Source organism: Cicer arietinum, chromosome 2 (genome assembly GCF_000331145.2).
Source record: "Cicer arietinum cultivar CDC Frontier isolate Library 1 chromosome 2, Cicar.CDCFrontier_v2.0, whole genome shotgun sequence".
NCBI classification, from domain to species: domain Eukaryota; kingdom Viridiplantae; phylum Streptophyta; class Magnoliopsida; order Fabales; family Fabaceae; genus Cicer; species Cicer arietinum.
The window spans coordinates 50341656-50411350 of NC_021161.2; the positions used below are offsets into that span (position 1 = coordinate 50341656).

A 69695-nucleotide genomic window follows, 5' to 3' on the forward strand; every position below is an offset into this window, starting at 1 on the left:
TCCATCATGCTTAATAAGAATGCCTCATTTGTATCACAAATGTATACAACCAATTCATTAAGCATAAAACCAATAAATCCAAAACCCACCAAAATGAAACCACATGTAAACATCTTTGTAAACATGGTATCAGGAACAATATCTCCATACCCTATAGTGCATAGAGTTACCATTGTAAAGTACACAGCATCAACAGGCCTGAATGTAGTAGTTCCTTTGAAACTCCCACTTATCATGTACACTGTAACCCCAATAGCCACATACAAGAAAACAATAGTGAAAGATAGTCTAACTATTAAACTTGACGACTTATGTGCATGACTATGTTCAAAAGGCTCATGAAAATCCACTCTCATGTCGGTGAAAAATAAGGATGGAGCAGAGCGGGATCGATGAGTAATCTTCCCTTTCACGATGCTTAAGTTCGCTATGAGGTTAATACAAGAAGTGTTTTTGGATTCATTGATGACATGAGAAGAACTTGATTGAGATAGTGTTGGGGAGGGAACAAGGTCATGGAAAGGTTGTTGTTGATTGAGTAATGGTTTACTTGGTGACTGTGTTTCTCCTTTAGTGGAGAAAAGGGTGAGGAGAGGCTCATGCATTGTGCATTGATCAGATTTGAATTGGAGATACTAATGGTGGTAGCAAGCTAGTATCATAGGTTCTTTCAACTACAAGTCAAACAAGAGGAAAGGAGGTTAGTTGTTTGTGGAAATGGATTCCTAGTGACTACAAGAGAATCTCAACCATTCTATTTTTATCATTAATTTATAATAATAGTTACTTATTTATCGAGGTTTAACTCTAAATTGTCTGATTTCTAACAAAGAGTCTGTATTGTACTACTAACTATGTGAATGCACAATTCTGCGATTGCAAGGAATCCAAGTCTACTAAAACAATTACTTAATGCATATAATATAGATACTAATATAAGATATATTAACAAAATTTCATTTTTAATGTTGGATGTCTTTTACCTACATAGTTTATTCTGAGAAGTGTGTAAAAAACAGTTTATTCTGATAAGGAGAAAATTACAGTCCGTTAAAAATTAATAATTTCAATTTAATGGACACTAATATTTATATATTCTTTTTGGCCCCAACTACGTGGAACAAGAGCCCCTTTATACCACAATTCAAAAGGAAAAAGGGCAATATATAGATTCATTCATGATCATGTTCATGTTCATCTAACCAATGTAAAAATTTATTTCTTAAACAAACATTACATGAGATAAACCATATCTCAAAATCGACCTTAATAATCAATTTTTACATTTCAGCAGTTATTGGCCTTACCTAATAACTGCTAAAGATATAGCCATATATTATACTTATAAGTCCTAATAACATCTAGAGTTAGAGCCATACAACTGCACTGCAAACATCTACGGACTGAACAACTTTGAAATCATGAAGCGACGACTTGCACCATTTGGTGGCCTAACTGCTGCAGCAGTTTGAGGAACATCTTTGTGAGGCACCGTTTTCCGTACTTGCGCATGAGATTCTGCTTCGTGTTGGAACATTCTAACCAGCTCTTGAAGCTCTAGTTTTCTCACAGTAACATTTTCTTCAACAATGGGTTTTTTCAGCCCAAGATAAAGCAATCCAATTCCAATTAGCACTGCTCCCACCACAACTAGGATTACAGAGAAAATAGTGAACGCATAAGGAGTTGCAGATCCAGGTATTCCATCCACATTTATGCCAAAAAACCCAGTGATGATGGAAAGGACAAGACCACAACCCCCAAACACTCCCAAGTTATGTGTAACTGTGAGGCTTCTGTCCTACAATATGTAGCAAGATTGTGAGTGCATTAACATCGTTTCCTAGTTGGAACCAAAAACGAAGATACCAGGGTGTGTGCCAAATAAATCTCTTGCACACTTACATTTGTAATTGAATGAAACTTATGTATATTAAATAAATGAATTGAATAAAACAATTGTTTGTCGCCATCGCTATTATAGAGATTAAATTTCAGTGGTCAATAGAGATTACAAAACCTGCAACCATGCACGGACAGCGCTTTGCATTACATCTTGGATTGTGAACAAGCGACCTCGAACTGCTTCTTGCTCCTCAATCATTTGCCTTATACTTTTCATTACTCCTGCCAGCAATGATCTTGTTACATTTCCTCTCAACTGTTGCAGAAGTTCAAACATAATTTCTTCTCGTGCATGGAGTGACCATTTCACGCGTATAACCTACTAGGTCAAAATAGTGATAAAGGAACATGTGAAAAATTCCAATGTACCAAAATTAACATAATTACTATGCACAAGAAAACTATGAAATCAGATTTATAATAAACAATTTAAAGTTACTACAGCAGAGCAATCAGTTAATATGTGTGATATATAAAATTCTACTCTATACAGCATTGTTATTTTTTAGCAAGATACATACAGTGACAAGAAAAATACCAATTAAATTATAAGAAATAAGATATTGAAAAAACAGAACCAACCACATTTGAAACAGCTGAGAAATTCATGATATACCTCAAAGGTTTCCAATTAGTTATGAATTTCATGTTGGTTACATGATTCATAACAATCCTTTTCTTTTCCTTCATACTTTTTCTGGTACTTCTGGCTTTATGCTACTAACAATTTTATGATGCAAGAAAGAAAATTTTGTCTTGTCGGAAAAGGGAGCAAACAAATCTAAATACAATAAAATGAACAAAGCACTCACCAGCATGTTATTAAATAATACAAAAATAAAGAAACATATTGCAACTGCCAAATAAAGTTTTTGCCCAGCATCATCAACACCAATACAATTTGTGAAACCAAATTATAATTTCACGAAGATTCTCAACCAGTACAGTATTAATCAGTCTGTGATCTGCAGAATTACCTGGGTTGATAATCTTCTAATTTCCTGGTTCAATATTATAGTGAACAGATGCAAATCCTCCTGGTTCCTCCTAACAAGAGGGAAAAAAGAACATTGTAAATCCAAGTTATAAACAAAATAGATGAAAGATTGATATCAAGGCTTTTGATACTATTTATTGGAACTTTCTGATAAATGTTGTGCGCCTTAGGTTTTAATGAAACTTTTTGTGGGTCGATCAGTACAATTCTTCACTCGTCTAAGCTATCTATTTCTATTAGTGGTAAAGCGGTGGATTTTTTTTAACTGTAAAAGGGGAGTCAGGCAAGGGGATTTGCTATCTCCTCTTCTCTTTTGTCTGGAGAAAGATGTTTTAAGTAGAGGCATATCTAAACTGGTTGTTGATGGCAAATTGTAGATGATGTCAGGGCCTCGAGGCTTTGTTATGCCCAGTCACGTGCTCTATACTGATGATGTGATGATCTTCTGCAGTGCTAGTCAGAAAAGTTTAAACTTTCTTTTGGATTTGTTTCATGATTACTAATTAGTAAAGAGAAATGTAAATTTTTTCTGGGTGCCACCTCTCGCACTAGATTCTCTAGTATTGCGTCCACTTTGGATTTCTCTAGAGATAGAATTCCTTTTCTTTATTTAGGGGTTCCAATTTTTAGAGGGAAACCAAAAGCTAACCATTTAATACCCATTGTTGACCGCATCAAAAACAAGTTTTCCTCTTAGAAAGGGTCCATGCTTTCGATCATGGACTAACATTCTTAATTCTTTAGATACTTGTATTCGGAATTTTATGTTGTCTGATAATATCTTTACTCGAAAAGTGGTAATGGTTGCCTGAAAACATATTTGCAAACCTGTTATAGATGGCGGCCTTGGATTAAGGTCCATAAAGGCAATCAACAAAGCTAGTCTGATAAAGCTTACTTGGGACTTTGTTAATTTAAGGGCACAATGGAATTTGTTACTTAAGCATAGAACCTTCAGGAACTCCTGCAAGATTAAGTATCATATGACTTCTTCCATTTGGCCTGGGATTTGCACCAGCTTGCTCACTATCAAGGAGAATGCTTCCTGGCAGCTTGGGGATGGCTCCAAGATTAACTTCTGGACAGATACGTGGCTTTCTAAACCTGTTACTGATCTGCTTGAGATTCCTTCTGCTCATCACTTGCTCCAAGCCGAAGTCAAGAACTTTTGGGTAAATAGGACGTGGGCAATTCCTAACGTTCAAGGACGCCTATCTTTTTGCCAATCCTCATGGAGTTTCCATGCCATGGTCTAAGCTTATTTGGAATAGTTTTATTTCTTCATCTAAATCTTTCTTGTTTTGGGGGATTTTCCACAATAAGATGCCTATAGACGATAATCTTTGGAAGCGCGGATGTATGGTTGTCTAGGTCAGTTCTCCTTGTGGTCGAGCTACAGAGGACACTTACTATCTTTTCGTCCAATGCCCATTTGCGAAAAGGCTTTGTCTTTGCTTCAGGATATTCTTAAAACTAACATCTGTTACTCCAATATTCTGTCTGTTTTACAGGTTTGTAATCGTAGTTGGTGCGCTCAGGTGCGCGATACCATTACATCTGCTATCATTAATGTTTTATGGGTTATATGGTTTAGCAGAAACCAAGCCAGGTTCAACAACAAAATATTTTCTTTTCAGCAGGCTACTTCCTTGATTAGTTAACTTTAGCTATGGGAAAATGTCATACACCGATTCTCACGTGCTTCAACCCTTCTCTATCAAATGTCACCTTCCTTCTACCCCAAAAATTAGACAGATTATTTGGCAATCTCCTGCTTATAATGTTATCAAATGTAACACTGATATTGCTGCTAGAGGTTGCCTGGGTCTTGCTGCTTGTGGTGGTATTTTTCGGGACCATAATGCTTCTATTTTAGGTTGCTTCGCGGCTTAGTTGGGTAATCACAACGCTTTTTATGCTGAGCTTATGGCAGCCATTTATGTGATTGAAATTGCTTCAGATAGAAGTTGGAATAATATTTGGCTGGACTGTGACTCTAGCTTGGTTGTGACATATTTCAAGAATAAAAATATTATTCCCTAGAAACTTAAAAATAGATGGCACAATTGTCTTAACTTGACTTCTCGTAAGAGCTTTTATTGCTCTCATATTTATAAAGAAGGAAATGTGTGTGCTGAGAGACTAGTAGACTTTGGTATTTCTATCCAAACTTTCATTTGGTGGAATTCATCCCCTTCTTTCATTCAAGAGGAGTGTTTTAGAAATAAAAATCAATTTCCTAATTTTAGATTTTGCTAATGTACCCTTTTTTTCTAGGTTTGTTTGTTTTTCATTTTGCTAAGTTCCTAATAGATCTAGCTTTTCCTTCATCGCATTGCACTCTTTTTTCCTTCATCAAAATTTTATCTCTTTGGGATTTTCTGTTAAGGTTTTTAACGAGACAATTGATGTTTTCGCACACTATTGTTACCTTGGGTATTGGTCTAGTCTCCCAAGCTTTATTTACCCTCTTTTCATTTTAATATACTTTTTAAGGTGTTGTAAATGATAGGTGGTTGATTTGGGGTGCCAACATAGTTGGGATGCCAAATTTACCATATGATGCTTTTGTACTCTTTCTCTTTTTGGCTTAAAAAAAATGGTCATGCAATCACCTATTCATAAACATCAATTCCACTTCATCAGCAGCGCCAAAGACGTGTTTACGAAACAACCTGTGACATCATATGCATTAGTAACTAAAAGTGACATCATATGCATTAGTAACTAATAAAATATGACGGACATCATATGCATTAGTAACTAATAAAAGTGACATCATATGCATTAGTAACTAATAAAATATGACGGTGCTTATTAAAAAGTGATCCAAACTAAGTATGGTCTAAGATCACAATAGAATGTTAAAAGAATAAATTTTTCACATATTGAAAACTTCGATCTCATCAAAAAACCTGATTAATATAGCCCTTAATATCAGCACCAGATTTTGAACGAATAGGAAATCAATAAGTTTGAAAAAATATGGTTAAAGTATAAATAAAAAAATAAAAAAGGAAAAGATAGAATGAAATTACGACCAAATCCAGTCTAGATACTGCTAAGTGAAATAAGCTCAACAAGTCCACACATTATTACTGGAGCTAAAGCTACTAGGCCCATTACCCAGTCTGATACCCAAAATTGCAGCATAGATGAGGACAATTCTAACTTTTTGGAGTTCCAAGAACTAAAATACAGCCGTGTAGCCGAACACTTTTGACAGTAGTAAGGAAAAATAAAAAGAGGGGAAGGATTCTAAATACCTATGCTTAAAAGAGGGGGAGGGATTCTAAACCATATTTTGAGTTTCACTTCTTCATTTATCATAATGTTATCTACTGAAACAGATTCCTATATCTTCTTCCCTAAAATATTCTGAACAAGTAGACACAGCAGTTCCATATATTCTTTCAAATTTGACTATATTCTTATCTTCAAATATTCATTAAGAAAAATAAAGTTTTCTTATCTTTATTGTGTGTACTATAATCATATCTAGTTACTATTTCAGGCTAGATATAGTATATCTACATATATATCCCACATGGAAGATTTAATCAATATCATGAATAGCAATTGACCTTAATAAAAAAGACACCGTCCAAAAGAAACAATTTTTTGCGCAAAAACCAACAAAGACGTTTTAAGTTGGTAAGCAGATGTAAATAATATTAACCTATCATCCCATCGTGCAAGACGACAAGCCAGGTGTGCTACAACCTCATGAATGCTGCGTGGAATGTTAGCTCCTCCGCCAGCCAGCATTTCCTGCAAAATACAGTTTAAGGTAACTAAGGATAAATAATTTAAAAAGAATCATGCTTTCGGAAAAATAACTGTCTAATTAACTGGGGTGGAGCCAACTAACTTACTAACCTGAACTTCTAAAATACCTAACACATTGATGTTTGAAGCAGAGCCCTTAACATGCAAAACTGTCACCAAAAAGTTTTGTGCCTGCCATGCTCGTAATACAATGGGAATGTCATTTTCCTCAGCAAATGGATCGCCTGCAGACTGCCCTAGAAGTTCGAATAGTAATCCACCAGCGACTCGAACAGGAACCTGTCAAAATAAACATCAAAAACTTATTTCAAAAATTTGAACGCCTTGACATACATTGAATCATTGATTTTAACTGAAAGAAGCACAACAACCAGGGAGGACGCAAACCACAAGATGTCTCAGAGGTCACCTATTTGCAAAATGGTAATAGCAAATTGGAATTCGAGTAAAAGAAAAAAATTGGCAAATTTCACTAACGTATAAATAGTTTATTTACCTCATACAGAAGGTGCTTCATTCGGTCGCTTATTAATCTGCTTTCATCATGCAAAGCAATGCTAATGGCAGGATGTAACCATTGAGAACTAGCAAGCCATGTAGCAACATATGGATCAGCAGCATTCAAATGACACCACCAGGTTGGACCCACTGGCCTTTCCCAGTAAGGAGTTGCTACATCTGCAACAGGAACATCACTTTCATCATCTGTGAAATCATGTAGCTGTGATGCCCAGCTAGCATCACTATGCACAGCCTGAACAAGTTCAGAAACTCTAGCCCAACCAATTGGTTTCCAATAACTTCTTGGATAACCCTCTTTGCCAAAACAGTTACTGTTATTGAAATCTTCTAGATCCAATCCGCCAGATTCGTCAACCGGCAAAGATGATTCTTGAAAGCCGCCATTTCCACCGGGATTTCTTTTTAATGAATTAATTTGACTACCTTGAAAATCCTTCTTCTTGGCGACTTCTCTAACTGCTACTGAGGAATGTACCTTCCGAGAGCTGCGGATGAACTCAAAAGCACAAATAAGTCCATCAGTCCAAAGTTCCTTGGTGTGCAAGTTATCCTTGGAGGAGCAACGGACTTTATGATTCTCCTGCTCCTTCACTTCATTGTCAAGTGAAGCTGAATAATCTTCATTCACACCTTGCATATCGTACTCAAGTAGAGGAACCAGAGCCTCAACTACCATTGATGCGACACTAAGATACTAATTAAATAAAAACACCATAAAATCAATGAACCATCACTAGAAAGTAGAAACAAACAAACAATATATAACTATGAGTGTAATAAGTACTATTTCATTACACACAACATTGCCAATCTCTTAGCACTGAACTGACACTCACAATCAACATAAAACAAAACCTAATCAAGACGGAAAAAAAGAGTCCAATCCAAATCCAACACATTGTTTTTACCTCACTCACTCTTAATTCAATTTGAGTAAATAAATAACAAAGCAGGTATTGAAAAGAGTGTAATAAAACTCCCTCCCTCTCATAATCAGTGTCACTTCAACAGAAAAAAATTATCTTAAAATAAATCTCATTTTAGGTAACTTTAATCACTATTTTTTCAATTGTACACCCTTCAAGCATTACTATATACACTACGTCCAAAACATTAATTCAATTTTACATTTATAATTAAGAAAATACACCAATAATTAAAAAAGATAATTTAATAAAATAATTATTCTCTTCCTTTTATTTATATATAATATACCTAAAATAAACATTGTGAGAGAGACGGAGTAGCATTCCTCTAAAAAAACAAAAAATTAGCGAGAATATGAATGGATGAATGAATGACAAGGTAATATATTACCTCTCAATATGGATTTGGATGCGAAGATGAAACGGAGAAAGATGTAATAGAGATGGAAAACAAATGAGAAAGGAAGGTGAATATTGAGCAGCACATTATTATTCGGAGCAATTGAAAATGGAGAATGAAGTTTCAATCTGCTACATGCGGAGCGGAGAGAAGAGAAGATAAAAAGACGAACACAACCGCAACTCAATTACGGTGGCGCGCACGTGGCCACCTTCCTCTTTCATCTACGCTATACAATTTGTGCCACATAAACTTACACAAATATTTACATCAAAAATATAAATTAATTAAAAATAACAAATGCCGAACCAAAAATATCAATATATGTACTATTATAATATTAATATAATAACTAGTATATAATTTATATAAATAACTTTTATACATACATATATGTCAAATTATATTTTTTATTTTTATTATAACGTTGTAGTATTATTTCTTGAAAATATATGCACAAAATTGGAAAACTATTTAAAACTTTTTGCACCAATGATGTGTAACAACTAATTTTGGATATATTGGAATAGTTAATTTTTCTAACAACATTAACGATAATTATAAGACCTATTAGAATTAATGATAATTTTTTTCTTTAAATTTAATAGTTTTTACCGTTTATATTATATAACGGTTGTAGACGATCTAAAACATTAACAACATAATATTCTATCTAAATCATGAATAGTGATTGACATATTTTTATCCTCTTTCTTGTCCACATTTCTTGTTACAACATAATAGATGATCATATAACATTTCAATTGCACATAGTTTATTACAGCTTCCGTAATTAATTTAGATGGAAAAAAAAGTTCTTCCCTCCCCTCCCTATCTTAGTCCCTCCAAACTTCCAAATCTGACACTTAGTTCTTTCTTTCTGATATGATAGTGAAGATATCTGATGTAATACTAACAAACATACTCATTGATTGTTTCAACATTTTATATAATTATTCCGTTATATTAATTAACATATAAATGGAATTGAATTTCAGCTTAACATGGTTTCAAAGTTAATTGTTAAGGCCAATAGGACGGGTTATGATACACTTGGAAGTTGGAACAAACGAATATCTTTATAATATAAGGAAGATAGTGTAGGTAAATATGTAGCTAAGAATGGAATGAAAATAGTAATAATTATATACCATGAGATATCTGCTTGTGAAGGCAATTGATATGAAGCAAAGTTAGTAAGAGTTAGGAAGAGTAATGCAAAAAACAGCAATTTATGGTGTGGTTGGTATAACTTAACTCCATCCTAATATCTGATCATTCTTTTGTGCTCTTATAAAATTTATTCTCATAATGCAACTACTTAAACCTTCAACGTAACAACAGGAAAGAGCGATTTACTCTTTGTTACTGCTGCTCCTTTAATCCAAAAACTATCTTATGTTTGGTGAAATGGAACACAAGCAAGAACAAGACAATGATAACCAGAATCATATGTCTGGTATTGATGTTACATTAATATCTCCTAAAGTTCCAAAATCTGTTTCACCAGTTTCTTCTGCAGCCGAGGGGGAAACCTTAAAGCGGCCACGCGGACGCCCAGCAGGTTCCAAAAACAAGCCTAAGCCGCCAATTATTGTCACTAGAGATAGTGCTAATGCACTTAAAGCTCATGCTATGGAAGTGAGTTCTGGCTGTGATGTGAATGAGAGTTTGTTAAACTTCGCAAGGAGAAAGCAACGTGGTCTTTGCATACTTAATGGCACTGGTTGTGTGACAAATGTAACGCTGCGCCAACCGGCTTCATCTGGTGCCATTGTGACTCTTCATGGTCGATTCGAGATTCTCTCGTTGTTGGGGTCGATTCTCCCCCCACCAGCACCACCAGGAATCACTGGTTTGACAATTTATTTAGCAGGTGCTCAAGGACAAGTTGTTGGAGGTGCTGTGGTTGGTGCTTTGATTGCTTCAGGACCTGTTGTGATCATGGCTGCGTCATTCATGCACGCCACTTTCGATCGTCTGCCGCTGGAAGACGATGAACTTGCTGCTGCAATGCAGAATCAGCATTACCAAAATGGACGCACGCATCATCTCGATATCTCTGACTTATATGCAATGCCGCAGAACCTCCTCATGAATGGTGCAATGCCTCCTGAGATTTACTCCTGGGCACCAGGGCGAAACTTGTCAAAAACCTGAAACTTAGCATACTATTTGTTAGTAGTTGTTGTCTCATTCAAAAATTACACTATATGATAGCTATAATGTCACCAGATTCTTATACAAGCAAGGGTATAAGAAAGTTGACATTGCTAAACAAGATCATATGCTTATTCTGTTGTACTACTATTATCAATTGATTAAACAAATTAATAAGTGCTATGATTTTAAAAACCTTTAAGTCTACTTTTCTTAGTTGGATATCATATTTGGAGCATTTGACGTTCAAACGCCAAAAAGCAAAACATGCATGTATTAACAAGCAAATTGGATATTTAGATTGTGTGATTCTAATGTATATTGTAATTCTTCTCTATGTTAAATCTACTATTTCTATATACAGGTTGATGTTAAAACTTCACAAGTTCATCATTTCACAGATAATCAATCTTGAAGTGAAAAACTGGAGTCATTCAATAAATGGTAGATCTCTTGAGTCTTAGGATGCAGCCTTCCCCCAGCTAGAAACTCATGAACTTCTCCATATAATTCAATTGAACTGCAACCCGGTTCTTTCTCTGTCAAGTTTTCCTTCATCAAAACCCTTTGTTCCACTGCCTCTTCAAATTTGTTGGATGCAGCATAAACATTAGACATAAGTACATAACCACTAGCATCACTAGGATTTAACTCATAAACTCTTTGTGCAGCCCGTTTCGCTCTCTGTACATTTCCATGCTTCCTACAAGATGAAAGCAAAGATCCCCATATAATGGCATCTGGCTTAATAGGCATACCCTGTATGAGTTCTTCAGCTTCTTCTAGAAATGCAGCTTGACCTAGCACTTCAACCATGCAAGTGTAGTGTTTTATTGATGGTTCAATCTTATACTCATTCATCATCAATGCAAAATAGTCCTTTGCTTTATCAACTGCTCCTAAATGTTTACAAGCAGTTAAAACACCAATGAAACTTACAGAATCCGGCTTAAATTTCGAAAGTTCAAGCTCAGAGAAGAACTCAAAAGCTTCTCTTTCATGACCATTCATGGCTAGTCCAATTATAATGGAGTTCCAACATGATAATCCTCTTCCGGGGTATGTATCAAACACTTGAATAGCATTTTCAACAGACCCACACTTGCAATACATATCAATTATTGCTGTGAGAACAATGACATTCAACTCAAAATCATTCCTTTTTATATAATCATGAACCCATTTCCCATGTTGAAGTGCTCCTAAATGAGCACAAGCATTTAACAAACTCACCATTGTAAACTCACTCGGCTCAACCCTTTCCTCTAGTTGCATCTTGTGAAAAAGTTCTAATGCCTCCATTAACTTTCCATTCCTAACATATCCACTAATCATAGAATTCCAAGTAACTGAAGTTCTAGTGAACATTTCATCAAACAGCTTCCTAGCTTCATCAATCTCCCCACACTTAGCAAAACCCATAATCATTGAATTGAAAGCTACCACATCACCAAGTTCCAATTTTTCATCAAAAACTCTTTTAGCTTCACTCAACAGTCCACTATTAGCATACATATATATAATAGTATTATGAATAAATTGATCCCTTTGAAGACCCAATTTCACAACCATGCCATGAAGCTGAGACCCATAATCTCCAGCACTCAATTGAGCATAGGCTTTGAAAACAGAAGGGTAAGTCAAATGTTGAGGTTGAATTTGAGAATACAACATGTCAACAAAAAGTGATATAGCAAATTGTGGGGTTGAGCTTCTAGAGAAAGCTCTGATAATTGTGTTCCAAGAATAGAGATTTGGGTTTGGCATTCTGGCGAACAGTTTGTAAGCATAGTTGATGTTGCCAGATGGAGAGGCACAGAAGGTGAGGACACGGGTGGAAGCTATGGGGTTATGAGTAAGGCCAGTTTTGATGATGTGAGGGTAAATCATATGGAAGTGTTTGAGGGTGGTGCAGTGGTTTTGGAGCATGGTGAGACATGGTTGGTCAGAGATGAATTTGGATATTGAAGGTGGTGGTGGTGGTGATTGAGAAAATAAAGAACAAGGAGTTAACATTGTTTGTGGTACTTGTTATTGGAAAACAATAATGAAGCAGATAATAAGGAATCTATGTTATGTTTGCTTTTTTTTTTTTTTTTCAACCATCAATATTAATAATTAGTATTTAAGGATAGAACTAAAAATCTTCAAGCCACAAATCTAGTACACAAAAAAAATAATAATAATAATCTTCAGCAACAATTAAGGGATACCTTTCAACGTCTACTTAAGGTAAAAGACTCTAATTGGGTTAACATGAAAAATAAAAGCAGTGTGAAATACAAATAATCTTGGCATGTTCTTTTTGAATTACATGATCCAAGTAATTTAGTTGTGGTGGGAATTCAATGACTTTACAACAATTAGTTGAATTAGTTCAAGAAAGTTTGACTTATATACTGATGAAACAAACAGTGACATAACATAAGACATGAGCTGGGATGCAACATCATGTGAACCGTTCTTTACAACAGAGTACATGAAATCAGTTAAAGTAGAAATTTTGAATACAAAAAAAAAAAAACACAACATATGATAGTACAATCAAATATCAGTAATTAGTAATGTCACTTTTGCCTCTGTGCACATAAGTTTACTATGAGAGAAAATTAGTGACCTTAGCTTAATTAAATGTTTGTGTATAGATTATATAAAAACTAAAAAAGAGAGAAAGGAAAAAAATGTATAAATCACTGCACCCTCACTTACTAGCCCACAAAACCAACCTACATTCCCAAATACTTCTTCATTTACTTTGTTGTTAACCTTCTTCCTCCACTTTTTCCCTCCTTTTTGCTCCTTCACCCCTCCAACTCTCTTCTGCACCCCCACCTGATTTTTGCTTTTTTCTCTATCAGGACCACACACACACTCTACCACTATACCAATATATATATACTTTTAGTTGAACTTGAATCATTAGCCCAAAAACACCTTCCCTTTTCTCTTTCATTCATTCAAAGGAACTAACAACTCCACATTCAACAAAAACTAAGATTCAACCGTCGCTTTGCTTTGATCATATGGTAGTGAAAAAGAGGCATTGCTGCCACGATCTATTGAGATTTTACCATTGAAAAAGGAGTGTCACATAAGAAGAAGTAGAACAATAGGATTAAAGATGGAAAGGAGTGTATGTTACTATGTAATATTTCTCATGCTGAGTCAAATCCTATATTCAGGTGATTTTCTTTCTTCACTTCTTCTTAATTTGTATCTCACATTTTATTTTATTTTCCAATTGATTCTCTTTGTATTTCTTTATCTTTTGCATGCATTTTTTTCTTTTCTTTTTAACTAACAATACATTCTTTTGGACCCTTTTGAATATGGTTTGAATTCTTAAAACACAAGATGCTTTTCCTTCTAGCAAATTAATTTGGCTTAGGCATTTCAATTGCTTTATACATGTTGGACTAATTGGGGTGCAATCCACTTTTCAATTTGATATTCTCCATTTTTATTTTTTTCTGTTGGAATATACTTCATTAATTAATTGAGCATCTTTCCTTTCTATTTTGTGGAAAATAAACAAATAAAATTTTCTTGCACAAAATGTTGTCTCTTGTATTGTTCAGTCACATATTTTACAAGCTAGATCCTCCAAGCAATTATAGAACCATAGTATATAGAAATATGAACAGTTGCATCCAACATTTCTCCAGTTCCACATGCAGTTTCTTGAAATGATACAAGGGCCCAACTACTTTGACTATTATTTGGGGTCTCAGTACTTAGGATACCCTACATGTCTCTATTTTCCAATATTCTAGATGCTCTATAGCAACAACTTGTTGGCTTTTGAAACAATAGATATTAGATAGGTCTAATGGACTAATATAATAATTATTTCTATTTTCATTGAAATTTTCTCCAACTTAATAATAGAAAAGCACTTTTGAGTTGAGAATCACGGACTGACACATAATTAGTATTAATAATGTAACATATCAAACACGACATTAATACGTTGTCTCTATAGTATATTGGTGTCGTGTTAGAATTGGACACTTCTTCTATTTGAAATGTCGATGCTATATAATCTGAGTTTTATGCAAAGTTTAATGATATAGGTCCAATTTGAATTCAGATGTCCATTTTTATGCAACTTCAAAAAAAAAAGTTTAAATTTTATGACAAATAAATATAGTTGGTATCTCTCTTCACATGTTTTAGAAACAGAACAGACAAATTAATTCAATTATGATTTCAAATTCAGGCTCAAGTAGGACAGAAAAGGAAGCACAAAGACATGTTATTAATGTACTAAGACATGAAGAGAAACAACAATTTACTGACACAATTTCTAGTGTCCAAAAAGACATTACTACTCCAATTACTACAATTCCAAACTTAGTACCAACAATTCCAACACCTCCATTTTTCAATCCTAATTCCAATCCAGATACAGTTTCTCCAACTTCCACACTTCCAATTACAAATCCAAACACAATGAATTCTCCTCCAATCTCTTCAGGCTTCAGTTGGTGTGTTGCAAGTCCAAGTGCATCACAAATTTCATTACAAGTTGCATTGGACTATGCTTGTGGATATGGTGGCACTGATTGTTCACCAATTCAACCTGGTGGAAACTGTTACAATCCAAATTCTATACATGATCATGCTTCTTATGCATTCAATAAGTATTATCAAAAGAATCCTCTTCCAAATAGTTGTAATTTTGGTGGAACTGCTGTTATCTCTAGCACTAATCCAAGTAAGACTTTTCCTATAATAATTGTTTTTGCAACTTTTTTCAGTAATATTTTTTTACAAACAAAGGTTAGTAAATTAATGGTTGGTACCAGGACATGTGATTGTTGGTCTCCATATTGAATACACAAAATAGAAAAGAAACTTTTATTTCATTTTCTTAATAGACATTGTGGTTTGAAGATATAGGAAGCTATTAAAGTGCTACCTGATACAATAGTCAAACTTTTTTCTTCTTCTTTTTCTACACTTTGTTGGAAGCAGTATCTCAAAAGCTTCCTTTTTTTGTCACAAATGTCTGGAATTATTGTTGTTCATTACATTTCATTTTCCATAAATCATGCATATAAAATAATAGGAATATATATGAATGGCCTAGAGGAAATCAAGCCATTTTTTTTACAAAGAGCTTAGTCTAATTTAATCCTTGGATAATATATTTGTTTTAAAATAGCATATTTAAGTCAAGTGTAAATTCCTTCAAAAAAAAGTTAGGTGAGAATAGTAGTTGCCTAGAAAAAGTTAGGTGTAGATAGTATATAGTTGCTTTTTAACCCCTGTTTTATTTTATTTTATTTTACTAATAAGATTTTATACAATAAATATATTCCTTTATTTTATTTTACCATACCATTTAAGTTATTCCTTTGGGGACACATGAAATTATTAAGTTCAATCTACTTTGGTTGTTGAGAAAGAGAACTTAATTTGATGATCATATATTTACCTGTTTTAATTTGTAGGCAGTGGAACATGTCAATATCCATCTACAAGGTGATCTTCCATAACCATATGATATTTTATGATATCTTGATTAATGAAAATGTTGATATTATATTAATTTGGTGTTAAATGTATAAAAATTGCAGTATAAGTTCATCAATGTTGAACACGACAAACTCAAGTGGTGCCAACGTCTTTGGTTCAGTGCCAGTGCCTACCAATCCCTCTCCCTCTGCTTCCCCTGACACATTAAATATTAATACTTTTGCATATTTTTATTTCATTCTTTCACTAATATCATTTTTGGAAATTCATTTTTCCAAAATTACTATCAATTTTGAAAAATACTATGGATGAGACCTTGTTTTTGCTTCTTTTATGGATTATTATATTTTTTTGGAGACTGAAAAACATATATAGCTACACACGAGTACCAAAAGGAGATACATGGGTAGAAATTAATATAATTTATGCTCTTATTACAAGAAATTGAGAGAGATAAATTTTGTCATATATATTTGGCTAAATTACATCTGTGGTCCTTTAACTTAATTTCAGGTAACCTTTTAGTCCTTTATCTTTTTTTTTTTTTTCGATTTAGTCATTTATTCCTAACAATATCAAATAAAGTATGAAAATATGAGTTTATTTGAAGATTTGCGTTACGAATTTGATGAAATTTATATTATATTGAAGAATATAATTAATTTTATGAGTTTTGATTGAAATTTTTTTTGAATTTTGGTATAAAAAAGGATAACATTGTTAAAATTTTAAAAGATAAAATATCAAATTGTTACGTAAAATTAAAATAAAGGACTAAGTCGGGAAAAAAAAAAGATAAAGGACTAAAATGTTACCTGAAATTAAGTTAAGGGATCACAGATGTAATTTAGCCTATATATTTAAAAAAAATTTGTATAGTTTCCTTATATGTTGTTGTGATTGTGAAAAGAGTAGATAATAATCACCTTATTTGCATACATGTCAAAATTACATTTTCTCTATCTCTATCAATTTGAGAAAGTATAATTAAGAGAACTTTGATAAATCGTTGGTGTAAACTCTTAAGTCATTATATATATTAATTTGATTTTTTATTTGCATCATGATATTTTATTATATTAATGTAGCATGATGTATTTCATTTGAATATTATTTAGGTTAGTTATATATATCATATAAAATCCTTTTTGGGTTTTGTAAATAGAAAAAAAAGTCCTTTTTGGTTAAAGCATAAGAAATCCTCCTTGAGACACGTAATACTATTTTCGGTATTTTAAATTCATAATCATATAGATAAATAAGAATAGAAATTTCTGTGTAACACACATAAAAGGAAATATTATTGTGTAGCATATTTATAAATAACACATAAAGGAAATAGTATGTATATAAATTTAAATATAAAAATTAGTATTACGTATAACATATTTATAAATAAATTTTTATCGATATGGTTATACTTTTGCTTCTGCAAAAAATTGTTTTTTAATCTATTACTATGCATAAAGAAAATACATGATTTTGGTGTAGATTTTTTATCCTTATATTAAATATTTTATTTACAAATTTATTATTATTTATTTAAATAATTAATCAATTTAAAAATATATATATATATATGTGTAAAAGGATACCGAATTTTGTTATATTTTTTTTCATTCTTTCTTTAAATTATTATCTTTACAATTTTATTATTATATACTAATCATATAAATAATTTTTTTTAATAATCATAGGAAATTTACGGTGGAATAATAATTTATGTTAAAGAAAATGAATGGACACCTTTACTTTACTTTTGTACATGTCAATTAGCTTTCGTTTGGTGGGTTTTAGGCCGTACAGTTGTCTTTTCAAACAAGACTGGGCCTCGGTTGGGACCGTCCAAGTGGGCCTTATTGTTTTAACTATCAACAAACTCAATAGCAAGAGATTTGTATCGTGGACCCCTCCAATTTTACCTTCCACTCCCCCCCTCCCCCTCATCATTAAAAAAAATATCATTCTAGTTTTTCACTCCTACATTCGAAAATTTTAGTTTCAAAATAATACTCAAGTAAGTATTTTGTTTTATTCGAAATTTTGTTAAACTGAAAACTTTCGAAATGTAAATATCCTGAAAAAATTATCAATTTCGAAACTTTGGAAAAACATCAAACTTTCAAAATGAAATTTTCCATAAAACTCGAAACTTTGGATGAATATGAAATTTTCGAAGTGTATTTTTTCAGAAAGCTTCGAATGTTTAGATGAATTTGAAACTTTCGAAACACATATCCTTGAAAATTTCAAACCTTCGAAGTAATTTCATTTCGTAAGTTTCAAAAAATTCAAGACTTTCAAAAATTTTAATTTTTTTTAGAAAATTACTGATGTATGTTATAATTAAAAATATATTTTGAAAAAAATAATTTACAATATTGTTATTAATTAAATTTATTACTATTTTTGAAATTAGGTATGAGTAGAGTTGAGATTTCTGCTTCAAGAACGATTATAGATTCTACAGAAAAATTCATCACCGATCAGATATTACTATTACTGATAATCCATCACCGATCAAATTTTTATTATAGCGATATATTTGATGTTTTATTTGAAACATATTTTGTAGGGATTTCCCTCTTGAGAAGCTGTATTCGAATGGGCAAAAACCATTGGAAAAAAAAATAGAATTTTAATTGTCACCATTCGATCAGATAAAGCAACCGGAAAGAGGGGAAGAAAAGATAAATTGATTTTGGGATGCGAAAGAGGTGGAAGATATAAATAAAAATCAAAATCAACATTAACTTGTTCTCATAAGAAAAAATGTCTGTTTATTCTCATATGTATACCATTAAGTATCGGTGAAGGATGGAAAATTAGTGTTCGTTGTGGGATACACAATCATGATTTACTTGATATTGTAACTGATCGTTCTTATTTGGGGCGTTTGAACGAGGAAGAGAGGAAATTTTTCAATGACATGACAAAGTATAAGCTTGCACTCAGATTCATTTTAAATGATTTGAAAGAGAGAAATAAAGCTAATCTCACAATTCCCAGTCAAATATATAAAGCAAGGAGTACTTATCGATCATCATTGAGAGATTCATACACAGAAATGCAGCATATGTTGAAGTTAATACAACAAGAAAATTATGTGCATTGGACAAGAAGACGAGAGAATTCAGATGTTTTGAGAGATATATTTTGGACGCATACTAATTGTATAAAGTTGTTAAACACGTTTCATTTTGTTTTGATATGTGATAGCACATACGAAATAAATAGATATTGGTTCCCATTACTTGAAATTGTCGGTGTCACATCTACTAGTTTGACATTTTTTGGTTGGGTTTGCATATTTGGAACAAGAGCCACAAGACAACTTCATCTGGGCATTTGAAAAGGTACGAAAGTTGTTCAAATCTGAGACTTTGGTTTCTAAAGTTATTGTGACTGTAGAGATCTTGCCATGATGAACACGATTAGTGTTGTGTTTCCTACTTCAAAACATTTGCTATGTCGTTTTCATATTGAAAAAAATGTTGGGGCAAGATGTAAACAATATGTGAAAAATGATAGTCAAGAAGAAGTAATTGATTTATGGAAAAAAAATTATATATTCGACTAGTGTGGAGGAGTATGATCATCACTTGCAACACTTTGAGCTAGTGTGTGCCGATATTACTCTTTTTGTTGATTATGTGAAAGATTTATGGTTAACACTTTACAAAGAAAGATTTGTCAAGGTTTAGACCAATAAAGTGATGCATTTGGGGAACACAACATGTAACAGATATTTTTAAATTATGATTTGTCTTGTATCATTTATCATGGATTATTATAATATCATTTGTGATTGATCCATCATTTATCAATTCATCTTGTTTTATCATTTTCAATATCTTTTATTATGGATTAACTCAAAATAACACAAAATATTAAAATACAAATTCATGTTTAATATCTCAATAATACATAACACAATCACTAACCGTCGTACAAGAGGCTTAACTCACTTAATATCTCATGAACTTCACTAAATGGAGCTACCAAATTAATGGTCCTATGTACAAGCTTAGCTGCTCTACGAACTCGTGCTGATGATGGACCGACATGTGCAGAAGATGATGGACCAGCATGTGCAGAATATGATGGACCAGCATGTGCAGCAACAGTAAGTGGACTCGAATGTGCAACTGTAGATGGATGGATGACCAGAGGATGTGAAACACTCATGTACCATGCATAGTATTCTGCAGTGACCTCTCCATGAAAAGACGCAACAAGGTATAGCCTATGAAAGGCCGATACAGATAATTTCATAGTAGTCTGCCACACCCAATCTATATTGTTCGGCATCGGAGGAACGTCACACGGAATGCACTGAATACGATCAAACTGTCGAAGACATCGCTCCGACAAATATGGGACTGAGACTCCACCACATTGAAGATATCTAGAGAACATCGAAATCGATACAAACGGATGATTAGCTCGATCATCATCATATGGTGTAAACACTACATCCTCGAGCAACAAAGCATCAAGTCTCTGACGATATGTCATCAATCCACCTTCAATAACATATTTTGCAGTCCACCTACATGCTCTTGGAAGATGTGCAGGAACCGCTCATCTATCGTCTTGCTTACAGATCCTAGTGAAGTGCTCGTAAATCCAACACTGCAACATAAGTAACATCATAAAATAATACAACTTAATAAATAAATAAATAATTAATTAATTAAATAACACAACTTAATATAAATGATATACATGTAATAGAGTCATGTAACCTTCCAGTTGTCGAGTGTCGTGGACAGCCCCATCTCCCAGATTGTCATAAAGGAAAAAAAATGTCGCGGTACCCCACGAATAGTCTCGACAACGATCTAAATCAATAAATAAAGTAATGTATTTCGTCTCCATGCGCGCATGTGTTTTATCGACGAAAATAGTGTTGTAAACTAAATGCAACAGATACGTTATAGCCGCGCACTCAAACTGAATAGTTTGAATAAGACGACTATATAAATCATGCAACCATTGCGATCTATATTAGGCACATTTATTATAATTAATCTCAGCTAGTGCTTCTTCCCTTGTTGCACCTAAGTACTCATGTGTAGCTCTTGCAACATTATTAGTGTTCATATTTACAGGTGCATCAAAAAATTTACCATGGGGTGAGATGTGAAGGAGAGTTGCGACGTCGTCTAAAGTGATAATCATCTCTCCAACTGGCAAATGAAATGAGCTGGTCTCCCTGTGCCATCTTTCAACAAATGCGGATATCAGATCAACATCAGCCATAGTGAGGTAGGCTGAAGACAAATGTAGCAGCTCAGAGTAATTACACAGTAATTAATTAACTAAATAAACTTAAATAAACAATTAATTAAATAAATTTAAATAAACAATTAATTAAATAAATTTAAATAAACAAACATAATTAAATAAACTTAAATTAAATAAACATAATTAAATATCATTAATTAAATATCATCAACATCAAATATTAATTAAAATATACATCTTCTTCCCATAGTCTCTGAGCCATGTGGTGCTCATACTGTGTCAACACATGTAAACTATATATAATCAACTACATCTAAACTATTTGATCTTGATAAATACTTTAGATGTGATTGATTGTGTGCAATGTGACTTTATTGAATCTAAATAATTTTCTTTTAAATAGTGCAAACGATTCAAAAGTGTATTTTTTAATTACATAAAATATATGTTTTTTATAGATGAGTACACCTATCCTCATGTGAGTGAGAAAGATAAGTTTTTTACTACATTAGATTTATTTTAATTTTAACATGTGTTTAGAAAAATATGTTGAAAAATATACCACATTTATGTTATTTATGTCATTTTTTTACCATTGAATCATTAATATATTTAAAAACTGATACATAAAAAAAATGATATGTGGAAATCTGAGTGTTTTCAAAGTTAATATTAATGGAGTGTTCCAACCCCCTTATTCGAAATTTCTTCGGTCTTATTCACAATAACATAGGAAACATTTTCACGGGTTTATTTGGGGATATTGATCTAGTAAATATCCTCCTTCATGGTGTTACGGTCGACCAAAATATGAATCTGAAGAAGATGTTTTTTGAATGTAACTTTAAGTCTCTGAATAATATTATTAGAGGCGTATGTCCTATCACTCTTGATCTTTAATCTCTCGTTAAAGATGTCTACTATTTTCTACATCTTCTAGATTGAATTACCTTGCTAAAGAATGCATGTGTCAACCTTAATTTATCGTTTATTCATGATATTTCACTTTTTTAGTATTTTGTTGCAAACTAATTGTATAAAATTAAATCTCTCAACTATTTTTAATTAATACATTCAACTTTGATATAAAAAATTCATTATTATTTTTTAAATATAATATTAATTTCATTGATATTTTAACTATTAGAAGAGAATTCACTCACTTTAATGAGAATACAGATAAATAAAAAACAGTCTAGAATGAATAACGCTGTGTTACTATTATTACTGTATCATTGCTGCTGACTGTATAGTTGCAGGATATTACCTTGTTAATATTTATTTACGCTAGATGACTTATTAATATTTATTTATCACTATCATGATAATCTGACTTTAATCATTTCCTGTTTCATTCCCAGTCCATGTCATTTCATTTTCATCGGTCACTGTCGCACGCTGTTTCTGTTCGCATACTTACGGTAGTTTTACAATTTGACTTTCAGTTTATTTATAACATACAGATATATTTAATTTTCTAAATATATGATAATTGTTAAAATTTTGTATTGGAACTAGAGAGAAATTTTTAAATACTTTTTCACGTATAAAATTAATGTTGAAGTTCTATTTACAATAACTGATGTACAGCAATATCTTGTAAATAACTTGTGTGACAATATATTAAATAACAAACTTAATGAAAATAATTTTGTCTAATGAAGTCTTAACAAGAATCTGTTTTGAACATTTTCAAATATAAATACAATCTAATTAATTTATAACATTTGAAATTATTACAAAAATATAAATAAGATGCTTAGTGTTTTTTAGAGAATACCACGCCAATAAACAAGTTTATAACTCACGTATTCAACAAAACGTTTCACAATGGTACAAAACAAAAAAGACATCAAAACTATAATTATTGGTTACAACTATATATATAAACATTTTAAGTTTATTTTTTCAAGATTAAATATAATAAAAATAGATTAAGAAATAGTTGTATTGCTTTTTTATTAACAAAAAATGGAAGTAGTTTTTATTGGATTATATATCTTAAATATACAAAAATTATATTAATTTTAAATGAATTATAGGAACAACATCTCAAAGTTACTAACTAAATTGTATTTTCTCAAATTGAAACAGTCAAGTTTACTTACATAAATACAACTCATGAACTCATGATGTCCTTGAATCAATAAGATTAATGTGTCTATCCACTTATCAACGTCAATCACATAAATTTATCATTATATAGAGCAGAAAGAACATACAAAAAGATATGATTATGATATGTACGTTTATACAAAATTTATTAACTTTTAAAATATGTACACGTAGACAATCAACTTAGAAAGTACGTACATGTTAAAAACGTATATAATATAAACCACATTCTTTTTAAAGAGTGAATTATTTATTATTATTATTATTACTATTTAATAATTAAAATAATATTAATAACTATTATACAAATATGATTTGAATTTCGTCACTTAAAACTACAAAGTCAATTTTTTAAAATCAATAATATAAATATAGATGAATATGCAAAACCCTCTTGTTCCCTTCATATCACAATTCATACATGTCATATCCTCCATATAACAAATTAATTCAAATAACAAAATAGAATATAAAAAAAAAAAAAAAAAAAAAAAAAACTAATTTCAAACTATTAGCATCTAACTTAAACTTAACATTTTTTCTTCCAATTAACTTTGTTGAACAATTCCTTCATTCCCTGCTAGCATCATATACTTATCCTTTCTAGTAAAGTTAGTACACTCAAATCCCAAAGCATCACCCAATTTTTGTTGTATATAATTTGCAACTTCACAACTTGACTTCCCTTCACTGCATGTAAGTTCTTTAGGTACCTTCCCAAGTATTTGTATATGATAACTAGGCTTAGGATTCATCAAGAAAAAGAAAGGGTCTAAACATTTCAAACCACTTGCTGTTGTCCCATAAAACATGCTAACCTTTGTATTCATTGCCACAGGCACTATCTCATCTGCCAACTCAGCAAATAATGAACTAAACCTTAACAAATAAGGTTCCCTACAAGTTGTTCCTTCAGGACACACCACTAAGTCACCTTCCCTTAATAGCTTTTGCATTGTTTCACCATCTTTATTTCTGTCCCTTGTTAATCTCACTGTTTTAATTGGTGCTATTAACTCAGAAACTTTGCTTAAACTATAAGTTACTGCTATTAATGGCTTGAATAATGATGTGCTTAGGAAAACAGGATCTAATAGTGTCCTATGTGTGCAAACAAACAGAACACCTTTTTCTTGTTCTGTTTTTTTAGGGACATTGCCTTTCATTTTTATGTCTAGACCACTCCATATTCCTAATGCCAAAGCCCATTTGTAAGGAAGCAAAATACCAATAAGGATTCTATAAATTGCTAAAATGATTCCAATTGGTAACCATATGAACATAAAGAGTGTTGATGAAGGTGTTGGCAAAAATGCTAATCTTCCATCATGAAATATTAATGGTTTTGGATATTTTTCCCTTGGCATCTCTGACTTTGGATTATTCTTGAATTCTTCATTGTTTACTACATAAGCTTCCTATCATTATCATGCAATAGAATTTATTAGACATAATAATTTACTCATCAACATAATTATTAAAATGTGTACTAAATTATAGATTTGTACTATGTTTGTTTGTTTATGTTGTTGTACTAAATAATATTTAATATACCAAATGAGGAAATAATAATGTACTACATCCTAAAAAAAACACAAACATGTTTTATAGTCAATTTTTTCCAACTCTTAATTTATTACTTTTTATGTTTAAATAGTATTTAATAAGAGATTTCAAGTAAAAAAGTCAACAACGCTGACACATGTTAAGAGTACATCACAAATAGTTTTATAGAATTAGAGTCTATCGGTAGTTTTTAAAAAAATAAACTATGAAGTTTAAATAAAATGACTGTGATTTCGTCAAACTCTATGTGATTTCAAACATACACTAAGATATACTAGTAGTAGTTAAGATTCAAAACATTGGAGCTAACATCAAAACAAAAACATACCTTGCAAGGGGAAATGAAAAGATGGTCATGCAAAGTTGAGCTTCCAATGCCAATATCAGGTTTTCTATCACCAAAATAATCTTTGAGTGCTCTATGTTTCACAACTAAGCCAGAACCATTAACAAAACCACTGAAGTATCTTCCAACAGTGTGCAACTCTGTGCCTATAACATCACCAACACTCAAATACTCTTTCAAAAAACCTTCAACCATAACTCTAGGCACACTTGTGATAACAACTCTAGACCCTGCTGAAGCAAAAGCCTCATAAGCTTGTAGATTAAGATTCTCCAAATAAAACTTAGGTAAAACAGCCCTTGAAACACTTTCCATGTCCTTAATTCTTAAACCACAGAAGGTGATAAAAGTCATCACCTTTATCTTCAACTCATGATCCAAAATCAAGAGTAAAGGACAAGACATAAGCAAGAAAAAAGCTCTAAAAATGCTGCCACCTTCAAAAGCAACAAGCATGAAAAAAGGGAAAAATGAATGTGACCTTAAGAGGACTCTATGAATGTCACAAACAAGTGTTTGTGACCCTCTACCCTCTAAATCACATTTTGTTATACTAGGAAAAAAAGAAGCTTGATGGGGTGGTTTAGATGAATGATATCCTAAATAAAAACCATAACTTTTCATTTTTCTTGCAGCTCTATAATATGAATTAGCAAGCAATTGGTATAAAACCAAATCTACAAGCCTTAGAAGAACCATTGGAAACATCATGCTATTTCAAAAAATTCAATCTTTTTTTTTTAATTTTTTTTTATGATGTTTGAGAAAGAAAAACAATAACAAAAAACAAGATTGAAAGAAAATTATAGTAGGAGTTGGAAATGTGTAACTTTGTGGTGAAAAGCAAAGTGTGAAGATGAATATTTATAGAGTGATTGATGAAGCATTTGGTTAACCACACAGTTGGCATTAACTTCACCTTTCACATTTTGAATTCCTATTAGATTTTGCTTTTTTTTTTTTTTTTTTTTTTTTTTAGCATTTGAAAAAAAATTTATATCATGCTAGTGCTTCCAACATGTTGCCAGATAGTAATTAATAATATTTTTGCTTGGTTACTGACATTATATTCATTAGTTAGGTTAAAATGTTGGTGACCGCCTTAGAGAGCATTAGTAATATTTTTGAAAAAATAAAGTTGGACCAACACACACTTTATTACCCATTTTAAGACAACATTCGAATACAAATTTTGATATAAAAAAAATACAGTATAAAATATAAAAATCGACGTATATAATACATGTATTAAGATAAGAGAAAATATATTATATTTTTATATATATTATCTATATACGGTTACCAATTTTTAATTTTTTTTTTATTTTTAAATATTGATGTACATAGGCGTTTATGTGTATAGTATTTTTTTTCTTTGAATACCTAATTTCATCAAACATAGTCTCATACCAAATTTATTCATTTTTCTCTTGAAGTTTTTTTTTACATATGGGCCAAATAGAAAGTTAGATCACCCACATCATTGCATCAATTGACTTTTTTTTAATAAATTATTTTTATTATCATATTTGGTCAAAATGTTCCTTCCAGGTAAACTACTTTTTGTCTTTGACTCATAGCTACTTCCATTGTAGACTGTCACAGTTTGACTTTGGTTTGGTTATTTGTTTACACATTCCCAAGTTTGTTATTATTGATTATACTAGTACTCCTTTTAATGGATCGGTTAATAGTTATGGTTTTAATTGCTTAACTAAATATGTTAAAGGTAATTAATTACACTTATCATGTGGATTTTTTTTTATTTGAATTGAGTATTTTCATTAATTTAGAAGTGAATTGATACATAATTAAGAGCTTAAGCAAAATCATATAGTTTTAGAGTAATTTTAAGATTATTAAAAATTAAAAATAAATATATATCTCAATTTAATAAGTGTGTGATTGTCATTTTTTTCACCTGCATCATATACTTCTAATTTCAAGTACACACAATACACATGATGAGAAATTCTATTTGATTTAAGAAATTAAACAAGTTAGTTATATGTCACTTCTATTTTAATGAAACCACATAGTATTTGTGACATTAATATTGTGATAATTATGCTTGAGAATTGAGAAGCATCTGTGTCATTTCCTACAAGTACTAGTTATCCTTAATTTATGTCATTTCCTACAAGCCCTGAACAAGGTAGGTTAAGGCAGAGAAAACCGTGATAAAAATTTAATGACATGACTTTGGTAGAAGAATTCATGTCATCTTCATTTAGTGGTTTGGTAAGCACATAATCATTTGATATTGCTGTTCAAATGCACAATGTTTGCATGGACACGTTAAGAAGATTCACGAATCTATGGTTCTTTTTTCCCTCTCTTACGTTTCTCTTGCGTGACCAAATAAAAATACATAATATTTTTAGTAAGGTGTGGGGTGATTTGATTTTTAAGGAATGTCTTTAAATTAAAATAATATTATATGATGGGCTGATCCGGACTCATGCATGTTTTTATAGTCCATCCTATATTATATTTATCGTTGTTGTGTTTTTTATTGGTAAACCAACCAATTGTTAGCAAATAAAAAAATATATATAAATTGACTAAGACACATATATACGACCAGAGTAATAGAGCATCCAACCTTTGCAACCAACCACATATCGTTAATTAGTTTAGTTAGTAAAAAAATATATTTAGTTGATTATGGTTTAATTATTTATTTCCCCTACATCTAGCTATTCCATGAAGCTTTTCTAGACGGTTGAGAAACCAAAGGAGAAAATCTTCACATAAGCGGATGAGCAAACACACAAAAAATAACAACAACAACAAAAAAACTCACAAATTTATTGAAGGTCGACACTTCATACCTAATCCAAAATAACACAATAAAATATTTTATTACTTAATTTGTAAATTTTATATTGTCAAAATGGTAAAGTTTAAGATTTAAGGTTTAGAAAAAATTATAAACTCTCGTAAAGACACACCTGTTCAAGTCCTCAAATATATATCTATATAACTAAAATAACTATAGGAGTAAAAAGATATTTCGGGTTCTTACAAAAAAAAATATGTGGGACATATTAGGCCATGATAAAAAAAAAAGATTATGTTTAGTTATTGACAAAAATAAATTGGATTAATGTAATTCCTGAACCACCAACATGTCATTAAACCATATGAAAAATTGATGATATATATCGTTAAGCCGTTAATGACGTACATGAACTTTTTATTTATGTGATCTTTAACAAAAACAACATAACAGGATATTTAATCTCTCATTAGAAAATTAAATAAAAAAGAAATCCATACAAACTTATGGTTACAGGTGAAAACGAAAGTGGTGGAAACAAAAATCCTTTAAATGCAAATTTACAGTTCCTTTTTGTATTTATGTTTTCAAATTGCAGTTTCTTTCTTTTCGATGATAATTTCAATGACTAAAAATGTCAATTTTATGTCAATAAGTAATTAGTGTTATGTTTTTTTTTTTACAGAGGGACCAAAAATATCCCTTAACTATAATTAAAATTATTGTAGTAAATAAAACACAAAGCATCTCTTCATATTTATAATAATTCTCCACATTTTTGTCTTTACACCATCTAATATAGGACTTGAATTGAGTGTGTCATTTGGTACAACTATTTTCTATTCTTCTAGCACATACCATATGAGAGTTTCTTTCTTTATTATTATTTTTTTGTGTGCAAAATTGGGTCGAAACTCAAAAAAGAAACTACACGTAAAAAGAGACATTTCTAAACCTACAAACCCAATAGATATCATAAAAAATGTACCTATGAAACTTATTTGGACAGTGCAATATTACAATTGAAAGAACTTAAAGAGAGACTACAGTCAACAAGTCAATTAACCCTTTTATTTCTCTCTCTCCAAATAGGTTGGATCTTGAACATTTTAGTTGAAACTTGAAAGTCGTATCTATTAAGCCGAATAAAACAAAATCATTCCATTGAACTTGCAATTGCCTATGATCATATCAATGAAAACTTTGAACTTGCAATTGCAATACACCTACATATTTACACGCAGGATGTCACATCCATGGATCCTCCTTAAATACCTTTTGATCCACCTCCCAAATCAGTTGGTCATTGTACCATGAATGTTTCTTTATCTAGCCTTAATTTTTTTTCTTTTGTATATGTTTTATCTCTTTTGTAAAAAAAAAATATATATACATAAAAACTATAAGAACATAATTAAAAATTCAATAAAACTACTTAATGGGCAAATTAAATCAACATTTTTTTTACAAAAAATACAATCAACTATGGAAAAAAATTGCTTTTTATTATTACGAGAACTTCATTTTTGGGATTATCATTTGTCCTTCAGAAAAATGATTTTGACAAAAAACACCCTACCCTTTCACAAAATAAAATAACACATATGTGTATATATTATTATTTTTTTCACAAATATTATATATTATATATTATTAAGAATCTTGAGTAAAAAAAATTAATATTAAGAATTCTGCATCGGTAAGTATATCTAAAAAAAAGCTTCTAATTCAGAAAAAAAAAATCTCTCAAATTTTTTCAGGTTTTGGTTGTTACTCATTTGCCTCATAATCTGCAACATTAACAAACGTGCTTTTTGGTAGAAGCTAGGTTGGTACACTCTTCACGAGTATGAGTGAGCTTTTGTCACCAAGTTGTAGTCTTGTCCCTTCAAAATCGTGGGTTGTTGTTGTTGACTCTGCAACTTGGTGCGGTTGGTATTATTGGAATTGTAACAAGGGTGCATGTGGGGTTTCCTTTGGATCCTATGTTTCTTAAAGGGTTTTGTTGTAACCTTTTGATTGTTTGAGTTTTTTGTGAAATTGTTCTTCATCATCATCTTGACTCAATAGAACAGTTCTTTTGTGTGGAGATTTTGTAATTGTAGGTGTTGCCATAGAAATGGAGAAAGGAAAGGTAGTTTTTTTTTGTTACCTTCATGTTTATAATTTTAATTTCCAAATCCCTATTCAAAATACTTTAATTGCTTGATAAAAATCATTGCTTTTTGTTTTCTTTGTTAATAAAAAAATCATGGCTTTTTCAAGTTTTTATTTTCTTATGTGAGTGAATGATGAAGATAGTTACTTAGTAAGGTACCCTTTTGAGAAAAAAGATAAATTTAACTTGATGGTAATAAAAAAATGTTGTTTTTGTTTTCTGTTGTTGTTGGTTGCTTCCATGAATTTTTCAATCCTATGAAATGAATTTGTTTTGTCACGTGATATAATTTTTTTGTCCTATGTTTTTGTCATTATGAAAGATGATAACAGCATCATTGACAAGATCTTATTTTTCACCATATTTTTTTGAAATTGTTGAATTTTGCACACTTCCTCTTTTGACTTTTTTTTTTGAGGTTGTTCTCTTCATCTCAATCTACCCTTGTACTTTTTTCTTTCTCTTTATGTACTTTGCAAGCATTAGGTGCATCCTACATGGTTGACTATTTAAAAACATGTTATGAGTTGGTGAATGATAGAAGGAACTTTGAATTGGAGAAAATAAAAGGTTTTGTTTGGTCTTGAATTGAAGATTGATTTATCTTATGAATTTTGATATGTTTAATGGTTTTTCTAAGTGCTAAAGCTCCATAGTGTAGATTCCATCAAACATACATGTTTGTATCATGTCTATCTTTATTCATGAGTTCTAAGATATATTTAATATAAATAATGTCCCTTCATAATATAGAAAGAAAATTTATCTACTATTTTAGTATCTATTGTGAAAATATGTTTTTCATTTAGTGGTTTAGCTTGATTTATCTACATTCTCAGAATATCAAATTTAGGCTTGCCTGATTTTGCTTTGTGAAAATCACTTTAATTTCTTTGCTGCAGAAATCAATGGAGATGGATTTTTTCTCAGAATATGGCGACGCCAACAGGTATAAAATTCAAGAAGTAATTGGAAAAGGTAGTTATGGTGTTGTTTGTTCGGCCGTCGACACTCTTACTGGTGAAAAGGTTGCGATAAAAAAGGTTCATGGTATCTTTGATCATATATCTGATGCTGCACGTATTCTTCGTGAGATAAAGCTGCTTCGACTTCTTCGACATCCTGATATCGTTGAAATTAAACACATTATGTTGCCTCCTTCTAGCAGGGAATTCAAAGATATTTATGTTGTTTTTGAGCTCTTGGAGTCTGATCTGCATCAAGTCATTAAAGCGAATGCCAACTTAACGAAAGAGCACTATCAGTTTTTTCTTTATCAGTTACTTCGAGCATTGAAGTATATTCACACTGGTATTCTTCAATATCTAATTGTTCCTCATTCACAAATTATTTTATCTGAATGTACATTTTTTTAAACGGAAAAAATTAGTAGTTAGTTGTTCATAATTTTACCGAGGATTAAACCTCCACGTCCACCTGCCACATTGTGTTGCTAATGGTTGTATGCTATGTTTGTTGTTTTCATAAATTGTAATTGAATTTGAAACTGCATCGTTCCTCAGCATTTCTTTTAATGAAAATGTTAGGATTTTGTATATTATCGTATATCGGTTTTGCCAAATATTTCACTAGCTCAGTATTCCTCTTGTATTTTGTTCTGCTTACCAACACGAGTTTTCTGGCATTGATTTTGATATCTTTCATCTAATACTTATTACAGCTAATGTCTATCATCGAGACCTGAAGCCAAAGAATATACTGGCCAATGCAAACTGCAAACTTAAAATCTGTGATTTTGGGTTAGCTAGAGTTGCTTTCAATGACACTCCAACAACTGTATTTTGGACGGTATTCCATTCAAATATTCTCATTCTATCTTTTCTCTAGCTGTGTGTGTGTGTCTCATATCAAAAGCCTTGATAATGTTACTAACGTAGGGGCATATGTTTTCTTGCTTTATTGAATATGCTTGTATAGGATTATGTTGCTACAAGGTGGTATAGAGCACCAGAGCTCTGTGGATCATTTTACTCAAAGGTATGGCTTTTTCAAGATTCTTTCAGAGATCTTTTTAGTGGGTGAGAACCTAAATATGGTACCATACACCTAATACGTGATCTTTAGCTTCATGTGTAGATATTGCATATCAATCCATAAATAGAAATTATATTTTGACACACAAATTTTGACCACAATTTGAAAACGTAGTTTAAATATGTGATCAATTACATTCAAAAGACGGCTAATGAATTTAACACAGTGTCGCAACTCATTGATCATCCATTGATCAAAATTAACCACGATTTTGAACATCACTACTCACGATTTTTAGGTGTTCAAATATACATGATATCAATTGACCAACCAAATTATGTTCAAATATATATGATTTTTAGGTGTTCACTTCAAATATACATAATAGCCATTAACCACAATTTGTATTCAAACATACACCTGGAAATTGTGGTTAACCAACGTTCAAATTCGTGATTAATTGTGTTAGCGAATGGTTAATGTGTTGTGATACCTTGTTATATTCATTAACCTTCCACTAAACGTAATTAACCATGTATTTGAACTGCGTTAACCATCTAAATTATTGTCAAATTCGTGAGTCAAAATAACACCATTCATTCACAATACATGTTTTCTATCCTCTTCTTTCCCATCAATAGCTAAATGCATGACCAGATTTGCTAATTCGTACTCCACTAGTTATATTATCTCTGTGGGATATCTCTTCTGATGAGCTAACACCAAGTTATCGACTGTAGTATACTCCGGCAATTGATATTTGGAGTATAGGATGCATCTTTGCTGAAGTATTAATAGGAAAACCACTTTTTCCTGGAAAAAGTGTTGTCCATCAGTTGGATCTGATCACAGATCTTCTAGGGACCCCCTCACTGGATACTATATCTCGGGTAATTTATTTTTCCTCTAGAGAGAAAGTTAACTGTATTGCTTATGCTTTTTTCTGGTGACAATCTTCGAATTGTATGCAGGTACGTAATGATAAAGCAAGGAGATACCTAACTAGTATGAGGAAAAAGCAGCCTGTACCATTTGCACAAAAATTTCCTAATGCGGATCCTTTATCACTACGGCTACTGAAAAGGTTGCTCGCCTTTGATCCAAAAGACCGGCCTACTGCTGAAGAGGTTTGTTATTTGTAATCTTTCCTTAAACACTTATTTTAGTCATATAATTAACTGCTTCTTGAGCTTAAGCTTTTGATTTGGACAATACAAGGTATAATAAACCTTAGAGCAAGTATTTGGATATACACGAATATGTTAATGACTTGTTCAATCATTTTGAATGATTTGGTGTTGTCAGGCATTAGCTGATCCTTACTTCAAGGGACTCGCAAAAATTGAGAGGGAACCGTCGTGCCAGCCCATTACACATTTGGAGTTTGAATTCGAAAAGAAAAGAGTAACAAAGGGAGAAATTCGAGAGTTAATTTTCCATGAGATTTTAGAGTACCATCCTCAACTAAATGATGGAACAGAGAGAACTAATTTTCTTTATCCAAGGTTTTTTGGTTTATTTTCAACTACTTATTTTTTTCCCTAAAATATTATTTATTTGTTTGTTCTACCCTCTTACTCTCTCCTTACTTTTCATTGATCATATTCTTTGTAGTGCTGTTGATCAATTCGAAAAGCAGTTCACCCATCTTGAGGAAAATGGTGGTAAAAGTGATCCAGTTGTGCCACTTGAAAGAAAACATGCATCGCTTCCCAGGTAATTTATCAGCGTCTCTTTGGATTTCGCTTGTCATTTGTTGTAAACTATGGTCCTTAACAAAAGGTACAAGGTATTGAAAAAAAACCAAGTCCTGTCTTGATTATTATTGAATAAAGACAAGGTTTGAAATGAGTTTATATAGAGTGACACTTCTCACCTTACAAGTTGGTTTTGTAAGGATGAGTTAGACATAATATAAAAATCTAATACAAGGTACTTATGGTATTATCATAATATAATATTAAAATTTAGATAGAATTGGTATTCTATAAGGAATGTTGAATATACTCATTTGAGATGCATTACGATTATGCATATGCAAAAAGAAACTGGTACATGCAACTGACTACTGTGATGCAAATTAGTTCTGATTTAATCTATTGAATGTTTCTACATAGCCTGAGATAAAATCAACCAAAATATGGCTGCATTTGCTTCCATGTGTGTTACTTCAGTTTCAATTCACAAGGATCATAGTTGTACTGATTTATTTTTACCTTTTTGAATTATTTACAGGTCAACAATTGTACATTCAAATATGACACCTCAAAAAGAGCAGTCAAATATTGACTCCTGCAAAAACCGGCAAACAACTGAGGAATATAATACAAATTCCAGAGATACGGAATCCAGCGGCATTCGAGGACTACAAAGAATTCCACTTGGTATGTGATCGTTATCTTCATCAGTTACTTCAATTTTTGTGCATTATCAGTAAGACAGTTTCTTCTCCCATCCTCTATGTTCTTAAATACACATTTAGATTGGCCAATCCGGACAAAAATTGAGGACTTTTAAGAAAACATGGGGGAGAAAAGAAGCTCACTATCAGTAATCATTACTCTTAACGCCAATATTTTCAGATACACCTGGTAAAGTTGTTAGACCAGTTGTTGAATATGAGCGTGGGAGTTTTGTCAATGATGCATATGATTCCAAAACATCAATGAGAGGTTCTGTTCTTCCTTCTCAATCTATCTCCCCTGACTTTATTATCAAATATCTAGAGAAAAGTGTGTACAACTACCTTAAATTTTATGACTTTTAGCAAATAGACATGCTTATCTTTCACTTCAGTTCAAGAATTGTATGAGGAGATCAATGTTGTCGATAGCGGATGGCAAAGTATGGCAGAAGAACAAAAGTCTGCCATATAAACATGCCATTGCAGCCTATGGCACTGCCATGGCGTACATTCCTTCACAAATTGCCTATGGAACCATTTATATAACAATTGTGATAATGAATAATGAATGAGAACAAAATCAACAAAGTGAAACTGGTGGAATACTGAGATGGATTTTTTAATACTTCATAAATTATATTGAGCATAAAGTTTACAGTAGTTGTACATTATTTTTCAATAACTAGTTCGGATGACTCGTATTCTGACTTTAGCAAATTACCTTTAAAATACAACTCGGAATAAGAGTCATCTGATCTTTATCCAATTGTGGTAATTCATGACTGCAGAGAATCCAAATCTTAGTTTGGTCAACAATAGAAGCTAACAAGGGTGTGTCTTTACAGGCAAAACTTACCCAACAATGTTGAATCAAGGCCGAAATAGCATCAGATTTAACCATAAGTATTGATACCAACCAAAACGAAGAAGAGCAAACAAAGATGAACAAGACGATTGAATAGCCATCGACATGGACAAAACTTGATGCAATCTAAGGCTCAGCATTATGGTGAGATTTAAGTGGTGCCAGCCACAGCTCATGCAAAAGATGGACATGTTCATGACAAGGATCTTCTAGAAGTTTTTCTTGTGAATAGTTCGACAGGGTCGGGATCCTCTAACGGTGCGTTGTGTAAATTGACAGGGTTGAGATCCTCTCCATTTAACACAATGAATATAATCACTATGTCTATTTCTCTCAAAATGAAAATGTTCATTAAAAATAGCATATCTTAACTCAAAATGACATGAACTAGTGCTTTCTCTTAAAGAGCCAGCTTTCTCTTGTCATATACTGTAAGCTTTGGTTACAGCTATCAATAAACTGTAGTTAGTTCTAAACTTAATCCTGTCTTTTTTTAAGCATTCTCTCTCTGGCTTTGACAATGAGATGATTAATTAATCACTTTTGGCCACTTAAACTGTAAAGTTTATTTTTATGGTGGATTATAATCTTGAATCATGGCATAAAAAAATTATTGACATTGTTTTTTTTCTTCCAGATAATCTGAACTTTATAGCTGATTAGTAATTAAGTCCAGCTATCTACTCCAAATAAGTTTAAAATAAAATCAATATTATAAGAAGAAACAAATTAAGTCAATTTATATGCCTAAATGGGGTGTTACCTAATTTTTTAAAAAACTTCTCTTTTAACTGCATTTTTCAATATCAAATTGATTATAAACGTTTTATGTATAAAGTAGTTTTTCTTATTTTGTATTCAATTATCTTTTTAAAAAAAAAACTATGTTTTAATGTGAGAAGGTTTATTCAAAGAAATATTTTATTCCTTACAAATTTCTTCAACAATTTGATTACATTTGAAAATTTTCTAATTGGTTCAAGGTCTACAAATTTTACTTGCCCACATCCAATAATAATTTGTCCTTTAAAATAGTTTTTTGGTCATTTACCAAGAATACTAGAAATCATGACATGACAGTGGGAAAAAATTGTTAGGATGGTTATATTCACTACAATCAATTTCTATATTGAGTATCTTTGAAAAAGGTTTGTTGCTTATGTATCATTTCCTTATACAAAAAAATGAAGAAATAAACGCTTTATTATTTTAGTGGAATATTGGAATCTAACTTCAAATAATAGTTATAGCATTTTATTAAATGTGACATCATTGTATCTCACATGATTTAAAAAAAGCAAATAAACATGTGTACACCTTTGAATTCAAGTATTTAGATTTTCATATATTTTCACCGTTTATTTTTAAATTAAAAAATTGATATTAATTTTTTATTGTATAATTTAAATTATCTAATATCAAATCAATGATCGAGATTGATTACTTTGTGTAATTATATGCAAGTGCGTGATAATCAACAATTGTATGATTGTGTAAAAAAAAAATGGAAATCCAAGATGGAGCCACATTGGCCTTACCATGTGGAGGATTGATCATTGTTGTCACTCATAGGGCCTTTTGGGAGCTCAAGCCACAAAGTAGTACTAGATAAAATTAACTTCTATGTACGTAGAGGGTGGCTTTTTTAATTGCCACAAGGGTTACAAAATCAAGTACTTTTCTTTTTAAAAATACACAAATCATTTTTTCATTCCCTTTTATTGAAATAAGTTATTTTCACATATATTTAGATTTTTTTAGATTTCGTCGTCTTAGTGCGATATTATTTTAGTTTTCCGGCTTGTTGCGATATTCGTTTGATTTCAGATTGATAGTTCAACGTTGATAAAATACAAATTTAATAAATGATTTTGAGCTCTTCAACGTTGCAACTCTGAATGTATATGCATTTTAGATACTTCAATTTTATCATATTTGTAAGTTTTGTCATATTTGTAAACATTTTGTTTTTTTATGCTACTAACATAGATGTTGGGAGTTTGTTTTCAGAGTCATTATTGTCGTTTTTAGCGACTTTAAATTATATTGTGGATGATGTAATTTCTACCAATTTAAATGAATAAATATATTTTTTAATAAAAAAATACACACTTTTCAATTTATTATAAATTAATCATACTTGAATTAAACGCAATAATCACACTACTCATTTCGATCACTGGATCAAGATTCAATAAATCTAAATTTAAAATATTAAATATTAAATTTAAAATTTAGATGGTTGGATCTCCATTGCATCACTCCATACACTAACTTAATTCATCAATATGGAAAGCATAATGCAAAGTGGCCGCCCTAGTGTTGAAGGTCATAGAATAAAAAAGGTTACATATATAGCTTGAAAAGCCACATGATGCTTGACTAGCTCTAACATGTATTGTAAAAAATATGTACTTTACAAATTTTACATTAACCAAACAAGTTGAAGAAAAAAAAAATACTAGTATATAGTTATGTTGAAACATTGTTGAGATATAATGCATTTGAATAAGGTTAGTTGATAGTATAATTTTTGGCATTTAGTACGTATGCAAGCAGCACCATAGCTGAAAACTTCAGACAAAGCGGGGCTCACAGATTAAAGACTTTGGTCAGTTCATGTGCTCATCATTAAGTTTAAACAGTTTGGAAAAACAAAATACTCACTCACTCCTTCCTTCATTAACATGGACAAGTGTGACTCAATATTCTTCACCTGCTACATGCATCCATTGCTTTTCTTTTTTTATAAAATTTAATTTTTTATATTGTTAGAGACAATTACAAAATCCCCCTCTGCTAATTACTCCACTTAATTAAATTTTCTGTAATTAAAGATTTTCTTGTAGTAGAGAGGCCTACCATGTGAGAGTTGAATTTATTTGCATCATATGTCGAAACAATAAAAATGATAGAAAAAAAGTTGTGGTCTAAAAGGTGAAGACGCAGAGAGTGATGTAGGATGTCCACACATTAATGAATGTGAAAATAGATTTATTGGAATAATAAGAAGGGGCCATATGAGTACGGATATTAAGAGAAAATAAATATTAAAAAAAAGAAGAGTGTAGTGTGTGAATGTGACAAAAAGAAAAGGATCTTCGTGGGTCTGAGCACATGGAGTCCCATATGCCCAACAAAACAAAATCTGTAATACAATCCCAATGACCCAATACACCCATTGGTTTCCTTCTTGGAAACACCACCACCTCCCTTCTCTCTCTCAATCTCCACCACACATTCTCTCTCATCATCTAATCTATTGTGTGCGCTATCACATCAGATACTTTTTTTTTTCTTTCTAATAAACAAATATTACCAATTTAATAGTTACTTCATTTTGTGGGTTTTATACTTTCAAATTTATTGTTGAAGTGACATTTACCCTCTAACTACAAATCCTATCCTATCACATGAGTTAAAATAATATATATTTTAGTTGGATTCATAAAAATTAAATTATATTTCAACTTAAAAATTATAAATATAAACTAGAATTAATTATTTATGTTCGATAACATTTTAAAATACAAAAATCAATTATATAGAAGAAATACTTTTATAGTTTTCTTTAACATTTTAAAAAATAATGTTTAAAATTAAATACCAATTTTTTTTATATAATACGTAATAAACGGGCTCTTCATGGGCTAACCTTTAAGGAACAACCATAACACAAATAATTGGGTTATGTTCTTACAATCTTAAATAAGTGGACTTTTATTACAATCGCACAAATTTTGTGTATCACCATTATTTAGTTTTTGTTTTTTCTTTATCTTGCGGTGACCAGCTATAATTTTATATTATACTAGCACATATGTATATGTGTATACTGTGTATTTGCATGTAAAACGAAGATAATAGTGGATAGTTTAACTAATATTTGGTAATTAATAAATTAGAAGATTAAATAAAAAATAATATTACAAACTAAAAAATAAAATAAAAACGCTATTAACATATAATACGAGAATGTTTCTTTAAACAACTTTATTTTCTTTTATGAAAAGATTGTATTATAACTTAAAATTATGAAAAAAAATCTGATTTAAAAGACTCTTTATTAAATGAGAGATTCATAATATAAATGTTACATTAAATATTTTAATATTATCACTATTTTAAGAATTAATGTAGACGATAAATTTTATATATCAACATTAACTTTTTTTTTTAATTATATCACTCATTAATTAGTATTTTAAATTATATTTTAATCAAATTTATAAGGAGTCAAACTCTAGATAATAATACGAATTATTTAACTTAAACTCCGAATAAAAATTCAACCTAAAAGACCAATCTATTAAGCAGAATAATTTAATAGCCTAAAATTTTACAAGTGAGAATCTTAACATATTGTCATTCAGACCAATTACCCCCAATTATTACTCCCATAGTTATGAATCATGATGCTTTAGTTTTTGCTTTTAATTATGTGAGTAACATATATTATATAAATATTTGGTAATTAATAAATTAGAAGATTAAATAAAAAATAATATTACAAACTAAAAAATAAAATAAAAACGCTATTAACATATAATACGAGAATGTTTCTTTAAACAACTTTATTTTCTTTTATGAAAAGATTGTATTATAACTTAAAATTATGAAAAAAAATCTGATTTAAAAGACTCTTTATTAAATGAGAGATTCATAATATAAATGTTACATTAAATATTTTAATATTATCACTATTTTAAGAATTAATGTAGACGATAAATTTTATATATCAACATTAACTTTTTTTTTTAATTATATCACTCATTAATTAGTATTTTAAATTATATTTTAATCAAATTTATAAGGAGTCAAACTCTAGATAATAATACGAATTATTTAACTTAAACTCCGAATAAAAATTCAACCTAAAAGACCAATCTATTAAGCAGAATAATTTAATAGCCTAAAATTTTACAAGTGAGAATCTTAACATATTGTCATTCAGACCAATTACCCCCAATTATTACTCCCATAGTTATGAATCATGATGCTTTAGTTTTTGCTTTTAATTATGTGAGTAACATATATTATATAAATGACAGTTTCAAATTAGATCGCCACTTCCCTATCCATAAAACCAACTTGTCCTAAATTTATTGTGCAAAAGGTAGTATTTGATTTCCTTAAATTTCCAACTTGTTAATTTGATATGGGTATGGATTGACATAATTGTAGTTTTACATGATTAATTTGGCCTAAAAAGGTTAGGGAAGGTTTTGTGGGGCTCAAGGTGGGGTCACTAGAAAGTAAACATGTGGCAGTCATGCGAAAGGTGGTGATGCATATCATGTAGCAAGTTTAGATACTCATCTACTCATTTTTATACCTACAATGTCATGATCATAATATTTATCATATCTTAATGTATCAAATGTATGAAAACATAATATATCTTTCATTAATAATTTTAGTAATAGAATATGCTGATTTAGTAATTTATATAACTTTTTATTTAATCAATAAAATTATTGTATGTTTACAATTTCAATATATTTAATAATTATATAGAATTTATTTTTATTTATAAATAAAATAGTATAATTACTACTAAAAAATTATATATATATATATAATCATAAAAATTTAAATTCAATATAATAATATTAATATTTTATCAATTAAATTAAGATTTAAATCATAAATTTAATTTATATTTGCCCCTTAAGCTAGTGTGTGTATATATATATATATATATATATATGAAAGAGAAGAAGAGAGTGGAGGAGCACATGGGTGGGTGTTAGGTTCAAGGAATTCATGTGAGCACATGTGCTTTCTCCCTTTTGTTTTGTGTCTTGTGGGACCATTTTCTCCACTCCATCCATCCACAGCTCACACAAATCAGTACTAACGGGGTTCCAATTTTTCAGTAAGATTTTTTAGACTTTATTATTATTATTATTATTATTATTATTATTATACTTTCACTTTTACCACTCCATAGTCCACATATATCCACCATTCTAACCTGCGCGTTTGCCTCTAACTTCAATCTTATTCTTACTAGCTAAGGATCCTTTCACCTTAATCAATCACCATATATATCTATTATTACTTTTACTTACATATATGCATGTGCTTAGCGTGCGTTTACCTCACCATAATTATCTCATTAGTGAGTTACTCATTTGCAACTCATATGATTTTAAATTGGATTAGAGAAATTAATTAACACACACACACACAAACATGTTGATTACTTCACTAGGTCTCATCACATATTTAGAAAATTCACATTCATTTGGCTCTCTCAACTTTGGAAATAAAATGTTACCCCCATATAAATTTATGAACTTAAGTCAATAATAAAGAAAATATTGATTTTATTGATAATTATAAATTGTAAGATATATGAATTTAAATTTTTTGCAGTTGAAGTATCACAAATTGTAAATTATGAAAAAATATTTCCTTAATAAGAATGTGTTACGCAAAAATTAATTATAAATGTAATATCACATTCAAAATTAGTGTATTATTACTTGAGTCAAAATTATTGGATTTCATATTTATTTATAGAAAGAACTATATTAGTGATAGTATAACATAATTTAAAGTTTCAAACACACTCTATTTTTTTTAGTTAAAAAACATACTCTTATTTCTTTTATTTTTTATTTAATTTTTTTATATTAAACATTTATCTTTCTAAACAAAAAAAAAAAAGTTGAAACTTTAATGATTTTTCATCTAAAATCGTTAAAAGACACTATATTTTTAAAGAAAGGTTAAAATAAGACAATTTACAATTCTAAGTGAAAAATATCTAAAAATCTAACATTATTATTATTTAAAAAGATAAAATAAATACTTTTTAGATTAAAAAAATATAAGTGATAAATTTAAAACTTTTAAATTAAGTTTGAATGACATATCATACAATTTTATACATCTAAAATAGCTGTTGTCAACAAAACAAATAGTTTGTGAGCATGTATGTGCTTAAATTACATTTTGATAATTATTATTATTATAAGAAGAAGAAAATTTAGAAAGCAAATAAAGAAAGAGATGAATGAAAAAAGTGAAGAAGTAGAAGACGCTCTTGTTGTGGAGCGTGAAAGTAATAATAAAATTAAACCATATATATCTTCCTATCACATAACTCCAATTGAATTAAAACTTTGGGTTTTCTTCTTTGTATTGTTTGTGAGTCCAAAATTAGTGGGACCAGCTTCGTTGGCATTGACATTTCTAGCACCTCAACAATTATTTAACACATCTTCCTCTCATTCATTTCATATACTATAACTCTCCAACATTCATTCATAATAATTAACACTTTACACTCTCTCACATACAAATCTTAATTACCATTATATATTTACACATCCATGGAAGAAGAAAACATGGAAACACAAAGTAACAACAAAATCATACCTACATTTCTTAGCCAAAACACAAATACTACTCATGATGTTCAAAAGTCCTTGCATGTTTTTCGGCGAAGCCGAAAGCGGTGGACGAAACATGGTGACCGTGTAATTGTTGTTGACGAGAAAGAAAAAGAAAAGGAAGAAAATGAAGATGAAATGAATGGAGAGGATGATAGAGAAGAGATAGAGAGAAAGATTAATGCATTGCAGAGGATTGTACCTAATGGTGAGGCTTATGGTGTGGACAAGCTTTTTGATGAAACTGCTAGCTATATTGTTGCTTTACAATATCAAGTCAAAGCATTGAAGGCTCTTACTGGCTTCTTTCAAAAGTTGGAGAAAGAGAAAACTAAACTTGGTGGTTAGTTAATTCATTCATTCATTCTTCATCATCAATCCATCATAATCATATGGAATGGAATGGAATCCCTTAATTAGGTTAGCTTCTTTTTGTTTTTTTATTTTTTATTATTTTTATTTTTCCCACAAACCCATTAGTTTTAGATTTTTTTTTTGTTGGTTTTTTTTTTTTTTTTTAATTTTGTTGTTGTACTTTTGGTTGGGAATCCCAACTTGGGATCAAGGAAAGTTTATCCCATTTTATTAGATTTTTTAATTTATTTTTTCCATGTTTTAGTTTTAATATGTTTTTTTTACTTTATATTTATTTATATGTTGCTTGATAATTTAACTATGTTTTTAATCGGCAGAAATATGTTTGAGTCGGTAACATGGTATTGCAAGTTTGCAACACACAAGTAGTTCATGAGATTTGGGTAATTTGTATAGGAATCAGTCAATTTTGTGATTTTTGCAATGAAGTTAGAAGAGAAAAGGGATATACACTTTCCGGATAAAACTCATGAGATTTTTGTATTTGTCATATCATTTTATTTCTCTCCATTTTTATTATATAATTATTAGATGTTGGGATAAAACTATCTTACATTAACGGTATAAACTAAGTTTCAGTTTAGAACGGTTGAAAGTAATTTTCATGATATTATTATTATGATGATGATGTTGTCCTCTTTTGCTAATGTATGTGGGCTTTGGTGGAGTTTTTCATTTTGGTCTAGTGGGCCAGCAGTTGGATCTAAAAATCTGGGTTGGGATCAGACACATTTTCAAAAAGTAACATTGTTCATACATGTTGTCATTGGTCACTTTCTCTTTATTTTCTTGTGGTGAAAACTTTGTTTTGGTGGAGATTTTGGTTTGGAATAGGGTTGTTTGACTTTTTGGCTGTTAGCCACTACTACCTCAATAACTTGGACTTAGGGATATTGCATATATACTGGGAAAAAAAAAATAGTAGAGAGGGCAACCATCTTGATGAGCTATAAAGTATTTTACATTGCGTGTTATTTTTTTTGGTATAAGATGAATCTCTACATAGAGAGATTAATTTCTTTAGCCATATAGAACTATATCTATAGCAAAGTTTTTGCTCAACAATTTTAACACGGGCACATTTTCAAGACTAGACTCAAACTAAGTAGGTAAAAGTTAATGATATTTATATATAATCTCATCAAAATGCTGTTTGAGTGCATTGTGTGTCATTCAAAATTGATAATAACTTGTAAATAATGAGAAAAGTGACAAATTTGATAAGAAATTGTAAAAAGAAAGAAATATATTATCTACTTTTGGTGTTTAGTTATTTTTTGACGAATAAAATAAATTGATAAAAATTATTTCGATGAAAAGAAATAGTTAATTTAGAGAAAAATATACTTAATCGTCAAAAATAAATTATTTAAAGGCAGATAAAAAAAAAAGTCTCGCATTTGATCTAAGGAGTACTAAAATTGTAATATAAAACAAAAGAAAAGAAGTATAATATTCATCGGTGGTATTCAACATATGGTTTATATAGGTGCTATGCGTGTGTGAATCACAATCCACTGACTTTTAAATTTAGAACTTTGTATGGTTTGTTTCTGCATACAACATTTCTTGTGCTATGTGTAGTATTTACCTAGTTAATATATATCGTTTTGATATATTTTTTTTAATAAAGTTTACAACTTCCGAATCAAATAAGCACTTTTGGATAACTGCAAAAATATTTGAAAAATTATGATGTTACTAGTGCATTAAATTTATCTAGGGTGTGTGTTGATGTTTTGTAATTGTTCTTAATTTTTCAATTATGATATTGATACAAAGTATTTATCAACTTTGTTCGGTTACTAATCTCCACTAAAGAATTTGATTTATCATTATTATTGGAATTTCTCCTTCCAATCATGTTTTTTTATCTGCCGTGATTGGTGAAATTTCTCTTTAGTTAAAGTTTTTTTTTTTAAGTCTTTGATCAAAGTTTTAGTTAAATAATAAACTAAAAAAAAAACTCAATTATTAGTTAAAAATATATTTTTACAAAAAAAAAAAAAGTTGATCAATCCAAATGAAATAGCAGTTTGTTGATAGCAATCCATTTTTGTCTGATGGAGTGTTCGATATTTTTTCGGGTTACAAGTTGAAAGGATGGCGGGTGTGACCATAAGAAAAGTATGGTTTTCTTTTTGAATATATCTTCTATTAGATGCAAAACAATTTATTCTCTCTTTTGAAAGTGCAGTAACCCGATAACTGGATAAATTTAAAAGAGAAAAGAATATTGTTACATTATATTACTATTAACGGTGTTCACATCATAACCTAACGTGGATTTGCAATGTTCTGCATGAGATTGAAGATATAATCAAATGGTTTTTGAAACAAAGTATCAAAATAAAAAGAGAAAACAATGAAAGCAAACATAGATTAAGTTGATAATGATCTACAACTTAAGATGATTAATAAACCAATGAGAAATCATCACAGTAGAATATAATTTATTATAAGATTCATTTAGGATTCTAATCTAATAATCAAAGAGGAGACTTTATCACTCTCATTATTCTTATTAGCGATAAACTCTACTTATCTTTCAAAGTTCCTTTAAATGAGGTCCTTACTAGAGTATTTATAGGAAAAATGTCCATATAGCTAAAAGGCCTAAAATCATTATTATAAGCCCACTAAATGGGCTTACACCATTTAATTAAAATAAAACCAAAATGATAGTTTTCTACTTCCCACTTTCATCTATACCTTTCACCCTCCAATACTTTTAAAAAGACTATTTTACTATATATAAAACTGATTTTTTTTTTCATTCTACTTTCCACTCACATATTCGAAATTAAAAAAAAAAATTGGCAAATTTTCCCAGCATTTCTAAACTTTCAAAACTCCCGAAGCACAAGTTGTTGAGACAAACTCCATATTTAAAGTTTTGATAAAAATAAACAAAGGTTAATTAAGAAAGTTAATTATGATTCTAAAATGTTATGTTAATTTAACTTGTGATTTTGAGTGAATTTAATTAAGAACATAATCAAACAAAGCAGAAAAGACAACAATGAGAACATTCTGCATAAAAACAGAGAATGATCTCCAGTTTCAAAGAATGTTCATCACAACATATTGACCAATCATTCTCCACCTCTTTAACAAAGATTATGCCTCGAAATTTCATTAAAATAAGATCAGAACATGGCAAGAAACAATTAGGATTCATCCCAGCTCAAACAGGATATCAGATCACTAAAATAAAAGGACTCGAAACAGTCAAAATAAAACAGTTTTGGAACTCTAAAAGTCAAATTGTGAAGAAAGTTTGATCAACCTTGATATATGATAAGACATTACAAAGGACATCCATAATGATCAAAACAGGAACTCCATATCGATCATCAAATCTCCAGAAAGATCAAAATGACAGATCCAGATTGATAATCAATCTCCGTTTCCTGCATAACTCCAGCAGCAGTCTGTTTTCTTCTGCAATGGCTTATAATATTTCTCCAAACTTCTCTTGGCTACATTCAAGACTCAAAATCGAAACTGTATCATCCAAGATTAAGGAAGAAGCTTCAAAGGCTTTTTAACTAGAAGACAAAACTGATTCAAAAGCTGTAACAGAATAGTCAAAGCAATTTTAAATCAATTCAAGGCTGGATTAATTTTATTCTGAAATATTGGTTTCAGTCAAAAATACATAGCACTACCAACAACTCTTTTTGACCTTCATTAAATGCGTCTAAAGTCTATAAATAGAAGGCCAATATCTAGGAATAAAACAAGAAATTCAAGTGCTGTAAAATCCCACAAATCAATCACATACACATACTTGAAGTTCTCAAATTTCGCAAAGAAGAAGCAGTTCTATAGTCTCATATCAGGTTGCTTGATCATTACTGAATTCTTGTTAAAGAATCAAATCTCAAACAAAAGTTGAGATATCTCAAATTCTATCAAAAAACAATCTTATTGTAAAAACTCAAACTATAAGAGTTTCTTTAGATTGTATTGAATCCTATCAAAGTTAGATAGGTGCTGATGTTACTTTATGGGTGGAAAGTAATAGAGATTGAAACAGATCAAAGGTGATCTAGACTAGGTGCTGTAAAGTCAAGAAGGATATTTGTTTTAAACACTTAGTGGAAAAACTCACAGTGTGAGGACTGGACGTAACCCAAGTTGGGTGAACCAAGATATATCTTTGTGTGGTATTCTCTATTCTATCTCTTTGTTTGTTAAACTTAATTGATTAACTAAGATAAAACACAAACTGATTTTCTGTTTTAAACTAATCAAGGAACGTTCTATGTTTTTGATAAAAACCAAGAACGTTCTCCGTTTTTCTGTTTTCATAACCAATATCAATCTTGAGTTATTTTTCTTAAGTTTTAACAGGAATTTTTAAAAGGTACATTTACAATTCAAACACCCCTTCCTTATAAATCGACATTGTTACTTCACAAGTAAGTTATAATTTTTTTAATTTCTTGATTGATTTGAAACATTTGAAACGTAATTTCCAACTTTTTAAAATATTTTCGAAAATATTCAACAATACGAAACTTCTAAAATAGTTGATTCAATCATTTTCGAAATTTTTGAGCAATTTGAAACTTCCGAAATAAGAAATTCAAGAATCAAATGAAAATTTCAATTTTATTTAAAACTTTTGAAACTTTGAAATTAAATGAAACTTTCAATTTTTTTTTGAAAGTTCCGATTGATTCATAATTTTCAAAAATATTTTTTTAATACAAATTATTGACATGTTAGTTTTATAGTGGTTAGGAGTTGAGGCGCAGACGAATAAATTATTTGCACTATCATATGCAATATAGGTGAAAGAGTTCCACCGAATGTATTTTATCGACAAATGAATAAAGTTAACCGTCTACCTCATCAACATCGTCGTATGTTTGGTTTTAGGTATCACGAACTTCATGAGGATGTTCAAGAGCCTGAACAGATGGACTATGAGAAACCTGATGAGTAAACAATCAAAGAGTAGATCCAACAACGTGGATTATCTGGAAGATCTTTGCTCACATCAATGTTGACACAATACGAACACCATGTGGCTCTGATGATATGAGAAAGAGATGTATATTTTAATTAATTAATTTTTTAATTAAGAATAAGTATTTTATATATAGTATATTTTTGTGATAAAATTTAATACATTATTTTATTGTTATGTTTTTTAATTACTTGTAGGATTGTGGTCTGTTGAAGGTGATCACACACGGTTTAAAACTAAAGAAATTTACTGAAGTACTAATATATTGTACAACATTAGATTCAAAAATATGGATTGGTACACTTGTCTTCAGCTTATATGATGATGATCGAAGATGGTCGTCGATGGTCTCATAATTATCTATATAGAAAGGTGACATAGAGAGACCAACTCGTTTCACATACCATTTGGAGAGATGACCATTACATTGGACGATGTGACGACTCTTTTGTCAATTCCTCCATGTTGTAAGTTTTTCAATATTATAATATAAATAGTTGTTATTATTTAGAAAGATAAAATAAATACTTTTTATATTAAAAAATATATAATTGATCAATGTAAAACTTTAAATATACGTTGAATCACTTATCATACAATTTTGCTTTATATATATATACATCTACAATAGTTGTTGTCAACTAAACAAATAGTTTGTTAGTATGTATCTGCTTTAATTACATTTTGATTATTATTATAAGAAGAAAATTTACAAAGCAAATTAATAAAGAGATGAATGAACTTGATGAGCAGACAATTGAAGAGTACGTCCAACAATGTAGATTCTCTGAAGGATATTTGTTTACATCGGTGTTGACACAATATGAACACCATGTGACTCCGATGATAAGGGAAATAGAGGTATATTTTAATTAATTAATTTTTTTAATTAAGAATAAGTATATTATATATAGTATATTTTTGTAATAAAATTTGGTACATTATTTTATTGTTATGTTTTTTAGGATCGCGATCAGTTGAAGGTGATCACACATAGTTTGAAACTAAAGAAATTTAGTGAAGTACCAATATATTGTACAACATTAGATTCAAAATTTTAGATTGATACACTTGTCTTTAGCTTATTTGATGATGATTGACGATGGTCTCATATCTATCTATGTAGAAAGTTGGCATAAAGAGACCAACTCATTTCACATGCCATTTAGAGAGATGATCATTACATAGATAGATATGAGACCATAGACGATGTGAAAAACCTACCACATAGACGATGTCACGACTCTTTTGTCAATTCCTCTATGTGGTAGGTTTTTCAGTATACTAATAATCCTTTGATTGCTACACATGAACTGCTGGGAACAACAATGGAAGAAGCCTCTATTGACATAAAATTTAACAAATGTGTCAATATAGACTACAGTGGTTGCGTGATATATACAAAAGTTTCATTCAAACTAACCGATTTGAGTGTGCTACAAGAACATATATTTTGCACTTAGTTGGAATCACTGTTTTCGCTAGCAAGACTCATACTCGCATCGAGACGAAGTATATTAGCTTGTTCACTAATTTAGAGTGTCGTTGGAACTATGCATGGGGTACAACTGCATTGATTGTGATATATGATAACTTGGGAGATGCAACTATTCATGAAACTAGAAAGTTGAGAGGATATATGACTCTGTTACAAGTATATGATTCATATTAAATTGAGTTATTAATTTATTAAGTTGTATTTTTAATTTATTAAATTGTTTTTTAGTTTTTGTGTACTGCTAGATTTACGGGCACTTTCCAAACATCTGTAAGTGGGGTGACAATGAAAGGGTTCCTCAACATACTTCAAGAACTTGTAGGTGGACTGCAAAACATGGTGTCGAAGGTAGGTTGCTTGTGGATGTTGTGTTTATCCTATACAATGACGATCGAGTCAATCATCCTTTTGAATCAACGATGATATTCTCTATCTACCTTTGTTGGGGTGGAGTTTCAGATTCATATCTACCGAAGCGATATCTTCGATAATTTGGTCGAATTTAGTGTATTATTCTTTAAGAGCATATATGATGACCATTTAAAGTCTCTCGCTTGTAGTGACATTCCTTGACGAGTTCTATGAGAACTTTTTTGCTTGGTACTTAAATGTTTGACATCCTATAATCATCTCTGATGCTCCACATGTTGCATCATCTTCTGCACAAGCTAGTCGATCTTCTTCACAAGACACTAGAGCGTTTGAGCTTTATAGATGGCCATACAAATGATAAATCCAGATGGTGAAGCTTATGTAATACCAAGTGAGTTACTTTGCATATTTCAGGAAGACCATTAATAGATTGTCTTAATATGTATTTTGTTTGATGAATATATTTCGCATGAACATAATTCTCGTTATAGTATATGTTTATTTTTTTATTTTTTATTTTTTCAATTATGCAACTATTACTTTATTTATATAAAAAAACAACAACATAAAGCTTTACACATACAAATTAATCCTCATTTAATGAAACACAGGAACATTTGATAAATATTGAATCTATGTGCTTCCAATACTTGAGACGTAATGCATAAGCTATTTCTCATGTCTTCGCACCATCATTGCAAAATTCTCTCATTTATATGAGGTAGGTTGCAAAGGACAACCCAACTTCAATTTTATCTACACAATAAAGTATTAAAAATTAGTTTATCATAATTTTATCTTTACCTAGTGGTCTTCGTTGACAAATTAAATTGCTATTAAAGAATTACGAGAACAATCCCTTTATAGTGGTTCATTCAGTGGAAATAATGTCATATTTAAATTATGGGACAATGACACCAAAACGACATAATAGCTATCACGTAATTCATCTCTGATATAGTCATCCACTTTTCTTGATATAGTCATCCGTTTTTCTTTTTCTTGAGCACCAAAACTAGATATCTTTAATGAGTTCCACACTTTTTCAACATTGTCATAGAAAACGTTGGAGTAAAGATTTTGATGTAGATTGATATCTTTTTTCTAAATGTGTTCGAACTAAAGGCCAAGATTTTTCACTTCGACCTAATAATGTTGCAATTGTGCGATAACCATATTTTCCATCAGATAGAACATCTAATATGTCATCGATATACTGATAAATAAAAGTAGGAAAATATTTCTTAGATGGTTGTTTTGCTTATTCTTGAGATGATTGCTTTGCAGATTCTTGAGAAGGATCAACATATTCTCAATATGAAGGATCACAAGGAGTGTCAAACTATTTTCTCCTTTTATTATTTTTAGTAGCTCATTTGGTTTTCACTTTATGAGGTGGTGGACACATTGTTGTTATATGTGGAAATACAAATTCACACACTTTTTGTCCTGAATATCTTTTGACCAACAATATTTAATGTCTTTTTGTATGCTTTCATTGTCTCCCACTCTTCTAAGAAGTCATATTGTGATAAAGATTCTTCATGGTCCAATTTATGATCCATGCTTAATTTTCTCTAAAAAGCATGAATGATATCTAAAAGGATGAAAGCACATGATATCTCCAAATATGCCAACTCACAAACACAAGATAATCCATGAGTTGTTCTGATTGAGCAACCATATTTTTTGCTTTGTCAATACCTATCATCTTTACTCTTTTTAATTGTTTATCAATTTTTTTTAATGCATTTTCTTGATACAAAGTGATGCAACTTTGATAAAATTGTGAATTATACTCGTGCTCAATATCCGTTATCATGTGATACTCAACGATATACATCTGAATTTGAATGAACAGTTGCCATTGTGAGAACAAGTTACTGTTGATTTTGATTTTACTTTATATCTTGCACATCCCAAAATTAAATTTATCTTTTCTTCCTCTTTTTCTGGTAGCTTTATCAGATCTAATGGTAACAATTATTATTCAATTTTATTTTCCAATAGTTTTTGCTCATTTGAATATAGCTTATCGAGAAGAAAATATCTACAAGATATATTTCAAATAAAATATCAACATATGTGTATACATTAAAAACTAATAATATCAATTATTATTAAGATTATCCGATTTCAATCCTGAATGTATTAGTAGAATCTATAGTCGGTATAACAGAAACTTCACCATCAACTTCACTCATACCTAATTTAATTTGAAAAATTATATAAGTTAATAAATATACTAAGTTTAATTAATATTTATATTATAAATACAATATTTAAAAAAATATACATTTCGAACATTTGAGTAATATTCTAAATTTTTGAAACTTTCAAAACTTTCATCTATCTTTATTGAAAGTTTTGAAATGTTATATTACATTTCAAAGATTTTGTTTTCGAAAATGTACTGCTTTGAAGGTTTCAAAGTTCTAAAATTGTGCATTTAATTTTTTTTTGTTAAACATAAAAGCTTCAAAAATATTTAACAAATACGATAAATTTTATTTCAAAAATTTTTAAATAAATTCAAACTTTTGAATAGTTAAAAAATCTAACCTGACTTTATATTTTGAAAATTTTATATTCAACTAAAGTTTCGAAAATTTTTTAAATCTAATTTTTAAAAAGTTTCAAATATATGAGTAAAAAGATGGATGTATAAATTTTTTACTTTATATATTCTAAAAAATGATAATAAAGTTTTTGCAATATATTGGACGTAACGATGTATACGAGGGGGTGAGAAATATAAAATCCTAAAACTATTATAACTCAACTAAATTATTGACTTGTAATTTTCCTTATATTATTTTGAGTTAACTATTTTCGGATCCTTTCATAACTGATCCAAATAAAAATCGCAAACCATTGCAAATTATAATTATACAATAAGAATCCCTTTAAATAAAACATTGGGTAAAAAACATATACTAAGTTACATCATTTATATCTTGTAAAAAAGGTTACATTTTTTATATCTTTTGGTCGAAAAAAAATTACATTAAATTTAGTACACAACATTAATGCTGTAGTAAAATGAAATTCTAGTAATTAATAATTTAATCAAAAGATAAATAAAATCAGTTAATTTTTTTAATTAAGATTTAAACTTTAATTTTCTCAAAATCTAGTTAAAATTTAAATTTAATTTGAATGATTCTTATTTAAATAAGTTTATTAACTATTCAAATTTAATTATTTAATTAAATATTAATTCTTTAAGATCTCTATTTGAAGAGTTTATACAAGAGAAAAAAAATCGTAACACATAAATTAACAATTATTTTTAATATTATTATACTGAATATGAACCTTGGTCCAAACTAAAAACTCAAATATGTGTGTGAGAATTGTTATATCTGAGAACAAAATAAAATGAAAAAAAAACCCCGCTATGCAGTAACCTATTCCCGATTGAAAAATAATCACCATTAGCGGTGTGGAGCATTTCGAATCTGTACCGTCGGTTTTTATCCTCTTTTTCTGAATTTTGCCTTTTTTTTTTTCTCTTAGAAAGCGAAATGAAAAGAAATTATTAAAAAAAACGGTAACACTAAAGATATTTTTACATTCATTCACACGCACACACGCGCTCATACCAAACCCTAATCCTGCGCATTTCTAAGGTCCTCCTTTCTCTATCACTTTCCCGGAAAATCCTCTCAATTTCCCTGGAAAATTCATCCTCCATTTTCTCACTTCACTCTATCTCCTCCGAACTACGCTTCACTCTTCTCACGGTTTCTCTCGCTCTTTACTCTTATTTTCTCTTTTACTTGCTTAGACTTTAGGATTTATCAATTTATTTATTAATTATTGATACTTCAAAATTGTGTGAATCGTTGATCAATAGCTTTTAACTTCTTCATTTATTTTTTATGTTAATTAAGTTCGCACCAAACACCGCACTGAATTTTTTATTTCGATTTGTTGATACTGGATTGATTTATAGATTTCGGTTTTTGCACCTTTTTTCTTTTTTTCGCAGAATTAACTATGGCGGACGACGGCGTTTCCAACGGCGTAGAGGATCAGCACGAGGAATCCGTGACGAAGATCTCAGCGTTGGAGCGCGTGAGAGACGAATTGCTGAGCGAGAACGCGGAGAAGAAGGAGCAAATCAATAAGCTGACGGCGGAACTCGAGGAACTGAGGAGCAACGGTGCGGAAATGAGGGAAAAGATCGAAGAGATGCAGGCAGAGGTGGAGAGGTTGCAGGGTTCAGCGAAAGCTGCGGAGGTTATTGCAGCCAGGGCGGCGGACCTTGAGACGCAAGTGGCGAGGCTTCAGCATGATATGATAACGGATATGAGTTCTGTGGATGAAATGAAGAAGGAAGCCGATGAATTGAAGGTGGTTTTGAAAGAGAAAGAGTCTAGGGTTGAAAATTTGGTGAGGGAAGTTGAAGAGTTGAAGAAGGTGAAGTTGGAGAGTGAGGCGAGGTTGAGGGATTTGGAGAAGAAAATTGGTGTTCTTGAGATGAAGGAAATTGAGGAGAGGAATAAGAGGATTAGGGTTGAAGAGGAGTTGAGGGATAAGATTGGTGAAAAGGATAGGGAAATTGAGGGTTTTAGACTTAAGGTTGAGGGATTCGAGAAGGTTGCTGCTGACAAGAAAGACGAATCAGGGGAATGGTATAAGGAAAAACTAAGTTTGGAGAAAGCACTTAAAGAATCTGAGGAGAAAGCAAAGGCCTTTGAATTGAATATTATTCAATTGCGCGAGGAAGCAGGGGAAGCTGAGAAGATCATCAGATCACTGAATGAAAAAGCTGTTGAGATTGTCGACAGAGACTTAAATGGCATACACGGTGAAGAGGATGATTGTAAGTTGCAGTGGCCGATCATAGCAGCGGGAGCAGGATCTACAGTAGCTGTTGTTGCAGCAGCAGCTTTGATCTATGTGTACTGTGGAAAAAGGAGGTGATTTTTCTTTGATGGAAGAGTAACAGAGGAAGAAGGGGAATTTGAATGGGAGGTTGTAGAGGTTAGATTTGCCGGTCTTTTACCCACAAATATCCTTCAATTTTGTTTTGCCTTAAAATAATGCATCTCTGGCTTTTGTTTTTAAAGCCCGTTAATTTTTTGATATATGTCAAAGTTGACATACTGGTTTGGTTGTTGGTTGCTTATTTTCTAAGGATTAAAACCATTGTGTGTGTTGGAGCAATGCTCTGATTAACTGCAGTTACTAGGTTTTTATTGTACTGATTACAAGTCTACTATAGTTACCTTGGAAGTTTGGATTTGAAAAATAATAAATAGAATGTTAAATTGAGATTTTGATATCTTTGTTTAGTTTAAGTTTAATTCTTACTAGCTTGTAGGATAACAACACCACTATTGGATATTCTGTGTGTTGTCCTTGATCATAATATCACCTTTTGTCAAGTCGTTCAATTTCTGTGCCATTAGCCATTCCATGGTGAATTTCACTGCACGTGTTTGTTTGAATGTAGAATACATAGAACCTAGCTTGTGAATCTGTGTACGATGGTTATATAATATGATATCTCTTATCTTTTGTCTTTATGTTATTTATTTATTTATTCATTTATTTGTTTGTTGTTGGCTTTTGGCGATGATCTGTGCCATTTTATTGTTGGTTGATGTGTTTGGTGCAACTGTATGACTGTGGTCAGACAAAGATGTTTTTCTGTTTTTGCTCGGTTATTTCCATGCTTATTCTATCTCTAGTAGGGTCACAGTCTCCAAATGAATAGAAAATTTAAGATATATTAAAATAGCAATTTAAAAAGACAATAAAACCTTTTAATTTTATTGAGCATGCCTATATGAATGGACTCCCCTAAGAGTTGTTTATGCATATACACCCATACCATATGTGGTGGCTTTTGAGCGCAATTCTTGGGCGAATTCTAGTGTTTACAGACATAATAACTCGTTAGATAATATCACAGTAATATAATCACAAGTTTTGATGTCATTTTATTATTATTAATATTATTGCAATTTTTTTTAGTTTATTGTCTTATACATACCAAAGAATAATATAATTTGTGGCTCTCCTGTACTGAATTGGCTATGACCTAGGAGTGTTCACGAGTCTAGTTGGATTTTAGGAAAATTGTATCCCAACCTAAAGTGAATGGCGTTGACTTATTAATCTAATGGTGGAGGTAAGTTTGTGTAGTGTCAGACTTACTTCACTTATGCATCTATCTGTAATGTGATTGGGTTTTAGGCTTTTTATTACTAGTTTTGCCTATAACCTAATTGCTCAAATCTATTGATTTTCTTTAAATAGGACTGGCTGACCAAGTCCATGATCCCGAGTAGGTTTGCAACCTTTTCTGCTAACTTTTTAGTTGTTTGTTGTGGTTGCCTAGTTATTTTTTTACCCCAGTAGTTTATTTTGACAAAATTGCGGTGAACTATGATGATTTTACAAAATTCCTCCACGAAATCAAACATGGCCTTTGTATATTTGAAGATCACTGATAGACCCCTGTCAAAAGCTTTGGACTGGATATATGGTACTTACTACACCAGTTGACAAATTGGGAGCCGAAACTCAGTTTAGACTACATTTTTGTTGGGGCTTTTCTTACAGTTCTGTAGTTGAAAAGACTGACTGCTCTAGGCACCAGTTTGACATTATTTAGCCAAAACTCACATTTAAACTATCGTAAATCAGTAATGCTTGATGATCCACACTTCGGTTTTGCATTTTGTATTTGTTTTGTTAAGTTGAAATATGAGTCATTCGATCTATATTGGACTGCTGAGATTGCTCGAATGTGTGTGATTCTCAGATTTTTACGTCATAGCATGTAAGACTGTCTTTGTGACATGACATTTCTATCTCTACAAGTTTCAAAGCAATAGAACGAAATGAACAATGTATGATTGGCACTCTCACTCGTTTTTTCCCTCCACTTTGTAGCTTGTGACTCAAAGCACAGGGATAGAAAACAAAAGAAAAAAAAAAGTCCTGAAAATATCATAATTAGAGGAAAAATGCAGAAACACACACGAACTTACTTCCTAAAATATAATACGTATGTAATTTGTAATGTGCTATTGTTAAATAATTTTCGAGAAAGTTTACAATATGCCAACTGAAATTTGATAGAGGATAATCTAACCCGCTCTGTAACCAAACCAAGCAGTTATAATGGCAACAAGAAAACGTAAGAGAACAAGCCTCATAATATGAGACTCAAAATCAAGGTATACATATAAAAACAAATTGACAGTTCAACTAAAATAAATAAGTAAATAAAACAAATTAACTGCTCTAAAAGGGTGCCATAACATCATGTGACTTGCAAATTGCAATGCCTCAATATACCTTAGCTCAAGGGCCAACCTCCTGTGAAGCTCCCAGCTATAATATTGAACAAAAGAAGAAAAACAAAACAATTTACATGTTAGAAAACAGTCCGAATACAATATTCAAGTTCAAAAAGTCCAATTAGTGGAAAATATGTGATAAATGATGAGGTAAGACCCAACAAGTTTGGTTCACTAATTTTTCTTAAGATATCATCTCATTACTTTGATATTTGACTAGACTTTAGACTTTTGATTATTCAAGAGCATCTATAGAAAGTTACTTGTTACTGTTAAAACAAATATCTCACATTTGTACATTACTGTTTAATTTAATCACAGTGCCTAAGACTATGATTTGTCTGAGGTCACTTCAGATTTTTGAACCTCTTGATAGGGTGCACAGAACCAAACTCAGCCAAATAAAAAATAGACTACTACCCAAACTACTCTTAATATCTCTTTTACTTACCAGTTTTACAACAGTTGCAGTTCGTTTTTATTAATTAGTTATAACTTGTATTTCAATACTACAGTCCAAATTACAATATTATTCCCTGCACCCTCCAGTCGCAGCCCAACTAACTTTTGGGCCAAATCTAAAGGACAGCTCGAGCGACCTGCCCACTTACACCTTTAACAACACCTTCCTTGCAATTAACCTCACTAATACAGCTCATCATAAACCAAGCACTTAAAGTCATATTTGCAGCTTGTGAAATCAGAACATATTAGACACTTACTAAGAAATCAAATAATGAAAGTTATTAATTAAAACATGCAGCATCAAATTTACTGGTAGTATTTTATTGAAATTTTTAACTAGGACACTGGTTAGTATATGTCAAAATAAAATACTTAACTAAGGTTTACTCACCTTGAATTATCTATCACCACGCCTCATAATTTCAAAGAGTCCACAGCAACTCTTCCAAGAGGTGTGTTGCCTTTGAGTCACAGGAAAAATGTTCTATCACAAAACAAAGAAAAAAATCATTATATATATTTATATATCTTAGAACTTTATAACACTTACTAAATGCAATCTAAAATTTCCATGTGCATGTTTCGTATTGTGGCGAGTTTGACAAAATCATGATAGTACCGTGATTTTACTGAAGTTACCTTATGTCAAAATCACAATGGAACACTGCGATTCTGGCAAATCTACCACCAATCTAAACATGCACGTATAGAAAATTATGATAAAGTGTGAATTACCTCTGGGTTTTCAATGCTTCTAGATTCTTCAATCATGACTTGCTCAGCAGCACTATTGCTTTCAGAATCAGGAAAATTTGAAGATGGTTGAAGAGTCTCCTTAGCACTTTCATAGGATGATGACTCTTGAATATCTGATTGTTCCTCAACTTTTTCATATGTAGATGTCACCAATGATTGTTCAATTCCCTTTGGAGGATTACCCTTTTCACCCTCATCAGATTTTGAACCACTTTTCTCCAAATAAACTCCCCTTGAAACTACATCACTTAAAGGCAGAGAAGAACTAATATTAACCTCATTTGAAAACAAAACATTCTTCTCCTCTTCAGAACCTGTCATGTCCTTAATTGCTTCAACCACTTCAGTTTCCCTTAATCCCTCATTATTGTCCTCTGAAGAAGGTAATTCAGTTTGCTCCACAACATGATTAGCCATAACTGATGAAAAACCATCATTATCTTCAAGTGATATAAAATCTTCCTTTTTCTCTTCCTTCAATTCCAGTTCTACAGTTTCTGAGGCCAATGCATTCTCAACCTGTTCATCAATTTTAACAACATCTTGTGTATCACTGAGAGACTTGGATTTTCCACCACAATCATCATCATCAGCAGCAGCAGCAGAAGCTACTTCAACAGCTACTACCTCCTTATCTTTACTTAATGATTCTTCTTTTTCTACCTTTTGTGTGTCATGCAATGTTTCATTGAAATAGCCTTCCATTTTGGTATGATTTTCAGATAGAAAAGAACCTGAAGGTAAATAAAAACCTCTTTAACTACAACATAAGGAAACCATGTGTCAAAGAAATCTTTTTGTTATTTATATATTTGGTTAAATGAAAACATAGGATACCAAACAAGGATGTAAACTAAACACAAAAAACAACAAAAAGGGGTGAGTGAGAAATGAGCATGCATGGTAGATGGCAGAGAGTGATGATTACCTTGGTTTTGGAGTTGAACAGTAGCTGAAGAATGTTGGTTGGGCAGAGTCAAAGTTCTGTTTTTTTTCTTGGCATGTTTTGATTTGTTTCTTGTTGAAACTGTAGGCATGGTTGCTGAATGGTTGTTGCTATGTTTTGAAGAGAACGGTGGATAATGAAAATAATTAAGGACAATGTTATTGGCTTGACTATGTTGTTGTGTTGTGTGGTTGGTTTCCTTTATGTTTCCCTTTTCCTGTTTATATGGTATCATAAAGTATAAACAATTAACGAAGTGCTTTTAATTTGAAACGCTGCTGGAGGGAAATCATGTGATGCGTTACAGATAGATATTTTTATTAAAGATAGTTAAGTATATTAAGTGACCGTAAAAAGTATGTGAGTTACATTACAGATCATGCATCGTTAATTTTTTTGGTTAATAAGTAAAAAGTACTCATATTTTACACAAGCTTTAGTCTTGAAGGAGGGCATGGTGAGTATGTCTGGAAAGATTCTTCACGAGATTAATAGTATAAAAATATTTTACATAATATTATTAAATAATATGTGTGGTAACATATATGTTATGTATGTGTACAATAATAAAATTCTTTAATAATAATAAATAAATAAAAAATCCAAAATTTACTTCACGTGGCATATATGATTATATATATATATATAGCCACAAACAATTTTGAAGTTTTGAATCACGACAATAAGCGATTATTCTTGCGGCATTAATAAGGAAGACCACAAGCATAACGTTTAAAATCACGACAATAATCATAAACAACTTATTTTGCATAAATCTCTTTAAACTTCTTCCTTTTTTCGGCATTAAGACCTTTATTTTTTCCATTATTGAAATCAAGATAATTAGATGAGTTTGGAGTTGGAATGCATGCATTGGCATTGAAGTTTCTAAAACTTGCTATGAATGGAGCCTTTGACCAATCAAATTTGACTTGTCCCCATCTGGTTGCCCATGAGTCTCCATTGTATATAATTTCATAGGTTGTCTTGTTGGAAATGCAACACAAATGCTTTGTGTATTATGCATCACTCTTATGGGTATGTCATCCACTAATATTCTGCACACATCATCAATATGTAAATATAATTATACACTTTTTTTTTAAAGAAAGAATTTAGCTTAAGCCTTAAAGGAATCTAGCTCTGGTCGCTTAGATCAAGGGAAATAGATTAATGATAATGATAGAATTATGTAATTTTATCTTACATGTATTTTGATTTAAAAAATTAGTATTAAAAAATTTAATTTTTTATTTATCAAAACCTGTAAGAAAAAAAAACATACATTATGTGTTGAGAATTCCAATCAATAGAATAGGTGTAAAAATCTTGTGTAGAATCAAACCAAAGATAGAATTGGACCTCATGACCCCATTATCATTGTCATATTTCTAAGTCTTAGAAAGATAGTCTTGTGCATAATTGAAAAGAAGAATGTTATTCGTTTGTGGTAGCTATCAACAAAACTATTTCTAAGTCTGACGAAGAATATTCTTCGTTTGTGGTAGCCATCAACAAAATTGTGTCTGAGTCTGAATCATCTTCTTGAGCAGCACATTCCTCATCCTCATCTTTCTTCTCGTGTTTTCCTTTACCAGACCAGACCAACATTCATATGTAAAATACCCAAATTTCTCACAATTGTAACATTGAACCTTCTTCTTGTCAAAGTTCTTTGATTTTCCTTTGGGTTTACCACTTGCATTTCCTCATTTTGATGAAGACTCAAATTTTTCCTTAGATTTCTTGAATTTATTCTTCTTCCACTTTTTTTTTCCTTCTGATCTCCCTTCTTGTACACTTGTGCTACCAGCGCCTGATCACCAGGTTTCATCCTGATACCAATTGTTAGCTATCAAATTATTAATTCAAGTGCAAGAAAATAGAAAAGTAGAATATCATATGAGTTGTAGGATTTATTTATTGAATGAATGAAGTGTGTTATTTACACATGGTTCATTCTAACTATCCTCTGGCTACCTAACTAACTAATTGAGTGATTAGTTAGTTAGTTATCACATACAACTAACACTTTAGTTGAATTTCACACTTTCTAATACCAAGTACATTCTTGGTTTATCCTGATTAATTTGATGTTTTCAGAACATTCTTATTTTCTAACAGTATATTCATTTTATGTGTATTCAAATTACGTTAAGACGTGGTCATGACAACTTATATGTACTCATAGGTATCAATTTTTCTTTATAGTTTGATGAAATGGGACAAAAAAATTAGGATTGAATTGTGATGATGAGTAACAAACCATTTATCTGTTGTAGCTAAAATATCACTAAAAGGGGTGGGGGTTGAATAAGGATATTGCTTTTTTAAAATTTTCTCAAGTGTTTTAAATCACTATCCTCTTTGAGAGGACGAGAATCAGAGGATAAAATTTAAGGCTTTAAATATGAGCCGAATAAATAAAAGAGAAAGTATAGAAGATGACACACACAACTTTATACTGGTTCACTCAATGAAGGCTACGTCTAATCCTCACACACTTGTGAGTTTTTACTAAGGATCAAACAGATTAACCTCTAACTGAGGTTAGTTACACTTCGTGTATTCTTTAGCCTCACCAAGCTTACAACTTTGGTTCTTACAAGTTTCAACTATTTCCAAGTGTAACTCACTTGGAAATTTCAAAGTGATATGAGTATGATGTTTCTCTTTACTTAGCACTTTCTAAAGGATATTTCAAAGATATAGTATAAGACTATAGAAAGTATAAAGAGATGATGGAAATTGCTCTTGATAGTTTTTAGAATTTTGCTCTTTTTATGTAGTGTTGTTGTGTATTTGATGATAAAGAGCTCCATTCCTTTTATAGAGATTTTGTGATGCTCTATCTATGTGCCAAAACACTTTATGACCGTTGGGGACTTAATAAAAAAAGTCCAAGGTCATTAATCATAATTACAAAAATGCCATTCAGATGTCCTTTGGACTGATTTAGTCTATCCTCGTACAAGAGGTTCAATCCTCCTAGAAACTTGGACACGAGTTGTCCTTTTCCTTTTTCATTCTTCAAGATATGTAAGACTATATTTTTATCTTGTTAGCTACTGCCTTTCTGTACGTTGATGTGTTGGGTCATTTTCAACAAGTGAGGATGGAATAAACTATAAATCCATCCTCTTACAGTCCATCCTATGTCATATAAACTCTGGCCTTTGACCTCTTCATGTAAATTGCTTTTTCTTTAATTCTTTGACACTAATTTGTCTTCTCTTTATGACAAGAAATCATGTTTCAGTGATGTTGAATATTTTACAACTTTGAAAGTTCATCTTCTTAAAGGTTCATCTTCTTGTCTGACTATCTTGCAGTTTTAAAGACTTGAAGGATTGAGTCAAATTTTTCTCCTTTTTATCTTAATGATTAGTAAGTTGTCTTCTAATATGAATTCACTCAAAAACACAGATTAATCATTAACCACAATCATAATCTTTTAAATAATTTTATTATCATGAAAACCATTTGAGAGATATTTTGTCTCAACATTATCAATTTATAATTTCAACTCAAGAGGATTAAGTAAAAAAGTTGCTGAACAAATTGTTTTTCATTTCTGCCACATACAACGCATTTTCAATCACCACTGTTTTGCCAGCTCCCTAAGCTTCCAGGGTTTTATCATCAGAAAACCTAATCTTGCTCCTTCTTGATGTATCAATATCCACCAGCCATTCTTTGTGACTTGTCATGTAATTTGAATATCCGGTGTCAAGAAACCAGAATTGAAAAAAAGAATATTCTTCGTATGTGGTAGCCATCAACAAGACTATTTCTAAGTCTAACGAAGAACATTCTTCATTTATGGTAGCCATCAACAATATTATGTCTGAGTCTGAATCATTCATCTTCTTGAGCAACACATTTCTCATCCTCATCTTTCTTCTTGTGCTTTACTTTACCAGACCAGACCAACATTCATCAGTAAAATACCCAAGTTTCTCACAATTGTAACATTGAACCTTTTTCCTGTCAAAGTTCTTTGATTTTCCTTTGGGTATACCTCTTGCATTTCCTCCTTTTGATGAAGACTCAGATTTGTCCTCAGATTTCTTGAATTAATTCTTTTAACACTTATTTTCCTGATCTCCTTTCTTGTACACTTGTGCTGCTAGCGCCTGATCACCAAGTTTCATTATGATACCAATTGTTAGCTATCAAACTATTAATTCAAGTGCAAGAAAATAGAAAAGTAGAATGTCATATGAGTTGTAGGATTTATTTATTGAATGAATGAAATTTGTTATTTATACATGGTTCATTCTAACTATCCTCTAGCTACCTAACTAATTAATTGAGTGATTACTTAGTTATTTATCACATACAACTAACACTTTAATTGAATTGCACATTTTATAATACCAAGAACGTTCTCGGTTTATCCTGATTAATCTGGTTTTTTTAGAACATTTTTGGTTTCTAACAGTATATTCATTTTATGCGTATTCAAATTACGTTAAGACGTCGTCATGACAACTTATATGTACTCATAGGTATTCGTTTGACAACTTATTCCATACTCGTAGGTATCAATTTTTCTTTATAGCTCAATGAAACAGGACAAAAATTTTAGGATTGAATTGTGATGATGAGTAAGAAACCCTTTATCAATTTATTATTTCATCTCAAGAGGATTAAGTAAAAAAGTCGGACTAACACAACACTTATTAAGTAGAAAAAAGAAAATAAAAAAATTTTGTTTGAAAAAGATCAAATTTTAAAATTTTAAGGGATTAAATGCACCACTATTAAAATTATACTTCCATATAAATTTGTTTAACACGTGTCAGAAAGACACCTTAAGATTTGCCTAATAGAAATCGAAAAGTATTGGTTTGTTCATAAAACACACAATGTAAGAATACTAAGATTCAAGATTTATATTTGATGTAATTGATTTATTTTCATGAGCTTGAGTCGCAAAACACGTAATATAATCCCTAAAAAAAATTGAAATCTTTGTTTTGAGTCGTTCAGTCATTTGTTAGAATTTCCAAGTAAGAAAGAGAGAAGAGTGTTCTTTTCTATTGTAAGTTGAAGGAGTGCATGAGGATTATATATAGACAAACACATAATATTATTATGTATGTGTACAACAATTAAATTCTTTAATAATATAACAAATAAATAAATTACAAATCCAAAATTTACTTTACGCGGAATATATGATCATATATATATATATATATATATATATATATGGTTAATATTTTTGGGGTTCTATATGGTTAATTATTTGGCCACAAACAAATTTGAAGTTTTGAAATTATGCAATGTGTTAGTGTATAAGCTTGATTATAGATCGTGGTACACAACTAATATTGCCACAACAATATAACATAATTAGAAGTATTTGAAATAGCATTGTAAATATAATTATGAGTGCATCAACCACATTTGTGATGAGTTTTTTTTATTAGTATTTATGTCTCTTCTGTTTTTTTTATGAAATCTAAATTTTTATTTATCACTCTATCTATAATATAAAACTAAATTATAAATTCAATAGTTTGATCAAGTCGTAAATGTAAATCTTTTTGTTAGTGTTCTCTGAATCCTAAATATTGTATTGCTATATAAAAGTTTAAAGTGAAGTTACAACCACAACTAGACAACAATTTAAAATTAGAGTTTTCTACTTTTTACCCCTCACATATGCCTCCTACCTCTCAATACATTGAAAAATACTATTTTAAACCTTTTTTACTAAATATAAAATTAAAATTTCAAATTTTCGAAACTTTGGTTGATTATAAAATTTTCAAAATATAAAATGAGTTCACATCTTTGAACTATTTGAAACTTTCATCTTTAGCAAAATTTTCAAAATGCACATTTTCGAAACTTTTAAACATTCAAAGCATTAAAATTTCGAAACTTTCGAAGATTTGGAAAATTTTAAGTTCCTTATTTTGGAAGTTTCAAATTGTTTGAAACTTTTGAAAATGACAGAATCAACTATTTCAAAATTTTCGTATTGTTCAAAAATATTTTGAAAAACTAGAAATTGTGTTTCAAATTAATAAAAAAAATTAAAAATACTTGTGCTTTGAAAGTTCTAAAATGCCAAGAAAATTTGCCAAATATTTTCAAAGTTTTGAATGTGTGTAAAAAGTAAAATGGAAAAAAATTCAATTTTTTACATTAATAAAAAAGGTAAAATAATCTTTTTAAATATATTAAGATGAGAGGTAGAAAAGTCTTAAAATCATGTGAATGCGTAGTCATAGATGAGAATAAACAATTTGGAAGAAAATGCATCCATTAATGTATACATACATAATATGCAGTGACAGTGCCTGCAGAGTTCCCTGGCACAAGTTTGATTTGCATATCAAATCTTCCAAATAAGTACTCATTCTTTGATGCAATGCCAGAGCCAGAATATTTATCCATTGCAAGTGTCATACTCATGCCACCATCTTCTATGTTAGCCCTTTTGTCTCCATACAAAATGTCAAAATCACTGTTGAAATTTCCACCACATGCAATTGTGCTAAAAGCTAAGCATAGACAAAGTAAAAGATAAACAGAGTTATTAACATATAAAGATGCCATAATTAATGTTACACTTTTTGAAAATTAATAACTGTGGGAAAGGGTATTTAAATTGTAGTTTTTGCATTAAAATAGATATTGTTATGATTATTATAAAATGTAGTTGATTTAGATCAATTTAGTTGTCAAGTGTGTTGTGACATGCAATTGTATCAAAGGTCAATGTTTGTCACAAGTCACAACTATTGTTGAAAATTTACAACTCAACTTTATTGAAGAACCGAAAAAGGGTTTTTAATAGAAAAAAATTAGCAGAGTTTTGATTGCAAAAAGGTTATTCTTGGGCTGTGTTTTGGCATTCAAAAGTTGGGCACAAGCCCAAAATAGGTTAGTATTATATTACATACTTGAAATAGAAATATCATTTTAGTTAAATAAAAAGGGAAGGTTTTCTTGATATGTGGTAGCTTAACCATGTGTCATGTACTTTGACTGAAAGGTTCATTCTAATATACATTAAAGAAAAGAAAAGTTAAATTCATATTAATAATAACTATTTCTGTTAAACATGATCCACATTTTTTATTTCTTAAAAAATTTAAATTTAAATTTAAACTTAAACTCTTCAAATCTAAATAATTACATGTAACTTATAATATCCTAAGTTAAAAGTAGATTGAATAAAAACAAAAAAAAAATTATAATAACTTGAGGTACATGTTATTTCAAATGCTTCATTTTTGGTGTTAATCAAATAAATCCATAACATTCTAATGAATTCATCAACAAAGGTTATGAAATACTTGTTACCTCCTAATGATGGCACCTCGAATGATCCACATATGTCACTATGAACCACGTCAAGAACGTTCTTCGCTCTTGCTTAGACTTGTGATTTAAAGGAATTCCTTAATTGTTTTCCTGTCATACACACTCCAGAAACCTTCTTAGGAACAACAATCATAGAAATGCCACTGATCATCTTATTTGTTCCTATTTGTTGCAAGCTCCTAAAGTTCAGATGACCAAACCTTGCATGCCACAACCAGTCCTCATCACCCGAGCTTACTGCCTTCAAACATTAGATATCTGTAGCTTGTTACTTGATAACAAATGTTATGTTCTTTGAGAGAGGAGCATTTAGTATCATCTTCTTTTGAACATCATACATCTTTAAGGCATCATCATTCATAATCACCTCAAATCCTTTCTGAATCAGCTGTCATATGCTCAACAAATTGTTTTTCATTTCTGCCACATACAACGCATTTTCAATCACCACTGTTTTGCCAGCTCCCTAAGCTTCCAGGGTTTTATCATCAGAAAACCTAATCTTGCTCCTTCTTGATGTATCAATATCCACCAGCCATTCTTTGTGACTTGTCATGTAATTTGAATATCCGGTGTCAAGAAACCAGAATTGAAAAAAAGAATATTCTTCGTATGTGGTAGCCATCAACAAGACTATTTCTAAGTCTAACGAAGAACATTCTTCATTTATGGTAGCCATCAACAATATTATGTCTGAGTCTGAATCATTCATCTTCTTGAGCAACACATTTCTCATCCTCATCTTTCTTCTTGTGCTTTACTTTACCAGACCAGACCAACATTCATCAGTAAAATACCCAAGTTTCTCACAATTGTAACATTGAACCTTTTTCCTGTCAAAGTTCTTTGATTTTCCTTTGGGTATACCTCTTGCATTTCCTCCTTTTGATGAAGACTCAGATTTGTCCTCAGATTTCTTGAATTAATTCTTTTAACACTTATTTTCCTGATCTCCTTTCTTGTACACTTGTGCTGCTAGCGCCTGATCACCAAGTTTCATTATGATACCAATTGTTAGCTATCAAACTATTAATTCAAGTGCAAGAAAATAGAAAAGTAGAATGTCATATGAGTTGTAGGATTTATTTATTGAATGAATGAAATTTGTTATTTATACATGGTTCATTCTAACTATCCTCTAGCTACCTAACTAATTAATTGAGTGATTACTTAGTTATTTATCACATACAACTAACACTTTAATTGAATTGCACATTTTATAATACCAAGAACGTTCTCGGTTTATCCTGATTAATCTGGTTTTTTTAGAACATTTTTGGTTTCTAACAGTATATTCATTTTATGCGTATTCAAATTACGTTAAGACGTCGTCATGACAACTTATATGTACTCATAGGTATTCGTTTGACAACTTATTCCATACTCGTAGGTATCAATTTTTCTTTATAGCTCAATGAAACAGGACAAAAATTTTAGGATTGAATTGTGATGATGAGTAAGAAACCCTTTATCAATTTATTATTTCATCTCAAGAGGATTAAGTAAAAAAGTCGGACTAACACAACACTTATTAAGTAGAAAAAAGAAAATAAAAAAATTTTGTTTGAAAAAGATCAAATTTTAAAATTTTAAGGGATTAAATGCACCACTATTAAAATTATACTTCCATATAAATTTGTTTAACACGTGTCAGAAAGACACCTTAAGATTTGCCTAATAGAAATCGAAAAGTATTGGTTTGTTCATAAAACACACAATGTAAGAATACTAAGATTCAAGATTTATATTTGATGTAATTGATTTATTTTCATGAGCTTGAGTCGCAAAACACGTAATATAATCCCTAAAAAAAATTGAAATCTTTGTTTTGAGTCGTTCAGTCATTTGTTAGAATTTCCAAGTAAGAAAGAGAGAAGAGTGTTCTTTTCTATTGTAAGTTGAAGGAGTGCATGAGGATTATATATAGACAAACACATAATATTATTATGTATGTGTACAACAATTAAATTCTTTAATAATATAACAAATAAATAAATTACAAATCCAAAATTTACTTTACGCGGAATATATGATCATATATATATATATATATATATATATATATGGTTAATATTTTTGGGGTTCTATATGGTTAATTATTTGGCCACAAACAAATTTGAAGTTTTGAATCTCTAATATTCATCTTCAATAGCTAATAAGCGATTATTCTTGCGGCATTCATAAGGAAGACCACGAGCATAACGTCTAAAATCACGACAATAATCATAAACAACCCATTTTGCATGAATCTCTTTAAGCTTCTTCCTTTTTTCAGCATTAAGACCTTTATTTTTTCCACTATTGAAATCAAGGCAATTAGATGAGTTTGGAAGTGGAATGCATGCGTTGGCGTTGAAATTTCTAAAACTTGCTATGAATGGAGCCTTTGACCAATCAATTTTGACTTGTCCCCATCTTGTTGCCCATGAGTCTCCATTCCATAAAGTTGTATATAATTTCATAGGTTGTCTTGTTGGAAATGCAACACCAATGCTTTGTCTATTATGCATCACTCTTATAGGTATGTCATCCACCAATATTCTGCACACATCATCAATATGTATATATA

At 30.6% G+C, this 69695-nt stretch overlaps 11 protein-coding genes across 16 annotated transcripts in view; 5 read left to right on the forward strand and 6 right to left on the reverse strand.

Annotated features, from left to right (window-relative positions):
• LOC101496387 (two-pore potassium channel 3-like) overlaps window positions 1-673 on the reverse strand; it is a 1823-nt gene extending 1150 nt beyond the window's left edge. Inside the window, exon 1 of the mRNA XM_004491320.4 lies at window positions 1-673. This exon is cut by the window's left edge and continues 414 nt beyond it. Within this exon, the coding sequence (XP_004491377.1) occupies window positions 1-605 (605 nt within the window). The 5' untranslated portion in view covers window positions 606-673.
• A 470-nt stretch (window positions 674-1143) lies between these two features.
• Window positions 1144-8796, reverse strand: LOC101508823 (uncharacterized). Of its 2 annotated transcripts, none has more exons than XM_004491277.4 (8): window positions 8531-8793; window positions 7188-7907; window positions 6782-6970; window positions 6582-6673; window positions 5518-5577; window positions 2883-2952; window positions 2021-2224; window positions 1144-1801 (listed from the first exon to the last, which is right to left on the reverse strand). In XM_004491277.4, the coding sequence occupies exons 2-8, from the start codon at window positions 7887-7889 to the stop codon at window positions 1397-1399; spliced, it is 1722 nt and encodes a 573-aa protein (XP_004491334.1). In that variant the 5' UTR covers window positions 7890-7907; window positions 8531-8793; the 3' UTR covers window positions 1144-1396. The 2 variants fall into 2 exon arrangements, with proteins under 2 accessions (XP_004491334.1, XP_004491335.1); XM_004491278.4 differs by having other exon boundaries at window positions 1632-1796; window positions 8531-8796.
• A 956-nt stretch (window positions 8797-9752) lies between these two features.
• On the reverse strand, window positions 9753-12816 carry LOC101509368 (pentatricopeptide repeat-containing protein At2g42920, chloroplastic). The gene has a single exon (XM_004491279.4). The coding sequence runs from the start codon at window positions 12713-12715 to the stop codon at window positions 11105-11107; it is 1611 nt and encodes a 536-aa protein (XP_004491336.1). The 5' UTR covers window positions 12716-12816; the 3' UTR covers window positions 9753-11104.
• Window positions 9938-11622, forward strand: LOC101509689 (AT-hook motif nuclear-localized protein 16-like). The gene has a single exon (XM_004491280.4). The coding sequence runs from the start codon at window positions 9938-9940 to the stop codon at window positions 10697-10699; it is 762 nt and encodes a 253-aa protein (XP_004491337.1). The 3' UTR covers window positions 10700-11622.
• Window positions 12817-13354: 538 nt separating the features above from the next.
• On the forward strand, window positions 13355-16548 carry LOC101510008 (uncharacterized). Its single transcript, XM_004491281.3, has 4 exons — window positions 13355-13881; window positions 14919-15416; window positions 16156-16186; window positions 16282-16548. Exons 1-4 carry the CDS (start codon window positions 13821-13823, stop codon window positions 16490-16492), a joined length of 801 nt encoding a protein of 266 aa, XP_004491338.1. The 5' UTR covers window positions 13355-13820; the 3' UTR covers window positions 16493-16548.
• Window positions 16549-23925: 7377 nt separating this feature from the next.
• LOC101510329 (glycerol-3-phosphate acyltransferase 1) lies at window positions 23926-26303 on the reverse strand. Its single transcript, XM_004491282.4, has 2 exons — window positions 25440-26303; window positions 23926-24963 (listed from the first exon to the last, which is right to left on the reverse strand). Exons 1-2 carry the CDS (start codon window positions 26166-26168, stop codon window positions 24094-24096), a joined length of 1599 nt encoding a protein of 532 aa, XP_004491339.1. The 5' UTR covers window positions 26169-26303; the 3' UTR covers window positions 23926-24093.
• Window positions 26304-29923: 3620 nt separating this feature from the next.
• MAPK3 (mitogen-activated protein kinase) lies at window positions 29924-36142 on the forward strand. Of its 4 annotated transcripts, none has more exons than XR_189460.4 (11): window positions 29924-30373; window positions 31300-31708; window positions 32079-32206; window positions 32336-32395; window positions 33133-33282; window positions 33364-33519; window positions 33698-33897; window positions 34007-34108; window positions 34628-34776; window positions 34875-35064; window positions 35642-35701. XR_189460.4 is itself a non-coding variant. In XM_004491285.4 (11 exons), the coding sequence occupies exons 1-11, from the start codon at window positions 30359-30361 to the stop codon at window positions 35704-35706; spliced, it is 1524 nt and encodes a 507-aa protein (XP_004491342.1). In that variant the 5' UTR covers window positions 29924-30358; the 3' UTR covers window positions 35707-36142. The 4 variants fall into 4 exon arrangements, 3 of the variants coding, with proteins under 3 accessions (XP_004491342.1, XP_004491343.1, XP_012568647.1); XM_004491285.4 differs by having other exon boundaries at window positions 34975-35064; window positions 35642-36142; XM_012713193.3 differs by lacking the exon at window positions 29924-30373 and adding an exon at window positions 30785-30967 and having other exon boundaries at window positions 34975-35064; window positions 35642-36142.
• A 6748-nt stretch (window positions 36143-42890) lies between these two features.
• On the forward strand, window positions 42891-43673 carry LOC101511731 (uncharacterized). The gene has a single exon (XM_004491287.4). It carries the CDS (start codon window positions 43005-43007, stop codon window positions 43410-43412), a length of 408 nt encoding a protein of 135 aa, XP_004491344.1. The 5' UTR covers window positions 42891-43004; the 3' UTR covers window positions 43413-43673.
• A 10179-nt stretch (window positions 43674-53852) lies between these two features.
• On the forward strand, window positions 53853-55581 carry LOC101512047 (peroxisomal and mitochondrial division factor 2-like). The gene is made up of 2 exons (XM_004491288.4): window positions 53853-54036; window positions 54285-55581. Exon 2 carries the CDS (start codon window positions 54293-54295, stop codon window positions 55220-55222), a length of 930 nt encoding a protein of 309 aa, XP_004491345.1. The 5' UTR covers window positions 53853-54036; window positions 54285-54292; the 3' UTR covers window positions 55223-55581.
• A 1741-nt stretch (window positions 55582-57322) lies between these two features.
• On the reverse strand, window positions 57323-59978 carry LOC101512376 (uncharacterized). 2 transcript variants are annotated; one of them, XM_004491289.4, is made up of 4 exons: window positions 59762-59978; window positions 58813-59567; window positions 58469-58561; window positions 57323-57646 (listed from the first exon to the last, which is right to left on the reverse strand). In XM_004491289.4, exons 1-3 carry the CDS (start codon window positions 59868-59870, stop codon window positions 58475-58477), a joined length of 951 nt encoding a protein of 316 aa, XP_004491346.1. In that variant the 5' UTR covers window positions 59871-59978; the 3' UTR covers window positions 57323-57646; window positions 58469-58474. The 2 variants fall into 2 exon arrangements, with proteins under 2 accessions (XP_004491346.1, XP_073221174.1); XM_073365073.1 differs by having other exon boundaries at window positions 58813-59593; window positions 59762-59906.
• A 9280-nt stretch (window positions 59979-69258) lies between these two features.
• On the reverse strand, window positions 69259-69636 carry LOC101497356 (probable xyloglucan endotransglucosylase/hydrolase protein 16). The gene has a single exon (XM_012713201.1). It carries the CDS (start codon window positions 69634-69636, stop codon window positions 69259-69261), a length of 378 nt encoding a protein of 125 aa, XP_012568655.1.
• Window positions 69637-69695: the final 59 nt, after the last annotated feature.

Bases quoted from the DNA above. Each gene is read 5' to 3' on its own strand.
- LOC101511731 (XM_004491287.4), top strand. From the start codon at position 43,005: ATGGAAGAAGAAAACATGGAAACACAAAGTAACAACAAAATCATACCT.
- LOC101509368 (XM_004491279.4), bottom strand. From the start codon at position 12,715: ATGTTAACTCCTTGTTCTTTATTTTCTCAATCACCACCACCACCACCT.
- LOC101508823 (XM_004491277.4), bottom strand. From the start codon at position 7,889: ATGGTAGTTGAGGCTCTGGTTCCTCTACTTGAGTACGATATGCAAGGT. The intron at 6,971-7,187 runs GTAAATAAACTA...TTATTTTGACAG, and splicing joins TGAAGCACCTTCTGTATGAG to GTTCCTGTTCGAGTCGCTGG. The intron at 2,953-5,517 runs GTGATTGCATGA...CCCTCTTGTTAG, and splicing joins GAATTGATGTTTATGAATAG to GAGGAACCAGGAGGATTTGC.
- LOC101510008 (XM_004491281.3), top strand. From the start codon at position 13,821: ATGGAAAGGAGTGTATGTTACTATGTAATATTTCTCATGCTGAGTCAA. The intron at 13,882-14,918 runs GTGATTTTCTTT...TTTCAAATTCAG, and splicing joins GAGTCAAATCCTATATTCAG to GCTCAAGTAGGACAGAAAAG. The intron at 16,187-16,281 runs GTGATCTTCCAT...TAAAAATTGCAG, and splicing joins TGTCAATATCCATCTACAAG to TATAAGTTCATCAATGTTGA.
- LOC101509689 (XM_004491280.4), top strand. From the start codon at position 9,938: ATGTTTGGTGAAATGGAACACAAGCAAGAACAAGACAATGATAACCAG.
- LOC101497356 (XM_012713201.1), bottom strand. From the start codon at position 69,636: ATGCATAATAGACAAAGCATTGGTGTTGCATTTCCAACAAGACAACCT.
- LOC101512047 (XM_004491288.4), top strand. From the start codon at position 54,293: ATGGCGGACGACGGCGTTTCCAACGGCGTAGAGGATCAGCACGAGGAA.
- LOC101512376 (XM_004491289.4), bottom strand. From the start codon at position 59,870: ATGCCTACAGTTTCAACAAGAAACAAATCAAAACATGCCAAGAAAAAA. The intron at 59,568-59,761 runs GTAATCATCACT...ATTTACCTTCAG, and splicing joins TGTTCAACTCCAAAACCAAG to GTTCTTTTCTATCTGAAAAT. The intron at 58,562-58,812 runs GTAATTCACACT...GTTTTGTGATAG, and splicing joins GAAGCATTGAAAACCCAGAG to AACATTTTTCCTGTGACTCA.
- MAPK3 (XM_004491285.4), top strand. The intron at 32,207-32,335 runs GTATTCCATTCA...ATGCTTGTATAG, and splicing joins CAACAACTGTATTTTGGACG to GATTATGTTGCTACAAGGTG. The intron at 33,898-34,006 runs GTTTTTTGGTTT...TATTCTTTGTAG, and splicing joins ACTAATTTTCTTTATCCAAG to TGCTGTTGATCAATTCGAAA.
- LOC101510329 (XM_004491282.4), bottom strand. From the start codon at position 26,168: ATGATGTTTCCAATGGTTCTTCTAAGGCTTGTAGATTTGGTTTTATAC. The intron at 24,964-25,439 runs GTATGTTTTTGT...TGATAATGATAG, and splicing joins TTTTCATTTCCCCTTGCAAG to GAAGCTTATGTAGTAAACAA.